The sequence below is a fragment of the Etheostoma spectabile genome, chromosome 9 (assembly GCF_008692095.1).
Source record: "Etheostoma spectabile isolate EspeVRDwgs_2016 chromosome 9, UIUC_Espe_1.0, whole genome shotgun sequence".
NCBI classification, from domain to species: Eukaryota; Metazoa; Chordata; class Actinopteri; order Perciformes; family Percidae; genus Etheostoma; species Etheostoma spectabile.
This window is the reverse complement of record NC_045741.1, coordinates 33,768,442-33,840,530: the sequence shown is the minus strand read 5'-3', so window position 1 is coordinate 33,840,530 and position 72,089 is coordinate 33,768,442. Positions and strand designations below refer to the sequence as shown.

Sequence of the window (72,089 nt, the reverse complement as noted above, 5' to 3'; positions counted from 1 at the left end):
GATGACATAGTAAGCAACACAGTGACTCAAAACAGTAACATATTAAATAAGGATCTCATTATTTTGATCAAATGTTGCAATGTTTATTATTGGGATTGATTTCCCTATTTTTTGTTGCATGAAACTTTATTTTCTCTTTATCACAACACCTTTCTTGTTGAGTCATTTTCTTTTACAGCACAACACTTGTCAGCTGTGACACAAAAATCAATGTATCTGCAATGTTATCACAAATATTTCTGCTGTGATTATGGACAAAATGTGCAATTGCTACAAAATAATGAGTTGTAGTTTTGAATCACTTTAATGAACTTTGAAATTAATTCATTTATTTTATTTCTGTTTCTCTTGTCTTCCATTTTTTCATTAAGGAAAATCCACACAATCCGATATGTCAGTCAACTCCTCTTCCTCACAATTTCTCTCCTGCCGAACCTCCAGAGCTGGATTTCCCATCTCCATAACCTACAACTTCACTAAGAACATCCTCGTCCTCCCTCTCTACACCCTCGTCCTCTACCTGGGATACCAACGATGGCGGCGGCAGCGCTCCTTTGCAACAACGAGCCACTCTGACATCTTCACTTTCAACATGGCTGCCGTTGAGCTGATCTTTGCATTTGGAAGCACAGTCTTCTTTTGTGGTTTGTTCACTAGTATCTGGAAATTGGAGAGGGTTGGATTTTATTTGTATACTATGGTGTTCCCTGGAGAGATTTGTTTTCATATCCTGACCTGTGTGGAGCACTACCTGGCTGTTGTTCACCCCGTCACCTACCTGGGGCTGAGACAGTCGGGTGGAGTCAAGACACGAAATATTAGCATTGTATGTGTTTGGTTGCTGTGCTTTGGATGGACTGGTGTTCATGGGGTCATTAATCAAAATGTTTCAGTTTTCTGCACACTGGTCTTTGCTTCAGTCGTCGTATCTTTCTGCAGCCTTTCAATTCTCCGTGTTCTGATTCGTCCAGGGCCGGGGGAAGTGGGCGGGGACAGGGAGCGGGTTGATCAATCAAAGCAGAGGGCTTTCCACACCATCACTGCCATAATGGGAGTGTTGTGGTTGTGGTTTGCAGGGTTCCTTGTTGGTCTTGCTCTGATATCCTCAAATCTACTAAACAACGATGACAGGTGTGTGGCAGCGGCTTCTGGAGCGTTCTTTAGTCTGCCCAGCAGTTTGGTTTTACCTCTGCTGTTCCTACACAGAGCAGGAAAACTTCCTTTATGCCATTAATGAATTGTGCCCTGAAATTAATTGATTTAAGAAGCTTTCTTTTCTCACAGTAGCTGGGATTTAAAGGGGTCACATTTTATTTTTCTTAATTCACCAACTTGGACAGATGAATTAGCATTTTATTCATTTGAAACAATAATGCATTTATTTTGTTTCAACCACTGATTTTAATGTCTCATAAATCATACAACATTTTACTTATATTCACAGGATGTTCATGATAAAACATTACTTAACAAATACTATGCATACATGGCTTTATCAACACTAATGAAATCAAATGTAACCTATGTGAAACATTTAGATCTTTTGCTCATTGCATGGCAACTTGAACTGTATATTTGTAACCAAATAACAGCAGCCAAATTGTCTAGAATTGTTAAATTGGCTAGAAAGAGTTTTGAAAGCACAATGATTAAGAGATTGACAAATTTGAGAATACGAGTCACTAATTTCAGAGCCCAAATGAGCAACTTGTGAATACAAATGAACTCCTAAGTGCACAAGTGTACCTATCCAAGATTACAAATCATGAATTTCTATTAACACATTTAACTGTTTGTTCCTCTTAACATATGCTGAGCTTTTAATTATTTTTAAATTTAGATCAGTTTCTTTAAGTGACAACTGCCTGCTCTTTCATTTTCTGTATTTATCATTTGTCAATGCTGTTCATAGGCGTGGACTATTGCTTTATACAATATAATAAAAAAAATTCTAAATGGGTGCCATTTATTGTGGTTTGGTTTTTTTAAGATGATCTGTTTTGCCAATGTTTGGATCTTGACCGAGTGCCTTCTCAATATGTTTAAGATCCTGATACAAGCAGCACTTAAAGTTATGTTAGTTGCTAGTTATGCAGACAAACATTAATATATGCAAATGTTATTTCCTTTTTTAATACATTTATATCCATCTATAGCCCTATTCAGACAGCTCTAGTAATTTGACGGTCGTCTGTTGTTAATGACATGCAAATGTGCCAGGTCTGTAATTCTTTAATTTCTCAACTAAAAACTCAACTGCATATTACCTCAATTGTTGAATGATTGGACTCACTTGGAATTTTGAGATTGTGACTTTTCACTTATGATTTGTTTTTTTAAGTTTGACTGCATTAAAAAGTTCAAATAAAGCTTATTCTCAGACATCTTTTGTAGCAGTGCAAAAATATATACGAACATAATATATTAGAAAATATTAGACATGAAAACCCTTGACTGAGGTTGCAGTGTATTTTTGCCACAACTGTAGGTACAGTTAGGACCGCAGCTACTCATTAATTTATGGAGTGGGGAAATGTGATGGAAATCCCGCTTGGCCATGGCCACGCATACTCTAATTACAATAAGAAATGTATTGGATTTTGATAATATGTATTCATGGTTCCTGTTAAACATAATGGACTGAAAGCAGAGATGGCAAGAGCACTCCCTTCCTGTACTTAAGTAGAAGTATAGCTACTTGTGTTAAAAAAATACTCTGGTAGAAGTACTGACTTAACTTTTTTACTCAAGTAAAAGTACAAGCAGTACAAATGTATTGAAGTATAAAAGTAAAAGTAGCCTTCTGAATAACAAAGCTACCTGGACCACACACGTAGCCAATCGCTACCATGGACATTGTGAACACGCTGTTTTTATGCCATTGGCTATTTTGGCCATGGTGAACACGCTCTTTATATACCGTTGGCTACCGTGGACATGGTGAACACGATCTTTATGTACCGTTGGCTACCGTGGACATGGTGAACACGATCTTTATGTACCGTTGGCTACCGTGGACATGGCAAACACGCTGTTTTTATGCCATTGGCCATTTTGGCCATGGTAAACACGCTCTTTATATGCCTTTGTCTATCGTCGACACGGTTAACATGCCGTTATTTACCGTTGGCCACTGTGGACAAGGTTAACACGCTCTTTATATGCCGTTGGCTACCGTGGACATGGTAAACACGCTTTTTATGTACCATTGGCTACCGTGGACATGGCAAACACGCGGTTTTTATGCCAATGGCTTTTTTGGACATGGTAAACACGCTTTTTATGTACCGTTGGCTACCGTGGACATGGTAAACACGCTCTTTATATACCGGTGGCTACCATGGACATGGTAAACACGCTTTTTATGTACCGTTGGCTACCGTGGACATGGCAAACACGCTGTTTATATGCCATTGGCTATTTTGGCCATGGTAAACACGCTCTTTATATACCGTTGGCTACCGTGGACATGGCAAACACGCTGTTTTTATGCCATTGGCCATTTTGGCCATGGTGAAAACGCTCTTTATATGCCTTTGTCTATCGTTGACATGGTTAACATGCCTTTATTTACCGTTGGCTACTGTGGACAAGGTTAACGCTCTTAATATACCTTTGGCTACCGTTAACATGGTGAACACGCTCTTTATATGCCGTTGGCTACATCTTAAATGCACGTCTGCCAATAAGCCTAAAACATCCCATTTATGATTATTGAGACAGAGACTGGGATTCCAGGTTAATAAGATTCTGACTGACCAGCAAGATATGAATTCAGTTGTGATTCTTTGAGATTTTGCAGATCCAGTTTCCCTATTTTAATCTTCCCATCCATGACATGGATTAAAGTTAAGAGGTTAGTTTTTTAAGGGGGGGGGGGGGGGAAATCAGGAATTTAAAGCTAAAAATATCCTAATATGCTAGATAGTGTAACTTTTGATTGTTAATAAATCAAGCTCACCATTGCCTGGTTTGGGTCTTGCGATTCTATGAACCTCTTTATGTACCTTAGACTGCATTGCAAAGTGCAAATAAAACTTATCTTCACATAATGTTACTATTGTGGCTCTGCAATTATCGGAGATATAATGCAATCAGCACATAAAAAGATATACAAATACGATATATTAGACAGTAATGAACGCTTGATCCCTTGACTGAGGTTGCAGAGTATTTTGGCCACAACTGTTTGCAGGTACAGTTAGAACTGAATTGACTAACTAATAAAGTGGGGAAATGTGATGGTTAAATTACACATGGCCATGGTCACACTTACTTGCTTTATTAGAACATGATAATTTGTATTCATGGTCATTGTCAAGTACCTGACAAATCTTTCCACCAAACTGCTGTCTGTACACACAGTGACTTCCAGTCAGCATGACCCTGAATTTGAATAAACACCTGTCTAAGTTAGCAGGTTATTTGAATCCTGTCAAACGTAATGGACTGAAAGTTAATGATAGAAAATTTCTTAAATCCACGAGTGATTCAAATGATTGTTTGGATCTAAACATGACATCATGACACTGAAAAACAGACAAATCTAATCAAAGTATTCCACTTCTTAATAATCTCCCTGTGCAAGAATGTGAAAAGAGAATTTGACTGCCAAGTGTGATAGTAGGAAATGACACGTAACCAACATTTGTTTGACATAATGCAAAAATCCCACAGTCCTGGGTGCCAATAATTTCCAGAGAGAAGCACCTATGGATCAGAACGAGTGAAGAGCAGTCGGTGAGTTTGAATACGCAGGAGAAAGATCAGAAACAAGCACAGCTGACAAGGTGGGTGTCCTTCAATTATGTTAGTTTTCAGTTAGTATTTTATTGCTTTTCCTTGGTTATACCATTTACATTTGTAACTGTCATCAACTCACATTAGGATCAAACAACAGAGCAGTACATTAACTTCATGTCCATTTTTGTTTGAAATTAACTTTTTTTAATGAGCGTTTCTTAAAAAAGTGGTTAATTATTTTTCTTTATTATTAATGGACATTTTATGGAAGCCTTTGTCTTCAAGGAAAGAACAAAAAAGTGTTACTAATGATGAAAGCAAAAACACACTTGATGAATACAATTTTGACTTTTTAAATCAAAATGATGCCAAAAGTACTGAAGTCAAATTGATGACATAATAAGCCACATAGTGACTCAAAACAGTGACATTTACAACACAAAACTTTATTATTTTCCATTATTACAAGTTATTTTCCACATTTTTTTCTTTTAATAACACTTCTTGCTATTATATTAGTCAGTATGTTGTAATAAAAAAAACACTTTTATACAACTTCTAGATATTCCATTTACTTCCATTTCAATTTTCTCAGTTAAAGAAAAACAAGCACATTTTTTAGGATTTGGTGGCAACAACTCACTTTCTTACTTTTACACAACATCTGCATGCAAAAAATAATGCTATTACTGTGGACAAAATGCGCAAAGTGTTGTAGTTTTTAATCAGTTTAATCATCTTTGAAATGTTCTGTTATTTAGTTCCTTTTTCTCTTGTCTTTTTTTCATGAAAGCAAATCCCCACAAACCAATATGTCAGTCAACTCCTCTTCCTCAGAATTTGATACCTGCCTCAACTCCAAAACTGGATTTCCCCTCTCCGTAGCCTACAACATCACTAAGAACATCCTCGTCCTCCCTCTCTCCACCCTCGTCCTCTACCTGGGATACCAACGATGGCGGCGGCAGCGCTCCTTTGCAACAACAAGCCACTCTGACATCTTCACCTACAACATGGCTGCCGTTGAGCTGATCTCTGCATTTGGAAGCACAGTCATCTTTTGTGGTGTTTACACTGGTCAATTAAATTTGGTGATGTTGGGGTTGTATGCATATTTCATGGTTTTCCCTGGAGAGATTTGTTTTCACATGCTGACCTGTGTGGAGCGCTACCTGGCTGTTGTTCACCCCGTCACCTACATGGGGCTGAGACAGTCGGGTGGAGTCAAGATACGAAATATCAGCATTGTATGTGTTTGGTTGCTGTGCTTTGGATTGACTGGTGTATCCGGTGCCTTTGATTTTTCCTCTCTCTCAATTTTATGTATGACAGTCTTTGCTTCAGTTGTGGTATCTTTCTGCAGCCTTTCAGTTCTCCGTGTTCTGATTCGTCCAGGGCCGGGGGAAGTGGGCGGGGACAGGGAGCGGGTTGATCAATCAAAGCAGAGGGCTTTCCACACCATCACTGCCATAATGGGAGTGTTGTGGTTGTGGCTTGCAGGGCTTACTGTTGGTATGGCTCTGAAATACTCAAATCTGCTAAACTATGAAGACGGGTGTGTGGCAGCGGTTTCTGGAATGTGGTTCAGTCTGCCCAGCAGTTTGGTTTTACCTCTGCTGTTCCTACACAGAGCAGGAAAACTGCCTCGTTGCCATTAAAGCAATGAATTCTTTTACATTTACATTATAGACATTACATTGCATTTGCGCAAGTTTCATTTTAATTGAACTTTGGACAATAAATTAGAACTTGTAGGAAGTTATATATAATTGAATAAAAATAGAAATAAATCATATATCATGTCAATAAAGCAGTCCCAAACCAGATCTCCTTTTTATCCTTTTATAATTGTGGCCTAAAAAAATAAGTTATTTGCAGCATCACTGTGACTAACATAACTAAGTGCTTCTTATGTCAGGATCTTAATCATATTCATAAAGCACTCAGTCATGAGCCAAACATTGGCAAAACATTATCTTTAAAAACCAAACCACAACAAATGGTGCCCATTTAGAAATATTTTATTTTCACTTTATTTGTATAGCACATTTCAGCAACAGGGCAATTCAAAGTGCTTTACACAAAATCAGTTAAACAGACAAACAGTTAAAAATTATAAGCATATAAAACACATGGACAGTTAAAAACAAAATAGACACATAAAACACAAGAATAAAAGTTACAGTGCAGCATAAGAAATTTAATTTTTTCAGAACACATCTACTGTTCCCCGCTTGGGGAAATTATGTCACTCAGTTCTGTCCCTGACAGAAGGAAAATATCAATGATATTTTTACTTTTAGCTTTTATCTGGCCCCTGGCAGCAGATTTTTTGTGCGCAGTGCGTCACTCACCCGTGTCTGTTCGTTAAAGAAATGAGCAGTCATTTAAAGAAAGGCAGCATCAAAAAGAAAAAAGAAAAGTATAAAGCAATAGTCAAAGTCAATGAACAGCATTGACAAATGGTAAATACAGAGAATGAAAGAGCAGGCAGTTCACACTTTAAGAAACCAATCCAAATTTTAAAAACTACTAAAAAGCTCAGCACAGATTACAAAGAACAAATAGTTAAATGTGTTAATAGAAATTCACAATTTTTAATCTTGAATGGGTTAATTTGTTTTGGCCACAACTGCAGAGGCAGTTAAGACGGCAGTGACTCAATTAACTAAAGGAGAGGGGAAATGTGAAGGTTAATTCACACCTGGCTGCTGTCCCACTTACTCTAATTACAATAAGAGCTTTATTAGAACACAATCATTTGTATTCATGGTCATTTCAAAACACGGGTCAAACATTTCCACCAAACGGCTGTCTGTCCACACAGTGACTTCCAGTCAGCATGACCCTGAATTTGAATAAACACCTGTCTAAGTTTACAGGTTATTTGAATCCTGTTAAACATGATGGACTGGAAGTTAGTGATAGGAAATATCTTAACACGATTGATTCAAATGTTATGATTGGCTCTAAACATGGCATCATGACAGATTCTAACACTGAAAACCACATCTAATCAAATCATTCCATTTTAAACTTTGAGCACCTGAAATATCCTCCCTGTGCAAGAATAATGTTGCAAGAAAATTTGCCTGCCACGATGGAGATTATCAAGTGAAACTGAATCCATCATTTGTTTAAAATGCAAACATCACAAAGTCCAGGGTACCATAAATTCATTCAGACACTGAAGCGTTAATATATCTTTGGATCAGAAATCAGAACGAGTGAATAGCAGTCGGTGAGTTCTAATTTGCAAGAGAAAGACCAGAAAAAAGCACAGCTGACGAGGTGGGTGTCCTTTAATTATGTTCGAGTTTTCAATTAATATTTTATGACTTTTCATTTGATATACCATTTACATTTTTAACTGTCATTGAATCAAATTCGGGACAAACGAGAGCAGAACCTTAACTTCATGTCCTTTTTCGTTTAAATGAATTTTACTTGCTTTGAAGTTAACCAAATAAAATGTCTGCAATACTGTTTGTCAGTTTCTGAAAAATCAATTTCAATTATTAAAATAAATGTTGAATGCAATTTTTAATAACTCATCTTAACCCTCATGTGGTCTTCGGGTCAAATTTGACCCGTCTTTAAAGTTTTTTTTTTTATATCCGAAATGAAGGAAATCGAAATATGGGTGAAAAATGTTGGAAAAGCAAAAAAAAAATCAAACATACCAAAAAATAGTTAAAGTGATAGTAGAAAATAGTAAAAAGCAACAAAAACGTTTAGATAAAGGGAAAAACGTTTTTCATGGTCAAAGGGAAGACAACACAAGGGTTGAGAAGGGACTTTAATAAGAAGTAATCATTCTTCTGTAACATGATTAATATTTTATGGAAGCCCATGTCTGCCAGGAAAGAACATGAAAGGTGTGAAAAGTTATTAATGATAAAAGCCAAAATCTACTTAATGAATCCATTTTTAAGTCGAAATGAAGTCCAAAATGAGACTGAAGTCAAAACGATGACATATTAAGTTACGTAGTGACTCAAAACAGTGTCATCTTAAGTTAGGATCTCATTATTTTGATGAATGGTTGTAATTTTTTATTCATAGAATCGATTTCCCAAAAGTTATTATTTTCCAATTATTTTCCATGTTGTTTTCCCTTTCCTTGTTATGTCAATGTCATTTCACGTTGTAGCACAGTAACGCTGTATGCATGTTTGATTAAAACCAGAAAACCTTTCTTGCTAAATGCATACAAGATTTGGGATTTGGTGGCAGCAACACAGCCTCAAACATCTGCATACAATAAATAATCCACTATGGCATAACAACTACAGTATATCTACTGTTACTATGGACAAGATGTGCAATTGCTACATGTCTTGTAGTTTTGAATCACTTTAATGATCTTATAAATGGTCTCAGTTATTATTTTTCTGTCTCTCTTCTCTTCCATTTTTCCATAAAAGCAAATCCACACAAACCGATATGTCAGTCAACTCTTCATCCTCCCAATTTTACACCTGCCTAACCTCCAAAGCTGGATTTCCCCTCGCCGCAGCCTACATCATCACAAAGAACATCCTCGTCCTCCCTCTCTCCACCCTCGTCCTCTACCTGGGATACCAACGATGGCGGCGGCAGCGCTCCTTTGCAACAACGAGCCACTCTGACATCTTCACCTACAACATGGCTGCCGTTGAGCTGATATTTGCATTTGGAAGCACAGTCTTCTTTTGTGGTGTTTACACTGGTCTCTCAGAGTTGGTGAAGTTGGGGTTGTATGCATATTTCATGGTTTTCCCTGGAGAGATTTCTTTTCACATGCTGACCTGTGTGGAGCGCTACCTGGCTGTTGTTCACCCCGTCACCTACATGGGGCTGAGACAGTCGGGTGGAGTCAAGATACGAAATATCAGCATTGTGTGTGTTTGGCTGTTGTGCTTCGTATGGAGTGGTGTTTCAGGTGGTATTGATCTTCCCTTCATCCCAATTTCCTGTGCACTGGTCTTCGCTTCCGTTGTGGTATCTTTCTGCAGCCTTTCAGTTCTCCGTGTTCTGATTCGTCCAGGGCCGGGGGAAGTGGGCGGGGACAGGGAGCGGGTTGATCAATCAAAGCAGAGGGCTTTCCACACCATCACTGCCATAATGGGAGTGTTGTGGTTGTGGTTCGCAGGGTTCCTTGTTGGTCTTGCTCTTAAATACTCAAATCTGCTAAACTACGATGACAAGTGTAGGTCCATGCTTGCTGGGTTCTGGTTCAGTCTGCCCAGCAGTTTGGTTTTACCTCTGCTGTTCCTACACAGAGCAGGAAAACTACCTTGTTGCCATTAAAGCAATTACTTCTTTTACATTTGATCATAGAGCAAGTTATATCATGTCCGTGTATGATAATGAACTCCTCTAAGAGCTCAAATGAACCTATTTAAGATTACAAATAGGGAAATTCTATTAACACATTTTACTGTTCCTTGTAACATGTGCTGAGCTTTTTCGTTATTTTTAAATTTAGATCAGTTTATTAAAGTGTCAACTTCCTGCTCTTTCATTCTCTGTGTTTACCATTTGTCAATGCTGTTCATTGTCGTGCACTATTGCTTTATATAATCCTCAAAATCATATTTTTCTAAATGGGCGCCATTTGTTATGGTTTGGTTTTTTAAGATAATCTATTTTGCCAATGTTTGGATCTTGACTTAGTGCCTTCAGAATATGTTTAGATCCTGACATAAGCAGCACAAAATAGACGGGACTAAATGTTATTGCATATTTAATAATCATTTAAATTATCTCCTTAATTGCTTGATGACTCAAAAACCGCGATCTGAACCGTGAGTTTAGGGACTCGTTGCACCCCTATTACTCTGTTATTTGAGAGAGATGGGAAATGATATCGCAACATTAATAAAATGTGCAGTATAGTTACATAAGAAATTAATTGCTTCAAACACAGGGAGTTTAAAACATGGCAACTGTTGAGACAATTTTGGCAACCAAAAGCTGAGACCTGGTCGCCAAGCCAGGAAAACACTTTCAAAAGTTAGCGTTGAGCAACAATAAGACTTTTAAATAATCCTATTAGTTATACAGTTAAAAATAGATTATACAATCTGTTTAATAATAATGCATCTATTTACTTAGCGCTTTGTGCAACATTTAAAGACACTTCACCGAGTTTTTAAAAGGAAATACACATACCAGGGCTGTTGTAAAGACCACCTTTGTCAATTGCAAGACCAGGACTAGTCGAGTTCAAGTCAAGACCGAGTCCAAAGAGGTTTGAGTCCGAGTCAAGACTTATGTATGACAGTATCAAGACAATCATTTTGGGTTTCACTTTCCCCTCCAATATATTTATCAACATAAGACACCTGGACTCTGTCAAGACCAAAAGCCATATTTGGCAAGACTAGTGGCCAAATCAAGTCCGAGTCCAAATACTAGCGAGTCCGAGACCATAGAAAAACGGTCTTAAGTCCAAGACAGGACTTGAGTACCACAGCCCTGACACATACTACAAAAATCCATACACTAAAATACACATTAATCAAACAATGAAAGCAGCTTTAAAAAGATGAGTTTTGACTTGGGATTTGAACATGGACAGATCGCGGCATTCACGGATGTGTTTGGGGAGAGAGTTCCAGACGAAGGGGCAGCTACAGAGAAGGCTCTGTTGCCCCAGGTCCTGGGGTCATGGGTGATTGAGGCAGGAGGTTGGCACCAGAGGAGTGGAGGCTGCAGGAAGGAGTGGGGTGTGTCGTGGAAGTTTTTTGTACAGCGAGAGAGGAATTTGTTTGAATTAAAGACAGGCTGTAATCAAGGTTTTCTGCTCTCTTCTCCTGAGATAACGTCTGTTAGGATTTGACACTATAAGTACAACTGAATTTTAAATTAAATAAAGTTTGAGGTGCTTGTAACATGGAAGATGTGGCTTTTCACTTTATTCTTTTGCAAAGTGCAAATACTTATTTTCAGACATTTGTTGTAGCAGTGCATTTATCTAAAATATCTCACACTTGGCCCAAGGTGAATATACTGTATCAGAAAGTAATATGCACCATTGACTGAGGTTGCACTGTAGTTTGGCACCAAACTGACTACAAGTTTGGTTAGGACTATAGTGACTCATTTAGCTAATTGTGATGTTAAATTAACACCTGCCTGTGGACACACCTACAAACGATTAAAGCTTTATTCTTCTTACAAGTTCATTTTTATTCATGGTCAATACAAAGCACCTGGCGGAACATTTCCACCAAACTGCTGTCTGTACACACAGTGACGTCCAGTCTGCATGACAATGAATTTGAATAAACACCTGTCTGAGGTCACAGGTTATTTGAATCCTGTCAAACATGATGGACTGAAAGTTAGTGATAGGAAATCTTTAGAGCCGGCAAAAAAAACAAAAACAATTTTTTTTTTTTATTTTAGTTCAAACTTTTTGTTCCTTGAATATAAACACTGTAAGATTAATGTGAAAAGAAAATTTGCCAGACATGATGAAGAGTATAAAGTGACGGGGAACCCATCATTTGTTTGACAACATGCAAACACAACCGGCCCCGGGTGCCATTAAATTACTCAGACAGGGAAGCATTACTACATCTTCGGATCAGAACGAGTGATCAGCAGTCTGAGTTTCAATGTGCAGAAGAAAGATCAGGAAGAAGCACAGCTGACGAGGTGGGTGCCCTTTAATTACATTAGCGTTTTCAATTAATTTTGTTTTGCTTTTCCTCGGTTACAGCATTTACATTTTTAACTCATCGACTCAAATTAGGAACGAACAAGACAAGACAGCAGTACATTAACTTCTGAAGTTAACCGAATACATACACAGTACTTCTTGTCAGTTTCTGAAAATGAATGTCAATTGTTAAAATAAACGTCAAAGGCAATTTTTATTAACTTTTCTCTTGCGAAGGGACTTTGTTCAATAAGATAGTTTCTTAAACAGTGTTTTGCAATTGTTTTCGTGTGACATGATGAACCTTTTATGAAAGCCCATGTCTGCCAGGAAAGAACAAAATGTGGTGAAAAGCTGGTAATGATGAAAGTAAAAATACACTTGATGAATACAATTTTGACTTTTTCGAGTCAAAATGATGTCCAAAATGAGACTGAAGACAAAATGATGACATAGTAAGCCACGGTTTTCGGTTGATATCACACTTTGTTAATGTTCATGAACATCTAGCGTTACCGTTTTTCTTCATTTTGTCAGTCACTGAAAATTACTTGGTTAAAAATAAATTTGAAATGAGACCGACAATAGAGATAAGATATTTTTAATAGAAGTTTTTTGTAATTGTTTTTCCATAACATGATGAACATTTTACGGAGGCCCATGTCTATTGGAAAAGAACAGAAAAGTGGTGAAAAGGAATCAAATTGGAATAACAATTTTTTTATAATGAGTGAAAGTTATATTGACAAATGAGTTGATACAAAGTTAATTAAAACAGCTCCACACAACGCTCTGTTTCTCCGTATGATTATGTATAGAACATGGTAACTTGCCGCCAGTGTTTGTGTCATTACTTAGCATTTCTAATGGGGGAGACAAGAAACTACCCACTATAGCTTTAAATTCAAAATGATATCCAAACTGGGACTTAAGTCAAAGTGTTGAGATAGTAAAGCCAAATTGTGACTCAAAACCGTGAAATGTTGACTTTAAGATCTAATTCACTTTCATTAACTTTTGCTATTTCTATTTTTGTCCCAGTATTTCATACTTTTTTTTGTTTAGAAATTAACTTCTCAAAGTTTCTTGCATTAACCAAAGTAATTAATTCACATTGTTGTTTTTTTTCCATTTATACTCAAAACACAAACTTTTTCTCAGTATGTCATAACAACAAAGCACCTCCATTTAAACTTTTAGATTGTCTCATTTTAAAGAAAAACCGAGCAGTTTTTTGGGGAGATGTGGTGACAGCAATACACTTCTCTGAAGTCTCAAGAATCTTTCATGTAATCACACATGCCTAAAACATCTGCATACAATAAATAATCCGCAAAATAGTTCTAGCAAATATATCTGCTTTTACTATGGACAAAATGTGCAATGGCTAAAAAGTAATGTGTTGCAGTTCACTTTAATGATCTTTGACATTGTCTAATTTTTTCTACCTTTTGTCTCCCTTTTCTCCATAAAAGGCAGTACTACACAAACCAATATGTCAGTCAACTCCTCTTCCTTTTCCCTCTACTACTGCATTGACTCAGAAACTGCATTTCTCATCTCAGTAGTCTTCAACTTCAGTAGGGCCTTCTTCCTCATCCCTCTCTACACCCTCGTCCTCTACCTGGGATACCAACGATGGCGGCGGCAGCGCTCCTTTGCAACGACGAGCCACTCTGACATCTTCACCTACAACATGGCTGCCCTTGAGTTCATCTCTGCTTTTGGGGGCACAATCACCTTTTGTGGTGTTTACACTGGTCTCTCAGGGTTGGTGGGGGTAGGGTATCTTTTGTATACTATGGCTTTCCCTGGAGAGATTTGTTTTCACATCCTGACCTGTGTGGAGCGCTACCTGGCTGTTGTTCACCCCGTCACCTACATGGGGCTGAGACAGTCGGGTGGAGTCAAGATACGAAATATCAGTATTGTATGTGCTTGGCTGCTGTGCTCTGGATTGACTGGTGTATCTGGTCCCTATGATTTTACCTCTATCACAATTTTATGTGTGATGGTCTTTGCTTCAGTCGTCGTATCTTTCTTCAACCTTTCAGTTCTCTGTGTTCTGATTCGTCCAGGGCCGGGGGAAGTGGGCGGGGACAGGGAGCAGGTTGATCAATCAAAGCAGAGGGCTTTCCACACCATCACTGCCATAATGGGAGTGTTGTGGTTGTGGTTTGTAGGGGTGCTCGTTGGTGTTGCTCTGGACGAATCAAATCTGCTAAACTACGATGACGGGTGTGTGGCACTGGTTTCTGGAATCTGTTTTAATCTGCCCAGCAGTTTGGTTTTACCTCTGCTGTTCCTACACAGAGCAGGAAAACTGCCTCGTTGCCATTAAAGCAATGTCAGTGACAGTATAATAGAACATTAGACAATAAATCTGATATTTGAAGGAAGTTTTCCTCTTTTGATTGTGGAGCAGATCTACCCCGATTCCCATTAGATACGTCCGTGTTGCATCTGTGCCATTTTGGTCTCCGCCAAGTGCCATACCATACCGGGAGCTTCTCAAAAGTTGAACGTCTTTCTGGCCAACTCGCAGATTTGTTGGTCTCTACAAGTACTTTACAGAACAATCGTTTATTGAAATCGTATTTAACTTTGACTAATTAAACAAATACTTTGAGCATACAAGTCACTAGTTTCAGAGCTAAAATTGAGCAATTTCTGAATGTGAATTAACTCATAAGAGATCACAAGTTAAATTACAAATCGTGAATTTGTATGAAAACATGTTACAGTTTGATCCTTGCAACATGTGCAGAGGCTTAATTATTTTTAAATTTAGATCATTTTTTTTAAGTACCAACTGCCTGCTCTTTCATTCTCTGTATTTTGTCAATGCTGTTCATTGGTGTGGACTATTACTTTGTACAATCCTCATAATAAAATATTTCTAAATGGGCGCCATATTTTGTGGTTTGGTTTTATAAGATAATCTATTTTGCCAATGTTTGGATCTTGACCGAGTGCCGTCTGAATATGTTTAAGATCCTGATACAAGCAACACACAAAGTAACGGGAACGGAACCCTGAAGTCAAAGCTATAACTATGCTGTTATTTCCTGTTTTTTATATTTATATCTATCTACAGCCTTAATTGCACAGCTTTAGTAATTTGACAGTAGTCTGTGATGTTGTCATGCAAATGTGCCATGTCTGTAATTTGTCAACTAAAATCTCAACCGCAAATTACCTTAATTGTTGACTAATTGGATTTGCGTGGAACATGGAGACTGACTTTTCCACTAATGATTTCTTTTAACAGAAAAACTGCATTGCAAAGTGCAAATAAAATCCATCTGTTGTGGCAGTCTAAAAACATATACAAACATAATTTATTAGAAAGTAATAGATGCCTGAATCCTTGACTATGGTTGCAGTGTATTTTTGGCCACAACTGTAGGTACAGTTAGGACTGCAGTTACTCATTTAAATAATAGAGTGGGGAAATATGATGTTTAGATCAAACTTGGCCATGGTCACACTTACTCTAATTACAAAAAGAGCTTTATTAGAAAATGATCATTTGTATTCACGGTCTGTACAAACAGTGACTTCCAGTCAACATGACACTGAATTTGAATAAACACCTGTCTAAGTTTGCAGGTTATTTGAACCCGGTCAAACATGATGGACTGAAAGCATAGATGGCAAGAGCACTCCCTTCCCGTACTTAAGAAGTACAGATACTTGTGTTAAAAAGTACTCTGGTAAGTAATGATTTAACTTCTTTTCTCAAGTAAAAGTAAAAAGTACAGGCTCCGAAATGTACTTAAAGTATAAAAGTGAAAGTAGCCTTGCAAATGAGAAAAGCTACCTGGACCACACAGGTAGCCGATGGCTTCAGTGGACATGGTGAACACGCTGTTTATATGCCATTTGCTACCGTGGACATGGTAAACACGCTGTTTATATGCCGTTGGCTACCGTGGACATGGTAAACACGCTGTTTATATGGCATTGGCTACCGTGGACATGGTGAACACGCTCTTTATATGCAGTTGGCTACCGTGGACATGGTGAACATGCGGTTTATATGCCGTTTGCTACCGTGGACATGGTGAACACGCTGTTTATATGTCATTGGCTACCGTGGACATGGTGAACACGCTGTTTATATGCCGTTTGCTACCGTGGACATGGTGAACACGCTCTTTATATGCATTGGCTACCGTGGACATGGTGAACACGCTCTTTATATGCCGTTGGCTACCGTGGACATTGTTAACGCGCTCTTCATATGCCGTTGGCTACCGTGGACATGGTAAACACTCTTTACATGCCGTTGGTTACCATGGACACGGAGAACACGTTAATATGCCGTTCACTTAAATCTATTGCGATTTTGCAAAGTGCAGACATCTGTTGTAGTAGTGCAATTAGAAAATATCTCAGACTTAGCCCAAATATACTGTATTAGAAAGTAATACACACCTTGACTGAGGTTGCACTTTGTTTTGGCACCAAACTCTTTACAAGTAAGGTTAGGGTTATAGTGACTCATTTAGCTAATACAGTGGGGAATTTTGATGTTAAATTAACACCTGTCTGTGGTCACACTTACTCTTATTACAATAAAAGCTTTATCCGTCTCACACGATCATTTGTATTCATGGTCATTACAAAGCACCTGGCAAAACATTTCCACCAAACTGCGGTTTGTACACACAGGGACTTCCAGTCAGCATGACACTGAATTTGAATAAACACCTGTCTAAGTTCACAGGTTATTTGAACCCGGTCAAACATGGCATGAAAGTTAGTTGTAAGAAATATCTTGAGCCCAAAAAAAAACACAAATCTAACAAATTATTTGAGTTCAAACTTGTTGTTGCTTAAATACACTCATGGTGTAAGAGTAATGTGAAAAGAAAATTTGCATGACACGATTTAGAGTATAAAGTGACACGGAACCCGTCATTTGTTTGACAACATGCAAACACACGTGTGCCTTGAATTTACACAGAGAAGCATTAATATATCTTGGGATCAGAACGAGTGAAGAGCAGTCGGTGAGTTCAGATGTGCAGGAGAGAGATCAGAAACATTCACAGCTGACAAGGTGGGTGTCCTTTAAGTAACAGCTTTTAGTTAATATTACACTTTGTCAATGTTGATGAACATTTAGCTTTATTGTTTTTCTGCATTCAGTTCGTCAGTATCTGAAAATGTATTTTAATTGTTAAAAATAAATTTGAAAATAGAGATAAGATATTTTCATTAGACGTTCGTCATTGTTTTTCCGTAACATGATGAACATTTTATGGAAGCCCATGTCTGCTGGAAAAGAACAGAAAAGTGGTGAAAAGTTTCTTATGATGAAACCAATAATAAACTATTGGAATCAAATTGACTTACTTTTTAAATTGACTTTTTTATATTGAATGCCTATTACATTTAAGCCGTTGACAAATGAGTTTGTACAAAGTTATTTAAGACAGCTCCACACAACTCCGTATTAGGTACTCCGTATCGGCATTGTTATGTAGGCTATATGTATGAGACAAGAAACTATCAGCTATAGCTTTAAATTCAAAATGATATCCAAAATGGGACTTAAGTCAAAGTGTTGATAGTAAAGCCAAATTGTGACTCAAAACAATGAAATGTTGACTTTAGGATCTAATTCACTTTCATTAACTTTTGATATTGCTATTTTTGTCCCAGTATTTCATACTTAATTGGTTTTGAATCAACATCCCTAAGTTTCTTGAATTAAACATAGTCATTTTTTCAGATTACAATTTGTTTACATTAAGACTATGTTTTAATAACAAAGCACCTCCATTTTAACTTTTAGATTGTCTCATTTTAAAGAAAAACCAAGCAGTTTTTTGGGGAGATGTGGTGACAGCAATACACTTAAACAGAAAAGCCTCAAGACTCTGCGGTCATGTAGTCACACATGCCTGAAACATCTGCATACAATGAATATTCCGCAATGTTCTAGCAAATATATCTGCTTTTACTATGGACAAAATGTGCAATGACTACAAAATAATGTGTTGTAGTTCACTTTAATGATCTGTGAAATGATTTCCTCTTCACTTCTTTCTGTACCTTTTGTCTCCCTTTTCTTCATAAAAGGCAATTCCACACAAACCAATATGTCAGTCAACTCTTCTTCCTTGTCCCTGTACTACTGCACGGACTCCAAAACTGCATTTCTCATCTCAACAGTCTTCCACATCACCAAGGCCTTCTTCCTCCTCCCTCTCTCCACCCTCGTCCTCTACCTGGGATACCAACAATGGCGGCGGCAGCGCTCCTTTGCAACAACGAGCCACTCTGACATCTTCACCTACAACATGGCTGCCATTGAGTTTCTCTCTGCTTTTGGGGGCACAATCACTTTTTGTGGTGTTTACACTGGTCTCTCGGGGTTGGTGGGGGTAGGGTATTATTTGTACTATATAGCTTTCCCTGGAGAGATTTGTTTTCACATGCTGACCTGTGTGGAGCGCTACCTGGCTGTTGTTCACCCCGTCACCTACATGGGCCTGAGACAGTCGGGTGGAGTCAAGATACGAAATATCAGCATTGTATGTGTTTGGCTGCTGTGCTTTGTATTGACTGGTGTAGCAGGTGTCTTCGAATTTATCTCTCTCTCAATTTTAAGTATGACAATCTTTGCTTCAGTTGTCGTATCTTTCTGCAGCCTTTCAGTTCTCTGTGTTCTGATTCGTCCAGGGCCGGGGGAAGTGGGCGGGGACAGGGAGCGGGTTGATCAATCAAAGCAGAGGGCTTTCCACACCATCACTGCCATAATGGGAGTGTTGTGGGTGTGGTTTGCAGGGTTATTTGTTGGTGTTTCTCTGGATGAATCAAATGTGCAAAGCTACGATGACGGGTGTGTGGCACTGGTTTCTGGAATCTGGTTCAATCTGCCCAGCAGTTTGGTCTTACCTCTGCTGTTCCTACACAGAGCAGGAAAACTGCCCTTTTGCCATTAAAGCAATGTCAAGTGACACCTTAATTGGACATAAGACAATAATTCAGATTTTCAAAGGAAGTTGTAGCACAGAAAGGAAATAGAGTAATCGCTGTTTAAGTTTTCTCATTATGATTGTTGAGCAGATTGACCCAATTTTCCAGCAGGCACGTCTGCGCTGCATCTGTGCGGTTTTGATGAAAGCCGGGCTGTCAAATGCTCAATGGGGGGGGGGGGGGGGGGGGGTATATCAAGCATTGACTTAAATAGCTGCAATTGCTCGCGGAGCCTCTGGACTGGTGGAAAACAAGGGTTAAAGGGTTTGCATCTGATTTCTCTTCCCGCAGCAGCTGCGATTTCAAGGGTTAACATTTAATTTTCACTGAGCGCACAACTTTGTTTCTTTATTTACCAACTTGTGCACACAAATTAGATTTTTGTTTCTTGAATCATAAACACATTTATATAGTATCAGCTATTTAAAATGATACTTTACTCAAAATGTTATTAAAATTGATGATTTATTCACAAGATGATAAAACAATATTGTTTAAGACACATCATTAGTATATCTATATATCTATAATATAATGAAATCATATTTAACCATTTATTTAATTTGGCACTTTTGGATCATTTTCCCATTTCCTTACAGCACCAACTATGTATTTGTACCCTACTAATAGCAGAGAAAGCCGGCTGGAATTGCTAAACATGCTAAATAAGAGAATTACAAGTACGAGGATAATTACTTTGAGCATACAAGTCACTAATTTCAGAGCCAATATTGAACAATTTCTCAATGTGAATGAATTCATAAGAGCACATATTAAGCTATTACAAATTGTGAATTTGGATGAACACATTTAACAGTTTGATCCTCTTAACGTGCTGAGCTTTTTAATTAAATCAGAGTTTCTTATAAAGCTTCAACTGCTCTCTCTGTATTTACCATTTGTCAATGCTATTCATTGCTTTCTACGATCACTAAAATAAAGTATTTCTATACGGAAGACATTTGTTGTGGGATCTTTTAAATAGTATCTGTGTTGCCAATGTTTGTTTCTTGAATGCCATCTGAAAATGTTTAAGATCCTGCCATAAGTGACAAATGAAGTTGTTAATTGCGTAAAAACTAAGGATGTTAATGATTAACTGTTTAACCCTTTTATCGTCTTCACTTTCGGGACCCTCTCGTGTCCCTCGGGTCAAATTGACCCGTGACTTATTCTGAAATAAACTTTTACTTCATAATCCGTTAACAAATGTTGTCTTTATCTCAATTTCAAACTATTGAGATAACATATGTTTAGGGAATGCATCAGTCACTACTAGCACACAATTAAAAATGGAAGTGGGGTTCGTTTTTGTCATAAGGTTATTATTCATGTTAAAAATTCACTATGGAAACAACATAAGTGGTCATATCCAGATTAATGTTCTGAGTCAGGAATACATGTTTATCACAGGAAATAAGGTAAAGCCGTTGATTTTTTAGGTAGAAAAAAGTTAACTAAAAAATTCAAAATGGGTCAATTTGACCCGAATACCAGACAAGGGTTAACCATTAACCAACAATAACAATTTTGACTGATTCATACATGATTCATATCAGTTAAAGTATGTCATTTTTTAATATTTCTAAAACTGACATTGAAACACAGTGTCACTCCCTACTCGTCAAATGTCTGACTCTTCAAGCACCCCTGGTGTCAAGTTCCAACAAGAGACGTGTTCCTTTTACTTTATTTTCGACGTGAGGGTCTGTCGGACATCTGTTAATTTCTCACCGTCAGATATAGACAAAAGGAAGTACACATACCCTCAACGCAACATCTGTGGCAGTTTTGCCATTTTTAGCCATATAACCTCTGGTTTTATTCAACATTTATTCACGAGACCTTTCCATGTTTTACACATATTTCTTTTAATGTTATTATTTCGGTCTATTGCTTCCAGGGAAGCTGTATTGCTTACTTGTTTGATATTTTTAAATTGTAACGCTACATCTCTCTACATTTATTTAGATGTTATCATGGTATTCATTTCTTTATTAAATGATTGAATTGATGAGTGAAATATTACAGTATGCTCTAAAACAGAACACTACGATATGAGCCGAGCTGGGCGCATGCAAAGCCTGTTGGAGTTTATCTTTAGGTCAGGTTTGAAATTGACAAAGCTTTATTTAATTGCACAGACAGAAATTACAACATAGACATCAAGGTTTATGAACATAAGTGGTGCATTAACTTTTGATAATATCAGTTATCAGCAGTTATGGCCAAAGTTGCTTTGTCAGTATATCTGATAATACTTTTGCCTAGCAACATCAAGACATCGTTCAATGTCAATGCAACAGTTTGATGCAGATAAGAGCTGCACTGTGGAAGGACAATCACGATGAGTCTTACTGCTAAGGCAAGTAATGCAATCACCAAACAAAAGTGCCACACTTTTGTTCAATTTTACCTCTATACATCCAGAACTACACTAACAATTGACACAGATATTTGATTACTACAATATTACTGATTGCCCTAGAGAGTAGTCGCTAAGGCTCATGTTGTAGCTGACTCTTTGTTAATGTTGGTAGCAGCCCTGATCGCAGATTTCATAGCTGTCTCGATCCAAGCGTGAGGAAAAGCTGTGTGTTCACCAGCAAAGTGCACCCTGCCTTCACTTCTGAAGAGCTCTTTGGAGTACTCTAAATGTTGGTAGGGTGTGAAGAGAGCGAAGGCGCCCAAGCTGTGAGGATCCGCGCTCCACCTCTTCACCACCACCCCTGTGCAGAGAGATTTAACGTCCTCGCCGTGGATCTTTGCCAAATCTCTCAGAGCCAGCTCTTTCAGGTCTTCATCACTCGCCCCTAAGAAGAGGAGGGAGTCATCAGACCAGGTGTAGGAGGCCAGGAGGACCCCGATGGTCTTATTGGTTGGGAAACTGTGGCTGGGGTAGTAGATGAAACGAGAGGGTCCGTCAGTGATGCTCTTTCCTCCTTGGATGCCATCATTCTCCCAGAACTTCTTACGGAAGGTGAGGATGATTTTAGTGGAGCTGTCATAGTGGACTGCTCTCAGTGCCTCCATCTTTTTGATGGAGGGAGGTGGATGAAAGTCAATGAAGAGGGCTGCTTTGGCTGTGGTTGTTACCAGAACGATGTCAGCGGGAAGAAATTGAACATAACGCTGTTGGCTTTGCTGGTACGATACTATTACACCTCTATTTTCAACCGATCTGATGCGTTTGACCTTGGAGTTGAGAAGAATAGGGACCTTGAGGACATCATGAAGAGCTTTGGGGAGAAGGTCCGATCCACCAGTCACTTCTGTGTAACTTAAAAACAAAAAGACAAATAAATTCCGTTGAGTACGTTATTGTAGAGACAAGTGCAAATTTGCAATGTGCTGTGGTTTAACAAAAATCATTCATAGTGCAATATTTATTAAATGAAATGATTTTCTTAACTCATTCATTCATGTCTATAGGGACTAGGTTCAGGCCGCTAACATCAGAGTCAAGGTTGGGTTTTCAACAGGATAGCCAATGTCTCATTCCACAAATCAAAGATAATCTAAAATTTCCATCAACCAAAGTATGTTTTCATAATTCCTCTGTAGAGAATACCTGCCCAGGTTTAACAAAGGTAGGGCGTTACTGGTAAGCACAGTGGAGTATGTAGCATTAAAAGAGCTTTTTATTTCCCCTGAGCCTATTTTGTACATACACCTTGGTGAAGTCATAAACATTAAGACAAAGTCAGACCACTATGACTTTAAGAATAAAAGGATTTGCATCTCAGCATGATTTGGAAATACGTGTCCATGCATTCATTTTGAGCTAGTCTTACAAAGCCAAAAGTATCTTTTGCTGTGCCAGCGGTGGAGAAAATATTGTCTGAACCCATAATATTTACACCCTAAAGGGAAAAAACACTGGGTTGTTTGTATTTCTTTAATCCAATGGCGATTATATTGGACAGCAGTGAGCACCGGATACAATTCTAATGATTTTGCAAAATACTGTTTTATTTTGGTGGAATATGTGCACGTGCGGACGCGAGCCCTGGCATTACATCACAAGTAAATGTAAATGTGCTGCATTTATATAGCACATTACATGTTATTTAGCTGACGCTTTTATCCAAAGCGGCTTACAATTGCTATATATGTCATATCCCCTGTGCCATCACCACACCTGTCTCTTACAATGGTTAAAACAAAGCAAAAGAAACCACCACGGAAAACATTAAAAACAAAGTGCGGAGATTGGTCTGGCTGTGAGAGACTAGTGTTGATATCAAATTACTCCTGTTGGTTTATAAAGCAATGAATGTTTCAGGGCCAAAAAAACAATTTTGGAAAAAAGCTATTCCCATTTTGAGTATTGACAGTGTAGGTCTTACTCAGTTTTGTCATTGACGTTACTCCGGCTGTAGATCATCTCCGTCAGCGCTGTGTACATTAGGCTCTGTTGGTTAAGCATGTCTCCTATCATCCTTATCGCTTCTGAACTCAGATTTCCTTCATGTTCCAGATAGTCCTGTTAAACATAAACAAGTTCCATGTTGTGCAGTCGCAGTGGCTCAAACTAAATCTTTTGATGGAACGTTTTCCAAAATTCTAGTTTTTAAACATCAAGAATTATAAATGTACGAACACTTCTGTATGTGGTGGGAAGTTTCAGCTACCACTTGTTTGTTTTAAAATGGCAAACCATTGGAAATGGCACCCCAATTTGATGCTTTGTGTAATGCACTAAAATAGCTGCAGCAATTTACTTAACAGTTTTCTCAATTTACAACAATTCATGTCATTGTGTTTTACCTTCACGGAATAACGGTCATATTTGTTCAGCGCAGACAAGCAGCCATTAGCAATCACTTCATCTTTCACCTAAGAAAAAGAAAAAGACACTTGCATTGAATCAATTGAATCATCTATTGATAAAGGTGTTACCACCATTGTGTTAAAAGACAAGATTTGATACGTGACATTGCTATTTGATCCATGTAAGTGTAATTTGACCGTATGTAAAAAGGCTGCACCTGACACAAAGCAAAGTCCTGGAGGTTGGGGTTGCATTTAATTGCACTGATTTGTGCTGTTATCAATTACAAACCATGTTGTCAGTAATGACCGAGTCGTGGAACATGAAGGAAGCTATAGTATTAGCTATGTTGCACCATGTTTTATATTACATTGTGTACACAGTAACACAAGTGTTACTGTGTACAAAATGCAGCTTTACCTTAATTTACAGACTTATGACTTGTCATACAAGACATCTCGATGATAGCGTTGCTGCACCCTCAACCTTAAACCATCTTGCCAACACGAGTCAGGCAGCCTTTTTGACTCAATGAGTACCTCATCATGCTCTCTTACTTAGCCTACCACTCAGATGTGAGTGAGAGTATTAGGGGCCGGTATGCAGGGTTCAACACTTACTTTTTGACCACCAGCTAAATAGTTAACGAATGTTATAATTTAACTTTTTTGACTGGTGAGTCAATCAAATCTACCAGCCACTGGCATATTTAACAGGATTTGGCTAGTAGATGGTGCTAATCTTGAACCTTGCTAGTATGCATGTGTGAAAGGGGACCGCAAGGACGGGTGGCGTCAGTCCGATTGTGGGGGGCTGGTCTAGGTCTCACAAGTCGAGGGCTAATTTTTCACCCCAGTCCAGCCCTGCTTGTTAGTGATGCAAGCAAAGTCACAAGGATGTGTGAATTTGGGCAAATTGCAATCAATTTCTCCTTTGTCTTCTGGTAACGTACCTTCTGCAAAGCGTTTTCCAGCAGTTCATCGGCTGACTTCCCTTTCTCACTTTCGTCCACGTTGTACTTCAGAACATCAGGGTCCTTTTGCACTGTGCTTGTCTTCTTCAACAACCCATTAACCAAGTAAAAGGTGTTGGGGTCATCCATTGTGAATTTATTCAGCGTGACGTTCAGTGTCTTAACAAACCAGTGGACGATTCTATTGAAAGAGGAGTAGATAGTGTCAGTTAACTTAACCGTGTAAGCCAAGACAGTACACAAATAATAATCCCTCTGACATTCAAGACATTTACTGGTGGCAAATGTAACAGTCTTAACGGTTTTGTTTACATTTCATTTAGAGAAATAAGGCAGTCACACAATGGAAACTTTCACAGGCAAAAAAAAAAAAAATGTTTCTGCTATGAAGTCCTGTTTTGAGTTAAATCTGCTATATTAGTTTATTAGTCAATTCCACTGTATAAGTTGTAACACCTTTACCTTTACAATAGCTTAAAATGTATATGCACAATTATGTTAAGTTGTTGCATTTAAGCCATCACCAAATCAGACTATCAGATCCACACAACTCTGTGAAGATCGAAGCGTTCAGCTCTAGAGACAAAGAGGACTGCTGAAACCCAAGGAAGCGACCACGAAATGTCCCATTCTTTGATTGTACAGTTAAGAAAAGACCTACACGTTTAGCAAGGACTAAAGTCCACAAAATAAAGTGGCCTACAGCAAAGACCAACACTGATAACCATTGGTTAAATGGTAACTGAGGTCAGACACGGATGCCGCCTTACTGCTCTTGAAAAGGTTGGATTCTAGTTCCATTTTTAGCTTTGCTTTAGTGTTTCAAATAGTCTGGTAGTATCCAGGTCTAGGTGGTTTCCTTGCAAAAAACACACAAAGCATGTTAATCTGAGAGCGGATATGGCTGCAGGCACATTTATATGTAAATTTCCCTTCTAAAGAAAGTAAAGACTTAAACTTACTTGTGAGCACTTGGGATCCTCATGGCTCCCAGTTCAGCATACCAGCCCTCTTCCTCATTCCTGTAGGTCTCCACCCGTCCTCCAACACGACCACTAGACTCTATTATGGTTACCTTGTCAGAACAGATGGAAACGAGTAAGGCCAGACAGGTAAGGTTGTAAACGTAGTACTATTACTACTACTAATTACTGCAAATGCTTCTACACCCAAGATTGTGTACCTATCAATGCTGCTGATTCTGCTTCTAGCAGCAAATGTAGTAGCAGTATTTGTCATAATAAAAGCTGTAGTCACCATTTCACTTTTTTCAATTTACTATACTATGACTGTTTTATGAAATCTTTAGGCAGGATCGCGGAGTGGTCGGCTACAAGCAGATAATCTTCAAAGCACTGTTTCTGCCAGAATAGAGTGCTCGTCTACTCTGCCACAGAACGCAGTAAAGCTGGCGAGCACACGCTCACACCGTCAATAACCACAGACACTGTTTCTGCCAGGATGAACTGTCCCTTTTCCTCGCCACAGAATACAGTACAGCTATGAGCAACCGACTCACACTGTCAATGATCACAAACACGGTCTTCTGCTAAAATAAATGTGTCTCTTTATTTCCCACAGAATACAGCAAAGCAAACAGCATGCAACAGACATGCACTCAATACGTGATGCACAGTATACACTGCTTCAGAGCTCTCCTCGACACAGGACTGGAGAGCCGTTCAGTCCGGCAGGGCCCGCATCAACGTGGCTGGGAGACTCGCAGCAGGCTCTGTCGGACCGAGGGATTCTCCGTCTTTTTATTCTCTTAACAAACAAGGATGGTGTGTGAGCGGGGGGGGGGGGGGGCAATCCTCGCTCCCAGCCCATTCCTTGGTGAGTCCGGCTTACCTGCCTCGAAACCGTGTTTCCAAAACAGGAGCGCCGTTCTCTCAAAACATGAGCTCGATGGAAAGCCGTTCTCAAAACATGAGCGATCAAAACAGGTTATATAATTGATAAATGAAACACAAAACAATAATACAATTGATAAATGAAACACAAAAACAATAATAATAGTTATATAACAGTGAATCAACAAGTTATACAAGTGACCCACTTAGCTGTTGTCAAGGATCAAAATGCAAAACAAAGTTTTTCCTCCACAATGACTTTTTTTTTTTATCACTTTTTTCAACACTATATTATGAAGTTTTAGACATACTATACCATGACTTTTTATCACCTTTTCAACATACTATACTATGAATTATTTGTCACTTCTTTTGACAAACAATAGGCTACTAAGCCTTTTATCACTTTTTTTTTTACATACTATGACTCAAATCTTGAATTAAAATCGATTTGTTTAGAGTGATCTGATATTGATTAATAAAATCCAGAAATCTATCTTTTAATATATGCCTTTTAATCACGCATTTATAACCCCAAAAACCTTTTTGTGGGTCATTTGTTTGGATTTTTTTTTGGCGGGGGCATTTTTGGCCTTAACAGGACAGCTGAAGTCATGAAAGGGAGGAGCAATCTATACATGGCTCTACCAACTGAGCCCTTTAAAGATTTTGCGGGTTGCTTCTTGCTTGAACAATTGCTAGGGCTCCCTGGGTGGTCAATCAGCTTACCCCAACTTCAAAGACTAAGACAGTAGAGGAGATTTTTTTTGTGACTTGGTTTTTCATTTAAAGCATCTAAACCTGTTGCATGTACAGTACCTTGTGTCCCGCGTCCTGCAGTAACTTGGCAGCCGTCAGTCCAGCCATGCCAGCTCCGACAATAACAACGTGATGGTTAGTATTTATTTTAGGAAGACCTATTTTAACAGTCCGCAGCAGCTCGTCATAGTCGTCGTCCTCCAGACACTCAGCCAGATTGGCCCTCAGGATGTCTTCGTCTGGATAAAAAAAACAAAGAGAGGGCAACACACAGGTTCAGGTTGACTTAATTCTACTTTTTTGATTGTTTGCTTGCTCTTTTGCTAAATTTGTAATTTAAATTGTTTGTATTTTTACATTGTTTTGTTGCCCACACAGACAAAGAAAAAGGTTTTATATTTTTGCCCATTCTGAGTTACAGTGCCCTTTTGGAGCGTGTGCCTGTTCAGAACAGGACGATTGCTTGGTTCTTGTTATTATACAACCACTCCAGGGATCCAGACTTTTTTTTTTTTTTAAACAAGGAGCATGGTAGCCCCTAAAAAAAAAATTCTATGGGCACAGGCAGGAAATGTAGGGCGTTCAACTTAAATCCACCCGCAACCCAATTTTTCACAATTCCCTATATAAACCGTTTCACCGATAAATGCTTTGGTAAATACAAAAACTACAATGTGCTGTTTTATTTTATTTAACAGTCACATTTTAATTGAATGGTGCTTAACAAATGCACATTTAGAATTGCAAACAAAGTATTACTATGACCGGAAGTGCACGCATGCCAGCTTAAGACGTAAACAAAGTGAGGGAAAGAGAGGAGGGCCAACGATAGGCTAAGGCAACGTCCTTATCGGCTATTATTACTACGCGGCTTTTTCTTTGCCAATGTAAGTCTCAACATCTTTAGAAAACAAATGGATGATATTCCGCTGCAGATCCCCACTTGTAAATGTATTAGGGCAGGTAACATCATGATTTTCATGGAATCATGGTAACATGGGAACTCTGTGCAACATGTGTGGTGAGTGTGATGCAAGCACCCAGGAACAGCGGCATGTCTGAAAGCCACTGTGTGCTTAGCAGATAAGGGTGGTAGTGCACTCCATTGCCCAGAAACACCTACTCAAATACACATTGCAACACTGTTTGGAGTAGAATGATTTACTTACACAATAGTATAAAGGTTGGAGAGCAACTATACTTTTTGGCCTCAAATTTACTTATTCACTTAGCTTCCATGTGACCTTACAACTTTAGCATTTATTTATTGCTTTTGTTTGTTTATGCCTTGTTTTTCTCTTCATACTGCTCCGACCGGTGTACCTGACACCAAGGGCCACTGATCAATGGTAAGTACTTGATGAGTTGGTAGTGATAATGGGTTGAGGAAGTACCTGGGTCCTTGGAGATGGCTGCTGGGGATGAGCTGGAGCCTTCCTCCACTGGGATCAACTGGTCCGTCTGTGCCTAAGAGAGAAACAATTACTTGAACTTAAGTGTGCATGGTAGACAGTGTAATGTGTGTTTTTGTGGGAGTTATGGCAACAAAAAAGTGATGATATTTATGTTATTCCTAGCCCAAGGATACTTTGTGTGACTTATGTGGTGAACTTTCAGCTATTCCTTTCACTGATCAAGCATAGGGGAGAGTTATGAAGTTTTTGGAAAAAAGGAAAAAATGTGGTGACACAACCTTAAAGGTTAACGTCTGTATTTTTAAACCTGGACCATGTTTTTTTTATGTTTTTAATGTCTCAGTGACTGATGGGCAAGATTGCTGCAGGTGGCAGGAACGAAACAAGCTGTAATTTAACGTTAAGGGTGCAGTAAGTAAGCCTTATAAAACTGACTGTCACATTTGCTGAAAGTGACCCTACGGTCCAGTAGAACTACATGAAGCAGGTCATTTAAGAAAAAAAAGTCAGTCTCCTCTGACACCACCTACAGCCTGTAGTGTAAGTGCAAAAATCAACTGATCCCTGTTCAGATGCACCAATCAGGGCCAGGTCTAACTGCGTGCCAATCACTGCTCATGCACACGCATTTCATGGTATCTCCCCCCCCCACCCGCTCTATTGTGGCAGGGGTACAGGACACCGTTTAAGGCTTTAGCGTTAAGAGGGGAGGGACTGAGAAGCTTGTTGTCCTACCTACTGCACCTTTAATGGACAACTGTGCACCTTCACTGTCTGTCCACCAGAAGTGCCGTTTTAGCCACTGAAATGCTCAGATTATAATTCCAAGTGTCTGACAACATTATGGAAAGGATCCCTACAGAGATAGAGATATGACATTTTTGTCATAGAGTAAGATCCTTTAAGTTCAAACAGAAACGGCCACAAAACCACTATCGCCAAACCCACTGGACTTCATGTAAATAATCAGTAATTTATAGTATAACACTTTATTCAAAGTCAACAGAAACAAAATAATCAAAAGCCTTCTTGCTCATCTTTCCACTGTTCCAACAATCACTACTCTGGTTTGTTTGAAATAGTCTCCTTTAATTCCCCAATTTACATGTGAAAATATGCTGGCACTATACAGCTAAAAGTTCTGTTTATTTAAATGGAGTCTGGTGGGTTTGGTGATGGTGATTTCAGAACGGTTTCTGGTTAAATAAAAAGGATCTTACTTTATAACAAAAAGGTTTATCTCTGTGGGATCCTTTCCATAATGTGACAGAATAACAAGCTGAGTCGCTCAGTAGCAAAACCAGAACTTTAAGTGGATGGAATCTGATAGTGACCATTTGTCCTATAGGTATACGCTCAGTTCTGGACTAGTTACCCTTAAAATTGAGATGAGTGGACCACCTGAGGCCTTAAGTACAAAGCAAGACCAACATTCAGTACCCAGGCTATACTAACCCTAACATTGGCCGTTTGGATATCGTAAAATTGGCGGGGTTGTTAATTAGGAGTGACATCATCAGAACCAAGATTTAACCACTTCATATGATATAAACACAATTTGCTATGAATATTAGGTTTGAAAATATTGCAGACATTTTGCAGATTATATGTATATGTATATATATATACACATATACTTATACACACACAAACATACATATGTGCCAATTTCCCTTAGATGAATAATTTTGTATCTTATTGATAAATACAGCTAAACAGGCAGAAAATAAAAATTAACACACAGAAGGCAATGATTTAAACTACTACATTTTCAAAATAACACAAACAGTTGATAGACATTTCAAAATGCAGTTTTGTGTCAGTGCTTCAGTTTGTAAAATGTTTGTACGTGTTAATAAATATTACCAGAGTTGAAGCCACACAAATCAAACCCAGACAAAGGAGTATGCCGAGTCGCTTCATCTTGGTTTCTGTCGTCCTCGCTCTCTGAAGACTCGCTGAATGCGTCTCTAACAACGCCTTCAGCTCATTTAAAGCTGGAACCTGAGTCCTCACGAAACATCTGCAAGGTCAGATCAGAGTTGAATAACTTCTGCTGTCAACACAGATGGTTGTGGAGGTTGTCCTGTTATCAGCCCACTCAGCTCAGTTCGTAAGAGGACATGCTGGCATCTTACCCAGAATATTTCCTCAAAGCAAACAGTGACAAACAGCAGCAACAGTAACAGTTATGGACAGTAATTAATCAATAAGGGAGATATGTCGAAATACATAAAAGAGAAAAACAAATATCAAATATTTATCATTATTATGGGGCACCTACACATCAAACTGTAAAGTTTTTTTTTTCAGCAGTGAGACAATTATATCAAAAATATAAAAAGGGGACCTTTAAAGACAACCTGACTAGTTTTTTTACACTATTACCATGAAGACATCAGTTTTCTAGAGACTATAACGCCACCCCTAACTTATTTCTTACATTATGACAATAATTTAACAAAGTCATGGTTTGATTTTCTTTATTGGTCATGTGCACAACAATGACAGAAGTAGTCATTGGCAATGAAAGTCTTAGGCCTCAGGCACGTCCAACAATGTTCATCCAATGACAAAACAAAAACAGAGGTAAAAGCAAAATATGAATCAAAGACCAAAGACAAAAAATAGTGCAAGTAGAGATAAAGGGCTATAATATCAATCAACACAAAAAAAAATCTATGCAAGTCAGAAAATAATACCGAGCTCATGACAATTTTCATGTGAATGAAAATAAAAAAATCGACATGCTTTGTCAGTTTTTGTTTTCAAATTGGCATCGGATAAACCAAAACAAGAAATTGTTATTTGCGGTTATTGAATTTAAACAAAAAAAGTTCTTGGCTTTGCTTGCACTGGATAGATGGATTAAGCTTGTAAAAAACATTCATGGTGCACAGATTGTTGTCGTAGACAGTCATTGCTCAAAACACTGCGTTCGTAAATGACTTCTGATTATACTTTTTCCTAGCTACATCAAGCCATCTTTCACTGCCAAAAACCACCAGTCTGATGCCAATACATAAAAGACCCTAGAGCTCGTCATGGTGTCGAGTTATAGCTGAGTCTTTGTTAATGTTGGTAGCAGCCCTGATGGCAGATTTCATAGATGTCTCGATCCAAGCGTGAGGAAAAGCGGTGTGTTCACCAGCAAAGTGCACCCTGCCTTCATTTCTGAAAAGCTCTTTAGAGTACTCTAACTGTTGGTAGGGTGTGAAGAGAGCGAAGGCGCCCAAGCTGTGAGGATCCGTGCTCCACCTCTTCACCACCACCCCAGTGCAGAGAGATTTAACGTACTCGCCATGGATCTTTGCCAAATCTCTCAGAGCCAGCTCTTTCAGGTCTTCATCACTCGCCCCTAAGAAGAAGAGGGAGTCATCAGACCAGGTGTAGGAGGCCAGGAGGACCCCGATGGTCTTATTGGTTGGGAAACTGTGGCTGGGGTAGTAGATGAAACGACAGGGCTGGTCGGTGATGCTCTTTCCTCCTTGGATGCCATCATTCTCCCAGAACTTCTTACGGAAGGTGAGGATGATTTTAGTGGAGCTTTCATAGTGGACTGCCCTCAGTGCCTCCATCTTTCTGATGGAGAGAGGTGGATCAAAGTCAATGAAGAGGGCTGCTTTGGCTGTGGTTGTTACCAGAACGATGTCAGCGGAAAGGTTTGTCAGAGATGACTGCTGTCCTGTCTGATATGATACAATCACACCTTTATGTGATTGGCTGATACGTTTGACTTTAGAGTTGAGGTGGATGGGGACATCAAGGACAGTGAGAAAAGCTTTGGTTAGGAGATCTGTCCCACCAGTCACTTCATCGTACCTTGAAAACAAAAGAACACATTTTTTGTCGCATTGAATTGGGCACAAATGTGACAAAATGTTTGGGTATAATATGTGATGTGTATGTCAACACTGTTTAAAAAAGCAGATCTGATCTATGGACATTCATATGTCACGTGAAACTGTCTCAAAGATCACCACTGAAACAATTAAATGCATTTTGCGTCTCTCATAGCTAGACCTTAATGAAGTATTTTGGTTCCAGTAAACCCTGGCTTTAAAATAAAACATATGCACCCTATCTTGCACCCGGCGCAGCGCGGCACAAAGCCCGACGTAAGTGTCTTTGCTGTTTTAAGGCCGACACAGTTGGGTTATTTCCTGTCACCCGCGCCCACATTGTTTAAAAAGCAAATGCACCTGCGCTCCTCTTTGCACCCATGGGCGTGCTGGTCTTACAGGGAGGTGTGTTCAGGTGCATTCTGGGCGTGCTGGTCTTACAGGGAGGTGTGTTCAGGTGCATTATGGGCGTGCTGGTCTTACAGGGAGGTGTGTTCAGGTGCATTCTGGGCGTGCTGGTCTTACAGGGAGGTGTGTTCAGGTGCATTCTGGGCGTGCTGGTCTTACAGGGAGGTGTGTTCAGGTGCATTCTGGGCGTGCTGGTCTTACAGGGAGGTGTGTTCAGGTGCATTATGGGCGTGCTGTCTTACAGGGAGGTGTGTTCAGGTGCATTCTGGGCGTGTTGGTCTTACAGGGATGTGTGTTCAGGTGCATTCTGGGCGTGCTGGTCTTACAGGGAGGTGTGTTCAGGTGCATTCTGGGCGTGCTGGTCTTACAGGGAGGTGTGTTCAGGTGCATTCTGGGCGTGCTGGTCTTACAGGGAGGTGTGTTCAGGTGCATTCTGGGCGTGCTGGTCTTACAGGGAGGTGTGTTCGGTGCATTATGGGCGTGCTGGTCTTACAGGGAGGTGTGTTCAGGTGCATTCTGGGCGTGCTGGTCTTACAGGAGGTGTGTTCAGGTGCATTCTGGGCGTGCTGGTCTTACAGGGAGGTGTGTTCAGGTGCATTATGGGCGTGCTGTCTTACAGGGAGGTGTGTTCAGGTGCATTCTGGGCGTGTTGGTCTTACAGGGAGGTGTGTTCAGGTGCATTATGGGCGTGCTGTCTTACAGGGAGGTGTGTTCAGGTGCATTCTGGCGTGCTGGTCTTACAGGGAGGTGTGTTCAGGTGCATTCTGGGCGTGCTGGTCTTACAGGGAGGTGTGTTCAGGTGCATTATGGGCGTGCTGGTCTTACAGGGAGGTGTGTTCAGGTGCATTCTGGGCGTGCTGGTCTTACAGGGAGATGTGTTCAGGTGCATTATGGGCGTGCTGGTCTTACAGGGAGGTGTGTTCAGGTGCATTCTGGGCGTGCTGGTCTTACAGGAAGGTGTGTTCAGGTGCATTCTAGGTGTGTTGCTTTCTTGAGGCAGCAGGAAGTCCTCGCGCCATTGACCAACAAAAACCTGGTCTAAAGTCAATAGTGCAGCATTTCATTGATTTTTAACAGCGCATTAGTAAAATGTGCCTAGGCTCATGCAAAGAGTGCACACACCATGCTTGTTAGACACAGGGAAGTGCAGCAGCGCACACAGGCAAAAGGTTAAAAATAATATATATTGCTGTGCAAATCCGTGATTGCATGTTACGCCCACACACCTCTACCTAATTAAGACACTAAATACAACCCTTTGAACCATGCGCCCGGCGCATGGACCCGTTTTTCTGTCGTCAAACTAGCAAAAGTGGATTTGGACACGCCCTAAACGCACCGGAGCAATGCACTTTACGCCGTAAATTTTAGGACAAATGTAAATGCACTAATGTGTTAAATCAACCGATCTTACGAGGTGCTGTCGCTGACATCACTCTGGATATAGAGCATCTCAGTCAGCGCCAGGTGCATGAGGCTCTGTTCATTGAGTAAGTCTCCGATCATCACAACTGCTTCTGGACTCAGTTTGCCTTCTTCTTTCAGATACTCCTGTGAAACGACAAAGTTTTAAACTTTTGGTGATCTTAAATTCTTGGTGAGGTGCCTTCTGAAAAACCAATCAGCTGAACATTTGTTCTATTGTCCCATACCCTTGTTAAATTTGCATTGGGAAAACAGATCAGTGTTTCAGACTCAGTGCTCATTTTGTGGAATTTCTTGAAATCACGTTGTAATTTACCTTCACAGAGTAGTGGTCGTACTTCTGTAGTGCAGCTTTGCAGCCATCGGTCTTCACTTCATCTTTCACCTATAAAAAAAATAAATAGTATACAGTATATTATATATGTATATATACATAATTCAATACATTTTAAATATACAGTATGTTTAGAACTGTTTTAAACGGCATTACAAAAAATCTTCTGACTGTATGTACAGTAACACAGGGACATGGTTTCCTGAAGATGCTATGTGCCAAGTTTCAGACCAATCTGGTGAAACCCCTAGGAGGAGCTTAAAAAATTATTTTATTTTTCACATTTCATGAAAAAACAACTTCTTAGCAGAAATGAGCATGGCCTGTATCAGTAGATGCCGCTTGATTCAAGGAAAACATAGATTAAAGGTTTTCTAATGTGTTCTGTGGCAAAAACACGTTTAACGCCATTAGAGTGCCACCTAGCGGTAGTAGTTTGCGCTGTAACAATATCCATTATGAAACATATCACGACACTCAGATCCACGAACCTGTGTCGAGGAGTGAGAGGGCAGAATCGCGACACACCCATTCCAACTCCCAGAGTTATCCTCCAGGTCCAGAGCCAATGCTACCTCATCTTTAAATTACTATTAGTATTAGTCCTTTTTGTGCCTGATCCCCCTTTTGTCGTCGGGTAAACTTAGCTAAATATAAAGATGGCTAAAAGCGAAGGGTGTGGTACCAGTTATGGTGGTGTAACATACATCAGACTCGAGTGCCTGGTACTGTTTCCGGTGCACCGGAGTTAAGTGTTAAGGATTTATTTTAACATACAAAGGAATCTTTGGTGTTGGATCGATCAATAATGAAATCATTCAATAAATAAGGTCTCTTTTGTGTGTTGCAAAGTGGCATTTAGTGTCAGTTTTATTCATGGAAACATAAAAATTTTGAGAAGTATCTTTGCAATTAAAATTGGTTTTTCCAGCTCCACTGGATCTGTGAACTGCGTACTCTAAAATTCGAGAACAAAAAGTTGCAGGAATGTGACAAAATTCTATTATAACTGACATCGAAGGGGATATTAATTCAGTCAAAATTACACATATTAATAGACATCTGTTTTGAACATTATCAGCTCTTACTCGTATCAGATACTCATACAATAGATAACGTTCTGTGTCACTCATGCCTTAAGGTACCTTCTGCAGAGCTTGCTGTAACAGTTGGTCAGCTGACCTCCCCCTCTCACTTTTTGGCAGTTCATACTTTAGGATGTCAGGATTTGCTTTGACTGCGTACGTCCTTTTCCGCAACCCATGGATCAGGTAAAATGTGTTGTCGTCATTCATGAAAAATGGATTCAGCTTGACTCCCAGTTCATTAGCGAACCAACGGACGATGCTGTGAACAGATGAGACACCTGATGGTGGCATTTCCATGTAAATTTTGAGATATTTGTAAAGCCAGTTGAGACATTTGCCTGAAGATTGGAACGCTGTTTGTACTGGGCCTATTCACACTACACACAACATTTATTACTTTTACCCATTGCCAACATCAATGTAAAAGAGTGTTTTTTCTGTTGCTGATGCTCAAGTTTGTTTTAGTAGTTAAGTGTTGCTGCTCATGCTAACTATACCCATTAACGAACATGTGTGACTTTCTGAAAGTTCAAACACGGTTACATTGCAAATTGAAGTTTTTTTAACTCACTGGTGAGAACTTGGGATCCTCATAGCTCCCAGTTCAGCATACCAGCCCTCTTCCTCATTCCTGTAGGTCTCCACCCGTCCACCAACACGACCACTCGACTCCAATATGGTTACCTTGTCCAGACATACAAAGTGTTTACACTTTGGTGTCTGATTCCTGATTTGAAGAAAAGTTCTTATTTGTGATTTCATAACAAATTAGCTTTAAATTATCAGCCAGTTCCATGTACCTTGTGTCCTGCGTCTTGCAGTAGCTTGGCAGCCGTCAGTCCAGCCACACCAGCTCCCACAATAGCAACATGACGAGATGTATTTGTGGGTGGAAGGCCGTTCTTCACAGTCTGCAGCAGATCATCGTAGTCTTTGTCCTCCAGACAGTCAGCCAGGTGTTCCTTCATGCTGACAGCAGCAGTGGTGGTGCTGTGGTACAATGTGAGCAGCAGTACACTGGCAGCAACTGGAAACACACACACACACACACACACACACTCAATTTTACTCCAAAAGAGAGCTTATAACACTTTCCATATCACTTGATGTAGTAATAGTCAATTCAGCAACTGGAAAAGCTAAAGTGTGGTTGAGATAATTTAAGGTGAAACACTGAAAATAACTGTACCTTTAAAAGATTAAAAAAAGGTCATATGTCCTGTCCGGGGTAGCTTTTCTAACTCAATGTACTCTTTCATTTAACATCATTTTTCTAGGTCTTTCTGAAAAAGTGAAATATGTTCCATAGGTCCCCTGCTAATGGTAACGTAAACCTCACAAAGTAATTGTCGACTACAACGGCATGCGCTTGTGCCATCGTAACTTGGTGTCTTCCACATGTAATATTCACCAACGCTTTCTTCCAAAGTCATTTTTCTTCATGGTCACTCTTTAACTGTAATTTCTGTTGTCCAAAAAACTTTTCAGCTCTTTCAGACATGTCTAAACTAACTCTGAACCCCTCAACCCGCCTCTTTTGTCGAGCCGTGTCGTTTATCTTAGTGTTCTTGGGCTCTGGGAAATGGTAACGATAGCACTTCTGCCTCACAGGAAGAAGAGGGTTTGAATCCAGGTTGTTCCGGGCCTTTCTCTGTGGACTTTGCATGCTCTCCCCGTGTTTGTGTGGGTTTCCTCCGGTTTCTTCCCACCATAAAGACATGCACTTTGGTTAACTAGGACTACAACTGGCTAACAATGGTGTATTTACAGAAATGTTGATTGATGTGCATTGTCCTAATCAAGTAATACTAATAAATACCAATACTAAATCAGTGAGATGTTTAGTTTTTCTTACTTGTGGCAAGAAACCCAAGTTCTTAACTTTAGCTCTTCATGAAACTAACTTGGATTTTAGGGCTGCATGATGGTGCCCAGGTTGTATTGCCAAGTTTCGCATTGCCAAAATTCTGGTTGTGTATTGCAGGTAATATAGAAACATTAGATTTGTTAGACAGTTTTTTTTTTCTTTTATGTATACTTGCCTTTAAATCAATTTCAAGTTTTTGCTTTAAAAGGTTAGGAACTAGGAATTAATTTGAAAGAACAAAATAAAAGTATACTGAATGAACACTATTTTGTTAATTAGTACCAGATTACTTTTTTCACTACAATTTTACAAATTTAACACGAACATGGAAGAGGGGGAGCCTGATAGACATGTTAAGTTTCTTTATAGTCTCCAATGCTTTTGTCTAAATACTGCAGCAAAATACTTACATGATTTCCACTTCACCCAACGTGGATCCATTTTAGTCTTCTTTCGGTATTTGGTGACACGACGACAAAAAACATGTCAGATTATGAAAGTATTAATTAAGTTTATGTCAGTGTGGATTTACTTTCTGATCTCATTAGAAGCAGTAAAGGTCAATGACAACTGTCATTTGCAAGATGATTCTGTCCTGGTGTTAGTAAGGTCTCTGTAGAAGCCGACACTTTCTGCACAACTACATACCTAGTAACAACATTCATAATAAAAAAAGATATATTTTACAAATTAAGTATTTCATTTAAATTTCCATCAGATTTTTCGAAATAGTGCTTCCATTGCAAATAGTTAATTTTATTTGATAATAGTTTTATATACATATCTTTTACCCACATATTTCAATGGCAGAGTTATATGTTTTGATAATGCTTTAATCTTTAGTATGCGTTTTATTCTACTCATCCAGTCTCGAATAGGTAAAGAAAGAAAATTAAACTGAGATGAACATTTAAGAAGTAAACAGATGCTTTCTTATGCAGTTCTTGGAGCGGTTTACGGTTAATATCTATCTAAAGTTATAACTGTTATAAAACATTTCCTACCTTTTGAAGGACTTAAACACAACCTATGATGTTAGCTGATGTTAAAGTGACTAGATGTGAAGTGTTAGGCTTTTATATACACTGTACCGCCTCAATACTGGAATTTCTCTCAGCTGACCAGACACACCTCAGACGGCATGACTGTCTGGATTTTCATCAGAGTTTGGCTTTCAGTTTCTTCAGCTCTTGCAATCAGAAATCTAACTGGCACGTCTTATAAAGAAAACGGAGGCTATGTGTCATCTTATGGGAACATTTCTAACAATGCAACCACAATAGGGAAATGCAAAATCTGTCTTTCATTTCATTTTCTATCCTCATTTCTCATGCCCAGTAAAAAGTTCCTACCATGGAGGTATGGTATCTTTGACTGGGTTCGTTTTTAAGGAATTATGAAAAGCACTTTAAATATCAGCTTCACCACAATGCATTTTTGCATGGTCATCCAAAAAGCAGTGGTGTATGCAGAGGGGACCCAAATGCAGAGCAGCAGGCAGGCAAGAACAGTTATGTGATTTAAGTAGTTGGCGTGACACAAATTTGACTAAGGCAATCTCAAAATGTTCAATTATATATAATTACTTAAACAGTAGCCACTTTTTGTAGTGTCCACTTGAAAACAAGTTTAAATATACCCATTTGGAATATAATGGGTGCTTTCATTATTAGAAAGTATTTAACCCTTAAACCATTGGACAGTCTCTTGCTTCTAACCACCGAACTCACCGAAATAAAGCATTGATTCTCAAATGGAAGCCATTTGTTGTGGTTTTAGTATTTGGGATTTCTCTGAATCAAAAGGTTACAGCCATAACAGTCAGAGATGTGACATCACCCGTTTCTGTAATTACTCGTTGTAGAATAGAAAAATGTTGGGTTACACATATAATCAAGATGAATCAGACCCTAGAGCTCGTGTTGCGCTGGATATATTGCTGACTTGAATTCTAAAGCACTTTATTGATGCTGGTTGCAGCTCTGATCGCTGATTTAATAGAGGTCTCGATCCAAGCGTGAGGAATGGCTGTGTGCTCACCGGCAAAGTGCACCCTGCCTTCACTTCTGAAGAGATCTGAATTCCGGTTTAATCTATGTAGCACATTAAGATCATTTGCCCCTCACCTGGAAACTTAAATTGTTTACACACAACTTATAACTGGTCAGAATTGTTAAATACGCATTAAAAAAAGGACAAGGACGAAATGGACAAACAACTATTAGTTTGAGCATTTAATTCAATAATTATAGAACACAAATTAATCGAGATTAAAAGTAGCACATTTGTATGAAAACATTTTACAGTTTCTTTGTGATGTGCTGACTGTTTTCTGTGTCAGATGTCAGCTGCCTGCTCTTTCATTCTCTGTATTTACCATGTGTCAGTGCAGTTCATAGTAATGTAAAATTGCTAAACACAATCACCCCAATAAAATATTTCTAAACGGGCGCCATTTCTTGTTGTTTGGTTTTTGAAGATTACTGTGTTTTGCCAATGATATTATCTTGACTGAATGCCGCCTTTAAAATGTTAAAAATGCTGATGCACATAAAGTTTTAAAGTAAATTAAAGGGTTGTTTAAGATTTACTGTTTAACAACCAACAACAATTTTGGCCAAAAAGAGATCAAAAGTCAAAAAGAATATTTAAACAAAAAATTAAAAAAGATCTAAAAAAAACATGTTTTATTGATTAAAGGAATATACGCCATGATCTATATGATTTAAAACTTGAAGCAAAAAGTAACCAGTTCTCCAGGGAGTGTGCCAGGCTTTGACATTGAAACGAACATCAAAATTAGTGGTGAACATACTATTGTTTTTTTGAAAATTAATAATCAAATTATACTTTTGCAGAGCAACAACAAGCCACCAGTACCTTCCAAAAGTCCACCAGTTGGATGCAGATTAGAACTGCATGGTGTAAGATAAAACACAATGACCCTTACGCCAAAAGGAAGGAATGATATTACCAAGCATAAGATACAATTTGACAGACATTTCAGAACTATGATAGTACTGATTGACCTAGAAAGTAGACCCTAGAGCTCGTCATGGTGTTGAGTTGTAGCTGACTCTTTGTTAATGTTGGTAGCAGCCCTGATGGCAGATTTCATAGATGTCTCGATCCAAGCGTGAGGAAAGGCTGTGTGTTCACCTGCAAAGTGCACCCTGCCTTCATTTCTGAAGAGATCTTTAGAGTGCTCCAAATGTTGGTAGGGTGTGAAGAGAGCGAAGGCGCCCAAGCTGTGAGGATCCGCGCTCCACCTCTTCACCACCACCCCTGTGCAGAGAGATTTGACCCTCTCACCGTGGATCTTTGCCAAATCTCTCAGAGCCAGCTCTTTCAGGTCTTCATCGCTCGCACCTAAGAAGAGGAGGGATTCGTCGGACCAGGTGTAGGAGGCCAGGAGGACCCCGATGGTCTTATTGGTTGGAAAACTGTGGCTGGGGTAGTAGATGAAACGAGAGGGCCGGTCGGTGATGCTCTTTCCTCCATGGATGCCGTCCTTCTCCCAGAACTTCTCGCTGAAGGTGAGGATGATTTTAGTGGAGCTGTCATAGTGGACTGCTCTCAGTGCCTCCATCTTTCTGATGGAGAGAGGCGGATCAAAGTCAATGAAGAGGGCTGCTTTGGCTGTGGTTGTTACCAGAACGATGTCAGCGGAAAGGTCCGTCAGAGAGGACTGCTGTCCGGTCTGATATGATACAATCACACCTTTATTTGACTGGCTGATGTTCTTGACCTTGGAGTTGAGGAGAATAGGAACATCCAGGACATTATGAAAAGCTTTCGGGAGAAGGTCTGATCCACCAGTCACTTCATAATACCTTAAAAACAAATAATTGTTTGAGTGCAGTGTTTTAGAGAGGTGCAAATTTCCAATGTCAATAAGGTATGTTACGTACAGTTGTATTCATAAGTTATGATTTAAACTGGGAGAGCATTCAGGCATGCAGTACATGTCAAAGGAGTTTTGCTGCCGGTTGATAAATACAACTTTCATTTTCACCTGAATTCATGTGAAAAATGTGCTTTACATAGTGGTACATGTAAAGTCACTGACTTTCAGAGGAAAAGATTAAATTTGATGGTTTTCTGTTGAAGCCAGTAAACTTTAGTTCCCCAGACCTTTCATGACCACCTTACATTTTCTGACCAGGGGTTTTATTATTTTTAACCCTACTGCAAAAAAAAATAAAAAATAGTTGACAATGTGAGATGTAGGGCCTTACGTAATGTTGTCATTGATGTCACTCTGGTCATAGATCATCTCCGTCAGTGCTGTGTGCATGAGGCTCTCTTCGTTAAGAAGGTCTCCAATCATCCGTATTGCTTCTGAACTCAGATTTCCTTCTTCTTTCAGATACTCCTATTAAACAAAGTTCCATGTAATGCAGTCCGCATGGCTCAGAAAGAAAGCCTAACAAGTGTTAAAACAAAATCTTTGGACTACACGTTTTCCACTAGTCAGGTTTTCAAATTTAAATCAAGAAGTATGAATGTACGGACACTTGTGGATGTGGTGGGAAGTTTCACTAACATCTTGTTTTGTTTTTAAATGCTAAAACCATTGAAAATGGCATGTGAAAATAATGCTTTTGACAATGCACTAAAATATCAGTTGTAATTCGCAATTTACCCCACATATTCTCATTTTACTACATTTTATGACATTGTGTTTTACCTTCACAGAGTAGTGGTCATATTTCATCAGCGCAGCCTTGCAGTCATAAGTCTGCACGTAATCTTTCACCTGCAAAAAACAGGAACAATTCACTCATTTATCTTTTGAGCTGAGTGTGTCACCATTCGTCAAACTGAACTTTGATTTGCCTAAATTGAACCATGAACGTGTAACTCGCCTGTGTGGCCTAGCCTGTCAGCACACCGAAAAGCAATGCCAGTAGTTCAATGTTTGTCTAATTTTCATATAGCTCAGACTTTATACATGTCCTCTTTTAACCCTTGTGTTGTCCCTGGGTCAAATTGATGCATTTCTAAGTGTTTTATATCAGAAATATGGATTTCTTTCAACCATATTGCCCAAAAACAACAGATGATTCCATACAACATTCTTCAGGTAAAATTAATGATTGCTTTCATTGAACTTGTGGGGTGTTTTATTTAATCTTACAGCATTTGAAGTCTTTTTTATTTTTAACGGTTTCAAAACAGTATCTGGACTATACTTTGATCTGTGATCCACTCAACATCCTCTAATCTTAACTATTAGTGAAAAATAATTCATAATTTCTGCCTTTTTAACAAAACTAACTTATCTATAATTTGATGTAAATACAGTTTGACGGTGAATTCCAAGAATAATTGTAAAACTTTTTATTAAACCAGCTCAGGTTTTAAAAAAAGCTGGAAAATGTGACAAACAAATCAGAAAAAGAAACAAAAACCTCAGAAAAAGCCCCCAAAAATGTTCATTTTCAATTTTGACCTTGAAGGCCGAGTTCATGGTTAACGGGAAGACAACACAAGGGTTAACCTTACTGGCTGGAACAGCTTAACAATTGACTGACTTCTGCAATTAGTGAATTTCTTCGACCCGGAATGTCCAATATTGAGGAAGCTATTAGTAATTATGCACCATGTTTTAGATAACCCTTCTATGCAGATGATAAACTACTCTACAAAAGAGAAAAATACATTTGCTTTCCAAGGATGTGTGAATTTGTGTAACTTTCTTTCCACCCCCCCCCCTTCCTTTCTCTTGTCTTACGTACCTTCTGCAAGGCTTTTTGTAGCAGTTTATCGGCCGACTTCCCTTTCTCACTTGGCCACACGTTGTACTTCAGAACATCAGGGTCATTTTGCACTGTGTATGCTTTCTTCAGCAACCCATTAACCAAGTAAAAGGTGTTGGGGTCATACATGGTGAAAACATTCAGCTTGACATTCAGCTTTTCAGCAAACCAGTGGACGATTCTGGTGACAAAGGGGATGCCGGTTAGCTTATTACTGTAATGTGAGACCAGACAGTAAACAATGACATTCACTAACTACTCTTGATGTGTAGGCAAGACATTTAATGCTGGCACATGTAAGATCCCTGCATCATTTTTGAGTTTTAAGTTAACAAGACAGTGAAAACAATGGCAGACTCCAAAGGCATCAACAACAAAATTCACCTGCGATTTTGAAGTAACTCGCCATGTTATTTTTATGTAAATAAAGAGGGATTTTTTCGCTCTATAGTTAACCTGAGTCAGTTCCGATGGAGCAATGGAAAAACCTTTACAATAGCTTAACTATTTCTTTTTGATCCCATCCACGTTTAATTTTTATCTCACCTTTAGTGTTTTAAATACTTGTAATAACATGGATAGCAACCCCATAAAAAGCTGGTAGTTTCATCAGCATCCTTTTACACAATCATGTTAAGTCTGAGACAGGGAAGGGTTGCATGCCATGGTTATGTGTAAATGCCCAACTGAATGTTTTTAAAACTTAAACTCACTGGTGAGTACTTGGGATCCTCATGGCTCCCAGTTCAGCATACCAGCCCTCTTCATTCCTGTAGGTCTCCACCCGTCCTCCAACACGACCACTAGACTCTAGTATGGTTACCTGGTCAGAACAGAAAAATGCAAACCTATAAATACACAATAAAGGCTATTATGTAATGTTTCACAGGTAGTAGGTTGGGCATTGCTGGGGCAGCTTACAGCCCTCTTTTAGTTACAGCTTACTTACTCTCCATAGATGACGGGAGACCTAAGTATGATGAGACAATGCTGCCTCAAGTCCTGCCAATGTCATGGAGGAAGTAAACCCACAGCACATGCTGTCTGCGCTGAGTTATTTGGGTTTAAGATCTCCGCGGAAATTAGAGAAATTCAAATATTCTCTATGCTTCTCAGAATGTAAATTCCATAAAATGTGGCAACCCTTCCTAGACCATGTTAGGTCTCTCCATATAGACACTGACTCCGATGTCCAGCCAATTAATCTAATCCCCCCCCCCCCCGACAAGCAGTAGCTTGTAGCACAGTAGCTGTATTGTTTCTTTTTGTCTGTTGTTGCTCTTATATTCTCTCCTGATTTTATTGTACTTTAAAAAAAAATATATTTAAATTATTATTGGTCTTTGAGCGTTTTAGAGTTCAGGTCCTGTATGTTAGTATGTTTATGTAAATGCCTACACGGCTATTAGACTACCCCTTCCACAATTACCTGTATCAAAACCCATTTCATTGTATTTCATCTTAAGGATATCTCTTGGTAGGGGAGGGTGGGGGGTGGGAATTGGGCATAAATTGTCTCTTTGTCAGCACCTTGTGTCACAGATTGAATCGTTGTATTGGTTTCATTCTGTGGATGAGGTGTAACGTGTATCTGTTATGTTCAAAATCCCACAAATAAATCATACAAAAAAATAACACATCTGTCATATATCTTCGCTGACATTGAAGGTTCGACTAAACGTAATGGCTCCAGCATGAGTTTAAATATACCTTCAGGTAGACAGGAACTTCCGAGAGTTGGGACGGCATGACATGGCACCCTGGCTAACCTGTACGACTGCCTAGTTTTCTCCTCAAAAGAGATTCCATTAAGAGTTTGTGTAATCTTTAAAGTCTTCACGTATGTGACTATCAATTGTGCTTCTCCTGTGTTAGTGGTTAATATGTTTGTTATGTATGTACTTATCCCCAAGGCAAATTCCACATAGGCTAACTACTGTGGCAACAAACTCCTTTCTGATTCTGAGTTTCTAAAAGTCTCCCACTGCCTCGGCAGTCAAGGCCAGCGGAAGCTTGGTGCTGTAAACGTAAGTTTTTTTTCATCAAAAGTTAAGAAAATGGTTTCAGCCAGTGGACTAAGTAGCAAAAAAAATACCTCTTCTAACATCTGATTGGGTGGGCTGCCTAGAGCCGGCCTGTATTGCAGTTTTGTGGAAGTTACACCTGCAAAATAATGACAGTGTTCTTGGCAGGACTTTAAAGAAAAGGTTTGGATCCACCCACCCACCCACATTCCCATGTAGTGGTTTTATCAGTTCTTTGGAAGTCGTACCGTCAAAAGAATGTGTTCTTGGCAGAACTAGGAGGAAGAAGATTGTACATACCAAATTCCTATTTGTTTTTCAGAAATAATTGCTTTTTGTCTTTTAGTCAATTCTAAAAATTACTTTCGAGCAAAATAAAGTTTTAAATTAATCCCAGGAGGCATCATTTGCTATGTGTCACTGTTTGGTGACCGAGATATGCAAGTTCAGAGCATATGAAGTGAACCTCACCTCTTTATTATTAAAAAGAGGAGAGAAGTTTATTATTAAACTTTGACCAAGATGGCGGCGCGAGTACATCGCGAGGCTCGCGGTCTCTCCAGATTCTGCAATTTTGCGGTATTTTTCTTCCTCATTTCGGGTCTGTTCGTGCAGAACAGTTGTGCCTTTACATCGTACAACCGACGTGAGCTTTTGGACATTGGTTCGCAAATTTCCGACAGTTTTATGGACAATCTTCGACTCCTTCCTGAGATCGCCAGAAGACCCGAGGCTACGCACTCTGCCCGGCGGGCGGAAGTGCTCGCAGGCGGCGTCGAGATCGTAAACAAAGGCGGGGGAAGCGCGGAGGACTAAGAGCTAAGCTAAAGCTAACACCACACCGGCTCTCTTTACCCAGCATTTTCCTTGCCAATGTACGGTCGCTGATGAACAAAATGGAGGAGATCCGACTCAGCATTACACACAGTAAGAGACTTTTGAACTGTAATGTCATAATCTTCACGGAAACATGGTTAAACAGCGGAATACCGGACAATGCTTTCGAGCTAGCGGGACTTCACACATTCCGGGCGGATAGAACACTAGATGGCTCCGGCAAGACCAGAGGTGGTGGTCTGTGCATTTACATTAACAAAGCTTGGTGCACAAACTCTGCTATTGTTGGGAGACATTGTTCAGCTAACCTTGAGTTTCTCATGGTTAAATGTAGACCGTTCTATCTACCACGGGAGTTCACTTGTACGATTATCACTGCAGCCTATATTCCCCCGGACGCTGACGCCAAGTTTGCGATGAAAGAACTTCACGCAGCCATTAGTAAACAACAGACCGTTCACCCGGAAGCTGCGTTTATTGTCGCTGGTGATTTTAATCATTCAAACTTGAAGTCAGTGCTACCAAAATTTCACCAGCATGTTTCTTGTCACACCAGAGGAAACAAAACTTTAGACCATGTTTACACAAACATGGCTGGAGCCTACGTCGCGACACCCTCCCCCACCTGGGACAGTCAGATCACCTTTCTTTGTTCCTCACCCCCAAATATGCACCTCTCATCAACCGCGTGAAGCCATCAGTGAAGACCATCAAGGTGTGGCCTGCAGGAGCAGATTCATCACTTCAGGAAAGGTTTCTACACACAGACTGGAGTACGTTTGCTACTCAAGCCACCAGTGGCTCTCACACGGACATTGACTGCTACACCTCCTCTGTACTGGATTATATTAACACCACCATAGACACTGTTACAACCCAGAAGCAGATCACCACATACCCAAATCAGAAGCCATGGATGAACAGGAAAGTGCGACTCCTATTGAAGACACGCAATACTGCCTTCAGATCAGGAGACGCACAGGCCTATAGCACATCCAGGGCAAATCTGAAAAGGGGCATTAAAGAGGCCAAGCACTGCTACAAGCTGAAGATAGAGGGACACTTCTCCAACGCTGATCCTCGACGCATGTGGCAGGGCATTCAGGCCATCAGTGACTATAAACCCACTCACTCCACCCCCGTAGCCACTGATGTCAACTTCCTGAACGAGCTTAATGACTTTTATGCTCGCTTTGAAAGAGACAACAGAGAAACTGCCACCAAGCTCAAACCCCTTAGCTGACCACCCCCCCATCACACTCTCCTCCACAGATGTCTGCAAGGCACTGAGCAGGATCAGCACGCACAAGGCTGCTGGACCGGATAACATCCCTGGACGCGTACTCAGGGCATGTGCGGAGCAGCTCGCTGGAGTTTTTACAGACATCTTCAACCTGTCTCTTGCCCAAGCTGCTGTACCAACATGCTTTAAATGCACGTCCATTGTGCCAGTGCCAAAACACTCCAGCCCGAAGTGCCTTAACGACTACCGCCCTGTAGCACTCACACCCATCGTAATGAAGTGCTTTGAGCGGCTGGTCCTGGCACACCTAAAGGACTCGCTACCATCAACATTGGACTCACACCAGTTCGCCTACCGTAGCAATAGGAGCACAGAGGATGCGGTTTCCATGGCACTGCACTCTGTGCTCACACATCTGGACAATAAGAACACTTATGCACGAATACTGTTTGTTGACTTCAGCTCAGCATTCAACACTGTCATCCCGGCTAAGTTAATAGCCAAACTTGGAGACCTGGGCATCAACACCTCCACGTGCAATTGGATTTTGGACTTTCTTACCAACAGACCCCAGAATGTTCGATCAGGCTCCAACTGCTCCACGTCCATCACACTCAACACTGGTGTACCACAGGGCTGTGTGCTGAGCCCGTTTCTCTACTCCCTCTTCACCCCCGACTGCAAGCCTGTGTACGAATCTAATTCCATCATCAAGTTTGCGGACGACACTACGGTGATTGGTCTCATCAGCAACAACGATGAGACTGCCTACAGGGAAGAGATCCAGCACCTGGCCACATGGTGCACTGAAAATAACCAGCTCCTCAACACCACCAAAACCAAGGAGCTCATCGTGGACTTCAGAAAGGAGCCAAGAGGCACGCACGACACCATCCACATCGATGGAATGGCTGTTGAGCGTGTCTCCAGTTTCAAGTTTCTGGGGATCCACATCTCGGCGGACATGTCCTGGTCAACCAACACCTCCTGCCTGGTCAAGAAGGCTCACCAGCGCCTCTTCTTCCTGAGGACACTGAGGAAGAATCAGCTTTCCTCAACCATCCTGGTGAACTTCTATCGCTGTGCAATAGAAAGCATCCTGACAAACTGTGCAACAGTGTGGTATGGGAGCTGTTCTGTTGCAGAGCGCAAGGCACTGCAGCGGGTGGTGAAAACCGCCCAGCGCATCACCGGGACTCCACTGCCCGCCATCGAGCACATCCAGAGGAAACGCTGTCTGCATCGAGCTCGCAGCATCCTGAAGGACTCCTCTCACCCAGCCCACAGACTGTTTTCTCTCCTGCCCTCCGGCAGGCGTTTCAGGGTCCTCCGGACCAGGACCAGCAGACTAAAGAACAGTTTTTTCCCCAGAGCTGTCTCTTTATTGAACTCTAATCCTCATTGATCCCACTCCCCTCATATACTGACAGACTCTCCTCTCCCTCCTCACACCTGCCTCCATTTTGTTATCTGCAATATTATAATGTTCATCTGCACTGCTGACTGTTACTATAGTAACGACTGTTTACATCTGCATCTTTTGCACTACTTACCTTTTTGCACTACTTACATTTCATTTGCACTGCTGACTGTTTATTTATTTACAGTACCAATTGTTTACATTTACATCCGCACTACCGTACTTTAACTGTAATATGCAATTACTTTCCACCGCACTTTAATTCGGATAGTTTCTGCCCAAACTTTACCTTATTTCATTAGTATATTATGCTGTTTGCACATATCTGTAAAAAATTTGCAATTATAGTAATATCCACCAAATTCCTAGCTGTAAATCTTGCTCACAATACCTGTTATCTATATTTTGTATTCATAGGACAAACCCATCTGTAAAACTCTGTTTATAATAGTATTCTTTTCTATATTTATTCATTACATATCCATGTCTTGCACTTACGGAACCATTGTATATCCTGCACTTACTGCTATTGCACTTCTGGTTAGACCCAAACTGCATTTCGTTGCCCTGTACCTGTACATGTGTAATGACAATAAAGTTGAATCTAATCTAATCTAATCTAATCTTTATTATCATGATGTATTGTAATTTTGCTTTAATTAACACAACACTGATGAAGGAAAATGACTCCCAATCAATTAAAAAGCATTAATCATCAAAAAACAGTGTGTGCTAATTTAACAAAGCACAATAGTAGATTAAACACAACAGACAGACTAACTACATTACTAAAACACAACAGGTGCTTTGGTGGATGGTTAATATTCAAAAGCTCACTAGACTTGCAAATGCAGGTGGGGCGCTCTCTGGTAGGAGTCCATAGGATCATAGCTACGATTAGATGATGCTACGCGGGTATTGGAAACGTGTTTGATGGATGCAAACAAAACAATGCACCATTACAACATTGCTCAGTTTTGATTGTGGTTAGATTGTTACAGACCTACGCCCACGTTGCCCAAATGCAGTTTCTACGAGCCCATCCTCATGTAGCTCTGCCGTGTTGCGGTCTTTTAACCATCAGCCTGTTGCACGTACCTGGTGTCCTGCGTCTTGCAGTAGCTTGGCAGCCGTCAGTCCAGCCACGCCAGCTCCGACAATAGCAACATGAAGAGATGTATGTGTGTGTGGGAGGCCGTTCTTCACAGTCTGCAGCAGTTCATCGTAGTCTTTATCCTCCAGACAATCAGCCAGGATTTCATTCATGCTGACAGCAGCAGTGGTGCTGTGGTACAATATGAGCAGCAGTACACTGGCAACAACTGGAAACACACACACACACACACACACACACACACGAAAACACTCCATGTTGATGTTGGGACATTCAATTCAGCAGGGGTAGAATATTAAAGCCAAAGTTGTGTTTATTTAAGTTAAGACACTGACACAAACTGTGCCTTTACTTACCTTTAAAAGATCATATGTTAAAACATTTAACATTGTTCTAGGTCTTTCTGAAAAAGTGAAATGTGTTCTTGAGGTCTACTTCATCACCTGCTAATAGTAACTTACTATATAGGACATACATAAATACAGACATACATACACACACTATATATCCAAATGTGGACCCCAGGAAGAGTAGCTGTGTTTATAAGGTCAGCTAAGGGGGTTCACATAATAAACTCAACAGTACGTGCCTGAAAAGTAAAGACTGGCCTCTCATTTCATTACAAAGCGCTGAAAATAAAACTGTGCTTAAAAGCAGAACTACTGTGCAGCGGATTTTAAAACCGCAGCAGGAAACAGATCAAGGAACTGACCACAGCAAAATCTGCAAGAAGCCACATAGTTGAAAGAACAGGACAACGGCAGGAGAATTTAAACCAATTTCCAATTAACTTTAAGTTCCCATTAGTCAGCAACATGGCAGAGTCTGATAGCACATATCAGTTAAGTTTCTTTATAGTTCTTTATATTTTAAAATGGCGGTCTCACTGCTTGTCTCAAAATAAAACCAGACTGCTGCAGAATACTCACGTGATTTCCACTTCACCCAACGTGGATCCATCTCAGTCTTCTTTCGGTCTTTGGTGACACGAGGACGAGAAACATGTCAGATTATGAAAATTAGTGCGGCGTTTAAGTCTGTGTGCAGCATTTACCTTCTGATCTCATTAGAAGCAGTAAAGGTCAATGACAACTGCAATTTGCAAGATGATTGGGTCCTAGTATCAGCAAGGTCTCTGTAGAAGTCAACACTTTCTGTACAACTCAATACCTAGTAACAATATTCATAATAAAAACGATGCACATTTTACACATTAAGTATTTAGTAGTGCGTCAGTTAAACGCGTTATTAAAAGGCGTTAACGTGAACCCATTTTAACAGTGTCAGTTTCTCCATGTCGAGATTAAGATTTTGGGCCTCGCAGACTTTGTCGTTTTTTCACGTGCTTTTGCAGCAACTAGTAACGTTAGAAAAACTACAACACCCAACGGCTCTAGCCTGACTGGAATCACAACAGGCACGCCACACACACACACACACACACACACGGCGTTTGGGCTCACGAGTCGGCCAAAGATGAGTAGTGTTAAGTTTTGAGTGGACGGCGAGCGCGGGACGCTGAAATGATTCTGGATGGGAAGTTGCAAAATGTTCCATTGGCGAGACCAAAGTTATCGGTGTGTTTTGTTGTTAACGGAGCGATCATGGCAGCATGTCCAGTCTAAAATATCCCCCCCCCCCGTCTGAAATACCCCTTGATGGCCTAGCACACACCTGATGCCAATTCTCCACCCCCCTTTTTTATTGGTTGTCAGTTTTACATTTTTATTTGCTCCAAGCGAGAATGTTGGTGTGAAATTGAACACTACAATCTATGTCTATACATGTATATAAAGAACACTACAGTAGGCTCTCTATATACAATCTATGTCTATACATGTATATAATAAAGAACACTACAGTAGGCTCTCTATATACAATCTATGTCTATACATGTATATAAAGAACACTACAGTAGGCTCTCTATACAATCTATGTCTATACATGTATATAAAGAACACTACAGTAGGCTCTCTATATACAATCTATGTCTATACATGTATATGAAGAACACTACAGTAGGCTCTCTATATACAATCTATGTCTATACATGTATATGAAGAACACTACAGTAGGCTCTCTATATACAATCTATGTCTATACATGAATATAAAGAACACTACAGTAGGCTCTCTATATACAATCTATGTCTATACATGTATATAAAGAACACTACAGTAGGCTCTCTATATACAATCTATGTCTATACATGAATATAAAGAACACTACAGTAGGCTCTCTATATACAATCTATGTCTACACATGTATATAAAGAACACTACAGTAGGCTCTCTATATACAATCTATGTCTATACATGTATATAAAGAACACTACAGTAGGCTCTCTATATACAATCTATGTCTATACATGTATATGAAGAACACTACAGTAGGCTCTCTATATACAATCTATGTCTATACATGTATATGAAGAACACTACAGTAGGCTCTCTATATACAATCTATGTCTATACATGTATATGAAGAACACTACAGTAGGCTCTCTATACAATCTATGTCTACACATGTATATAAAGAACACTACAGTAGGCTCTCTATATACAATCTATGTCTATACATGTATATAAAGAACACTACAGTAGGCTCTCTATATACAATCTATGTCTATACATGTATATAAAGAACACTACAGTAGCCTGTTTGCCATTGTTTTCAATTAAAAAAAAAAAAAAACATTTGCAACCTGATCCACTTTTCCATGTTTATTAGAGCATTAAAATAATAAAGAAAGAAATCAAGTGACATTTAGAATAGATCAAAATGTGCCATTAAATATTTTAATCATCTGACAGCAATAGTATTTAGTTCCATTGCAAATTGTATGTATTTTATATTATACAGTTTTATATGGATATTTTTTACTCACATACATTTCAGTTGGCAGCACTTTTTGTGATATTGCTTTAATCTTTAGTTCTTTCTATTCTATTCATCCATACTTGCATAGGCATGTAGACATTTAAGTAAGACATTTTTTTTTATGCCGATATGATAAAAGTTACATCTTATCTTATGTAAAGTTATGAAACCTTTCCTACCTTTTGAAGGGCTTTAACAACACAACCTTTGATGTTAGTCGACGTTAGAGTGACTAGAGGAGAAATGTTACCCTCTTATATACTGTACCGCCTCAATGCTGGAATCTCTCTTGACACACCTCTAACGGCACGACTGTCTGGTTTTTTTATCTTCAGAATTTGGGTTTCAGTTTTTTCCGCTCTTGCAATCGGGAGATCTAACTGGCAGGTCTTCCAAAGAAAAAGGAGGCTTTGTTTCATCTTGTGGGAACATTTCGAACAATGCAACCACAATGAGGAAATGCAACAGTTATCTGTCATTTCGTTTATTTGCTTATCCCATGTTAGCCATTCCAAGTCAAAAGTTTCTAGCAACGCTCTTTGCCAAGTACAAATCTCTACTTTCATTAATTTTGGGTCTTATTCAATTTCATAGCATTGTAAAACAAAGTGAAGTGTTGTTGAAATAGTGTTGAGTAAAAGTTGACATATTCCAGTCTGTGATTATCATCAACATCCATTCCTTTAATTTTAGTCTCAATAATTCCTAATTTCTGCTTTTCTAACTCAAACATGAGGTATAATTTCCTATAAATGAGGTTTATTGACCACAAACTCATAAAACCATGAAACTAAAATTTATAAGTTAGTGTTATGTAGTTTTGAAAACTTCAAAAACAGTGACAAACATTAAAAAAAAGGGAGAAAAATGTAAGAAAAAGTTAAAAACATCGATAGAAAGGGTCAACAAAACTGTTGACTTTCAATTTAGATGGAAAGTCAATGCAAGGGTTAAATATCAGCTCCACCACAATGCAGTTTTCCTTCTTCATACAAAACAGCGGTGGTGTACAAGGAAAGAACCCAAATGCAAAGAAGAGATACTTTTTGTAGTGCCCACTTGAAAACCAGTTCAAACATGCCCATTAGGGATGCAATGGGTGCTTATGTCATCAAAAGGTTATAACCCGTGAACCCTTAATAAAATACTGCATGTACCATTGGATGTCTTTTGCTTATAACCACTGAACTCAAATTATTTGGCCAGTGCCAAAAATGTTAACTACAGCGGAGAGAAGGTCTGATTTTGGCGGGGCAGTTGAGGTGGAGCCAGATGTTTGAGTGAAGAGGAGTCTAATTTGAAGACGTATCTCCAAAACTGCTACTGAAATTATTGCTTCAGTGCCGAGGATTTTAATACACCCGGCACCAAATGCCTGTATCAACAGCTTCTGCTTCCACAGTAAAGTTTTCTTCTTTATGTTTAACTTAGAGTTGCTGATAGATGCAGGTGGGGGTTCAATTATAAGCTTAAGTGAAATTCTTTTCCAGATCCATTGCATTTTCACAAGTATAGGGACGGTCTGCTCTTCATCTGACAAACCTGCTGGGACAAAATGAGGGGAGGGAGTGCGTCACAAAGTGTGATGTCATTGCATAACCAAGGCAGGCAATGTGTACAACTACATTTCTACAACTGTTGTTGTTTTCCTTACTGCTGCTTCAGTCGTCAGTCCAGCCACGCCAGCTCCAACAATGACAACATGATGAGATGTGTTCAGGTGTCGGAGGTCGGTCTTCACAGTCTGGAGCAGATCATTATAGTCTTTTTCCTTCAGACCATTAGCCAGATGTCCCCTCATGCTCACAGCAGCAGGGCTGTGGTAGAGGGTGGGAGCAGCAGCTGCACGCTGGCGGAAACTACAATCACACAAAGAGAGAAGCAGCATCCCAGTAGGAGTTTTTTGGTTTTGTTACAGCACCGAGACTTTGAAATGCTCGGGCTCCTCTCACATGATCTGCTGTCTCTGTTGACTCTTTTAAAAAGCAGTTTGGTTGGTTACTTCAATTTTTATGTTACACTTTCTGATTTTAATTGTGCACCATGTTTAAATATGTATCATACTGTACATTTGATGTAAAGCACTTTGCGATTTTTTTATGTAAAAAGGGCTATATGAATAATTTGGTAAAGTTGTAAAGTCTTACAGATCCAAAGTCTAGTTGAGCAACTAGATGCGAGACATTTCCCTTTTCTGCAGACATTTGCTGATGCCGTTACAAAGACACTTATATAATGAATCCCCAACGTTTCTGTGGCCGAGTCAAAGTCTTTAAATACATTCCTTTAACAGTTTTTCACCTTGGGAATTAATGCCTTGGCTTATTTACAATCATGATTTATAGAGAACTAATTATAGTCTGAGATCAAATAAATATAATTACATGTTATTAGTGTTTAAAGAGCTTTAATGTCGTGTTAGGTTTGTTTTCATTGTTATAATGCACCAACATGTCAGAATCAGGGGATCTAAAATAACTAGTCAGGTTACCTGATCAGTTAACTCCACCCGTTTTATTGTATGGATGTGTGTGTGACTCATTTCTTGCGAAAGGGAGGAACTCAGCAAACCAGTGAATATAAAGTTATCTGGAATTTGTCATTGTACATTATAATGAAAGTCACAAATAAAGGGCTGTCATGAGGCGCCGATCACTGGAATTAGATTTGAAAAAAACGTTGAGGACGTTTCAGCCCTCAGACTCAAAGGGTCATATTTCCAGTATTTAAATTGGCACCTCCAATGCTTTTCAGAAAGAGAAACACACTCACTTTGTTGTGTTTAACATGCACTGACAATAAAACATCCATCTATATAAACCACATGTGCATTTTTGGTATGTGGTTATGTCGGAACGTTAGTCTTTGGAATTTGTGTTTTTTGACTTATAAAGATTTCCTACTACGTAAATAACGTATCATTTTTATTTTACACTAAAACAATAAGCTCTCCCTTAAGGCCTTTAACGTTTAGCATTTGAAGTGGCAACATGTTCTGGTGAAATCAGTAAATTTCAAAGGAATTAGTGGTTTTGCTTGAAGGGCCAAGTAAGTTTGCGATACTGACCATTGGGTGACAAATAGTTGCCGTTATGAAACTGAACTGATCCAGCGCTAACAAGCATGATGACGGTTACTAAAAACTAAAGATAGTGCTAAGAAAACTATAAAAAATATAATCTGCCGTGTGTCAACAGTCCAAAACCAGCAGCTGTCCCCCTTCGCAGGCCTCTAGTGTTGCTTTACCAACTAGTCCTGCAATCAGACCCTGCATCTCCGAGCCTCTAGCAAAACCTGTTTGACAACATGTTACTGGGCCACTTTCTTGTTCCTTAGACTGAAAATTGTGAGGTTTTGCCTCAATGTGTATACAGTAACTCTAACCTGCCTAACTTCATTGCTGGGGGGGGCAGTAGCTCAGTCTGTAGGGAGTTGGGTCAGGAACCAGAGGGTCACCTGTTCAAGTCCCCATACGGACCAGAAGTACGGAGTGTGGATTGGTGGAGAGATGCCACTTCACTTCCGGGGGCACTGCCAGGTGCTCTCGAGCAAGGCACTGTACCCCCCCCAACGGCGCTGGTCCAGCTGGCAGCCCCCCCACTCTGACATCTCTCCATTTGTGCAGTAATAGGTCCGGAGCGTGTGTGTATTTCAGGCCTGTGTGTAGTGATACTAACAAAGTGTACAAAGGGTGTGAATTATAATTTCCCCACTGGGGATCAATAAGTAGTTTAATTAGAAATTAGAAAATTAAATTAACCCTCATGTTGTCGTCGGGTCAAATTTGACCTTTTTTCAAAGTGTTTTTTATATTCAAAATAAAGAAAGTCAAAATACGAGTGAAAAAATGGTGGAAAAAGTGGAAAAATCTATGAAAAAAATAATCCAAAATCCAAAAACTTCATAAAAAACCTTTGTTAAATGCAACAAAAACGTAGAGATAAGGGGAAAAACGTTTTTCATGGTCAAAGGGAAGACAACACAAGGGTTAAACCCCTTCTTTACTCATGCAAGAACAGATTGAGTTAAGCAAGATCCATCAGCCTGGTGGTCAAACATACAAAGACCCTGAGAAAACATTAGTGGTATCAGAGAACAAACCCATTGACATGTAGAGCATGACGTCCTCTAGGCTGTGTTTGTAGTTATTTATTCCACATCTTCTCAACAAACCTTAACACTTCATGACACACGAGCCATTTCCACAGGACTGTGATCATTAAGTGTTAACCACAAACTCAAAATGTCTGCTTCTGATGGCTTCAAATAAAAAGACGCAACACCATGAAGTTAGCAGTTGACCACAGTGAGTGTATTTAAAACCTGCAGCAGGGTAATCGGAGTTCTCACGTGTGTAAAAACCAGGTGAACAAGTTGCTGTAGCTGTTAGACCATTTCTATTAACAGACAGGTTCTTTTGTTTTGTCAGATGAAGTCTGCATGCACAATTTTTTTTTAAATGCTTTGAACTTTACATTAACTACAACCATGTCAGACCAGCTCAAAAACACAAATACATTCAACAGGATCGCTGCTCTCATACATGTTGTACCATCTACCTGAATATACACCAGCGGCATCGTTTTGTATACAGTATGGGGCGGTCTCATGTCATTTTTTCTATGGTAAGGTATTGCTATTTTAGTTTTATTGTGTGAAACTGCTTCATGATGAATAATGCACAGAATGAAAAAAAACAATGGGATAACATTTGTATGGAATTGTACCTCATGCAAATAAAATGACTTAAACACTTTAAAGCTTCTCCTTCACTCAGTAACCTGCAAGACAAAGGAACAAACGTCAACATGAAGTAAGGGCGAAGTATGTCAATGTCAAGCTCGTGAAAAACAAAAATTAAAACAATGTTAAGTCACTGAGGAAATTGATTATCTCAAAACTGGTTGGTAAAACACATTCTACCATATAGCTTATTTTAAATACTCTACATCTAGAAATACTAACTTTATGAGACACTTCCCACATTGGTGGGAAACATTTTCATACTAAATACTAGTCTTTTGATAAGCATGAGTAAAAGTAAAAGAAGAAATGCTGTTGGAAGCGGTGCACCAGAGGATCAAACATGATATTTATGATGACAGTTTATGAGTTTGACTTAAATAGCGCTCACATGGATATTTGAGTCATGAACACGTCTCAGATACTCTGAAATCTCCCATTTATTTCACTTGATGCTCATCTTTGCACTGTGGTAGCTATTGTCAGCCCATAATTGATATTCATTAATTTAACTTAAATGTATATGAAGTTTTATATAGTCTGTTATGACAGTCAGATTTCACAATTTTAAAACCCTCATACAACCAACTGCTCATGTGATCGTCTTAAGTCATGACTCAGGTTGTAAATACAGAAAGATTTCCAATGTCTACCATGAATGTGACATAAAAACCAGTATTACTCAGTCTTACCTACTGGATCGAGGCGTATAAGGCGTTCTCTGTTAATGAGGGGTTGATACCTGCTGCATGCTCTGCTTGGAAAATAGATGCAATGTCAGTGTTTCCAAAATATTGATTAATCAAAACAATTTTACTTCATTGGCAAACTGGTGGTGTCTCTGATGTTGGTTAATCCCAACATCATTTATCATTCAAATTGCTTTTTAATAACAATGAGTCTCACCCAGCTGTTCAGTGTCACCCAGGCCCAAGGTGTAGTAGATGGGTGCAGACGCAAATTCATCCTCATCTGACAGAAAGAGACAGGGGAAGTCAGCCGTTTCCACGTATGTTTCCACTCTTTCTCAGATTGAATATGCAGGTTAATTCTGATGGACCCAATTAAATACACAATTTAGATGATTGGTTAATAACATGAGTGCTGTGGTCTGTACTTGACATGAGGTTATAAAAGTATGAAAAGTAAAAGTTAGACAAAAATTACAATATCAAGTGAAGCACTGTACCTTTCTTCCTCCTGCTTTTAGCTGCAACCGCATACGTCACTTTGTTTGCATCGGCTGCACTGGTTTCTACAGAGACTAAAAAAAACAAGAACCGAATGTTGCCTATTAGATTTTTTTTTGTATACCATACGTGACTCAACAATTACCATCAGGGAATACGCCAGATGGGGATATTTGACACTAGGTGTTTTTCAAACTCCTATTGTAACAGAACAATCCCGGAAATGGAACCTCAAGGATGTAGACAAGGAAAGAGACGCCACCTGTTTCATCAGCCCATGGCAAAGTCATCGTGTAAAGTCAGCTACAATAAAAATGATCCATAATCCATTTTATTTCTGTTAACAGCCTGTTTACACACGTACAGTGGATCGAGCTTGAGAGTGACTGAAGAGATGGAGTTCCTCGGACAAAGTTGTGAATCAGAAAAATGAAACGTGCTTTTGTTGATTCATCACTAGGAATGTAGATGTAGCAAACATCTCACCATCACCAATGTTATCCACATTCATATGTTCATAAGTTATATATTTAGCTACAAAAAGCCTACACCGTCTCATCTCGTCTCAGTGGTGTGAACAACAGGTTTCAGAACGCTGCACACTGACAAACTGGGCAGAAGTCGACATGATGACTTTATACTCTATTCATTTCAATTGCTGCCTTGTGTAAACATTGCTGCCTTGTAGTTCTGGTTTTTAAAATTGCTCAATATATAAAGATCCTAATAAATATAATATACAACTTGTAATATATACAATATCATTAGGCAGAATGCTAACAATATACCAGTATACTGGTAGATGGTGTTCTCACCTGTTTGGTCCTCAGGTAAGCCTGATCCAGCGGTCACTGAGGACAGGTAGAGCATCACTGGAGTACAAGAAAGAAAAATAACAGCTTCAATAGAAACCAGGAACTAAAGATGAACTGTGTTTCAGACAATATGAAATAATGTTCCAATGTAAACAGCATCTCTCCTGTTTCGATGCTTTATTTTGTGACAGCAAGTATTACATTGAATGGATCCATTTATTAAGGAGTTAAAATAGCCTTCTGTTCTCAAAACAAGAACAAATATTAGAAACTCATTTTCAAGTTCCCTATGAAGTCGTTAACCTCTAGTAGTGCTATGGAGCAGTTTTTCTAGTTGGATGGCTCAGTTACTAGCAACAATCCTCATGAAGCACATCTCTCTCCCTTCTGTGCAACACCGTTACCAAAACTACCAAATAGTTTCAAGTGAGTAAATACCTTACTTGCTTATTAAAAGAAACTAAACAATTTGGGGGCGCCCTGGTAGCTCACTTGTTGAGGATGCATCCCATATACTAAGACTCAGTCCTAACCGCAGTGGCCCCGGTTCCCGTCTTACCCAGGACCCTTTGTTGCATGCAGCCTCCCTTCTGTCTCCCCCTTATTCTGTCTCCAAGCTGTCTGATCAATTTAAGGCCATAAAAGTCCCAAAAAATAAAGTACCGAGCCCCGAAGATGACATGAAAAAGACAAGAAAAGAAAAAATAACATGTACTGGGGACAAACACTAAACTTGAGATGTCAACTGTCATGAGGGTAAAAAAAAATTAAGAAAATATAAAATTAGAAAAATATGTTAAAGTCGAGATCTTGAGTTTAGTGTTGTCCCCAGTACATGTTTATTTCTTTTCTTCCATGTCCCCTCCGGGGCTCCGTAGCAGAGATGTAAAGAATATGATTTGTTGCAGAACTCCGTTTGTCCAAAGGAGCAATCCATGGTTATATTAGCATGTATAAGCAATCTACAGACACTAAAATGGCACCACCACATCAAATCAAAGGTTAAACCCACAGTTTGACTGACAGGTGACTTCTTGTGCAGGGCAGCATTAGCTGTTAGCGCTTCTAGCAGCAAAGCAGTTTGAAATGCATCCGTACCTCGGTGAAAATAACCTTTCCCAAAGTGAAGTAGTCCCACGGCCAACAGCAGCAGCGTCAGCAGAACAGTGACAACGATCCACGGGGTAGAACTGGAGGTGGGACTTGTCTCTTTAGTTGAAACTGGAAGATAATGATTAAACCTAACTTCAAATCTATAAGTCTAGAGAAGTCGTTTTACTTTTTGAAACATTGCGGTATCTCACCTGTGACAGCCAGCAAGCTCTGTGGGGATTCTCCAGCTCCAGAGATGCTGCACTTGTAGAGTCCTTCATCAGGCTTGGACACACTGTGGAGGGTCATGATTCCCGGAGAGCTGCTCCTGATGAGGCGGCCATCTTTATAGAAATCAGCGGCGAGGTTGGAAGAAGCCGTCTTGTTTCTGCAGCTCAGAGTCACAGACTCTCCCTCCATCACAGGACGAGCAGGACTCTCCAGGATCACTGAATGTGCTGATCACAAGGTCTTTGAAATGTAGATCATGTTAAAGTCAAGATGAATTTGCCAAAATCTTGTTTTAAATCCAACATACCAGTGACGTTGATGTTGACGCTGTTGCTTCTCTCCCCCCCTTCAGCCTCACACCAGTACGCTCCACTGTCTTCTGGATAAACACTTGTAATGTTACAGCGTGTCTGTTTAAATCCCTGCGTACTAGTACTTCTACATGAGAGTACTTGCCCTTTGACCCCTTCACAATGGAAAGCTACAGGGTCATATTCAAAGAACTGCAGCCTGTCAGGGACAACTCGAATAAACACTGAATCTGAAACAAAGGAAATAAGGGTCAGTTCACCAAAATCCCTGGAGAACATGTGATCCTACTTCCTTCACACTAATACGCAACCAACGGGTACTTACGGACTTTCTGATCCAGCGCACACAGCAGGAACAGCACATTGATCACTGGAGACACAACAAAAAGAGCCAATCATCACAGAGACATATTTATAGTAATCTATACAATCATTGATTCCTAAAGCTACTGCAGCTGCTCCTAAAGCTCAGCGTATCGTCAGTCAAATCTCAAATGGAACAGACAGGCCAAAGTCAAAAAATAAATATTTTGCACCAGCGGTCCACAGAATAGGTCTATCAAACTTATTAACTACAACCTGCTTCTTATTTAGTTTTGTTTTACCAAAAGGAAGACATAGTCCGTACTCACACGGTCTGATGCGGAGAGCTGTGGCCTCCATGTTGTCTCACTCCGAGTATTGAAAGCAGGTGAGAAGTAGCACTTCCTTTGTGGCTCATTTTAAGCTGATGACGCAACATTAATTCTCTGCATCAGGTTGAAAACCTGGTCTCAGAGACAGAGCTGCTGTCATGGTAGAAATAACACCAGTGGCTGAGTTAAATATCAGTGGGTGGAGCCAAAGAATAAAAAAAACTTGCATATGAGAAGGGACTTGATTCAGAGGCCCAGGAACTATATTTCATGAGGTTGAAAATATAAAAGTTCCAACAAAACTGGTCATATTATCAAGCTATTAATATGGAATATTAGAATTTACAAGTGACAATTTGTTGGTATTTTGGCAATATACACACACACACACACACACACACACAAATATACATACACATATACACATGCGCACACACACACACACACACACACACACACACACTGAATGGGATATGTTGCTACTTTCTGTGGTGGTAAATGTTTCCCAAGAATCAAATTCACGCAATCATGGAACATGTCAGATATTGTTTCTAAAGGAAACCTGGGTATAAGCATCGTCTTGTGACCTGTGATTCACTTGGCTCCGTGAACTCAGTTTCATTTTTCATTTTCAAGTTCAGTGCAAGCTCTGTGTTTTTTAATGTTGTTAATGGCTGATTTTAACATTGTGGCGCTTTTCATAAAGGCGTGTCCTTAAGTACAGGGGGGTTCAGAGGTTTGGAAACCCCAAACTTTTGCAGACGCCATTATTTGTTTTCCTGTTATTTCGAAAGTGTAAATGATGGAAATAAAATCTAACTTTTTATGAGATTATATGAATGTCTAATCTGTCATTTGATGCCTTTTGGAAATGTTTCCATATTTTGTGGCTTCTTTATGCACATTTACACAACTTTTTACCTGGAGTGCCCAAACTTTTGAACCCCACTTACATGTAGACATACTAGAAACATCTCCAGAACCATTTCCTCGGTTCTTTTTTTTATATATTACTTCCTCACACACACCCCCACACACACTTCACACATCCTACTCTACCCCTGCAGTGAATCATTTAATGAATTAAAACATTTTGGACAGACATTTTATTGAGTATACTTTATTTACGTGCGGTTTAACATACATGTGGCTAATAGCTATTTCATATTACAACTTTCATATTTCCTCACAATATGGTCATTATGCAAATAAAACATTTTTCATGTTCTTGTATAAGCATTGTAAAGTTTTTTAGATTGTACAAAATACAAAGAGAAAGTGAGGTTCCACTCCCCCACGTAGTGTTGATGGAGGTGCAGAGATGATGTGGTCAGTCTGCACAGGGTGTTATTCAGAGCTGTGGTCAGAGTGTGTGATCAAATGAAGACACTGCTTAAAATAAAACTTTGCAGAGCGTCTTCATTTGACTTCTGAGAATCCTCACGTGTTGATTCAGCCACAGCACGTCTGCTTCTAGACCTTTGAAAACAGGAATTCATCAACCAGTCAATTAAAAATAAATCTTAAAGCAGCAGATGCAAGAACCATTATTCTATCCAACATTTTGTAATTAAAACTGTATTTTCCTCTTCTACATTGCGTTATTGAGGATGCATAATGCATTGACAGTAGTAAGATGTGGGAATGACGGAGCACTCTGATGTTATTGCTGCAACTTTTTAGATATTTGTGAATATTTGTGATTAAGTGGTGTGGTAAATGTGAACAGTTTTGTTAAATTGCATAACTTGTTGTTTTTTGAATTCCACTTGCATTGTTTTCTGCAATTCAGTGTGTGTTCCAGCTACCTGCCCAGGGCCTTTGGGGCAGAAAATAGTTGTGCTGAAACCTGGTACAGTGCATCTAATTTTTAAGTTTAATGTTAAATTGTCTCTGTCCTTGTCTAAACTTCTGAGGTGTGAACTACTTAAAGGACAGCACTTCCCATCTTTTTATTTTCTTCCTGTTTTTTGCAAGTGAGAATTTCAAGGGTGGTACTGATACCAAAAACTACACACATCCACCAGCAGGTGGTGCAGTGGGCCCCCGGGCATTGACATTTCAGAGACCCCCACCCCGTCTACATTTAACAAGACACCCAGTGAGTCTACTTTTCGTCAATTATGGCCCCTTTGTGGTTGATTTTTATCTATTTTCCACGTCTTTCTATGTAATTTTCTGGCTTTCACACACCAGAAAAAAGATGAGAATACAGTTTTGTAACTTTTATAAACCAACAAACAAAGCTACTCTAACTTTCTGAGCGTGTGCACCCATCTGCAGAAACAGTCATCAATGGAGAGACCAAGGAAAAGAGCTTTGACGTCACACAAATCAGTAATTCTAATTATGCTCTGCTAATTTCTTCTGGTTTCATAAGATGAGTGCACATCTGGAGAAGGTATAGCAATGTTAGCACAGTAAGAAATAAAAGTACACATTGGAGCATTCTTAAACAGACAAGAAATTTAAGCCTCAACATTTCTGAAGCGGGACACATGCTTGGGACAAAATCAGGATATCTATATCTTTACTTTGACCATTTGTCTCTTTAAGGAAGCACAATAATAAATCACTGGAATAACCCACTAACAGTTTTAATGGGATACTCAGGTTTTTAATTGTTTCAGACCAAATTAAATCTTTGGGGATTTATTTCATCAGATAGACAGTAAAGGGGAAGAGAGAGTGTGACACAGCAAAGGATGTTACGTGCCATAATACAGGTCAGTAGCTCTTGTCGTCTAATTATATTAATATGTGACGTTTTTAGAAGCTGCTATAGTATTTGACCACAGTGTGTATGTAAAAGCTGCAGCAGTTCACTTGTTATAAACACTTCAGACGTGAGGGACAGACGGGGAAGATAGAAAAATGTCGTTTTACTGTCAGGCTCATCTAAATAGACGCTGATGCTGCGAGAGCACCACATCTGTCCATTTTTGGAAATGTTTAACGGTCATACAGCTGTGCTCATTTCAAAATATGCTGTTGCTTGTAATTTCTTTACATATTTATTAAATTCACTTTCCCTGTATTAAAGGCAACGCTGCACAAATACAGCAGCTTTCCCTCCTATTTTTACACAGATAACCTGCAACATGATTATGAAACTGGAAAAATGGATTAGTCCAAATATCAATTTAGATGAGGAAATGTTACCAGACAATGAGGAACAGGAAGATGGGATTTGTTTAGTTGTATTTATTTAGCATTGCAGTATTGTTGCAACAGTAAAAGGATTCTCCAGAGAGACAGATGTTACAGCTGGAGAATTTGCAGGGAGAGCGGTGGGAAAATAAAGAACTTAAATAGTAAATACAACTAGGACAAATGCTATAAATAAAAAACTTTTTAGGAGGTAAAAAAGGAACTGAACAAAAATACTAATGACATTGAGATTAATTTCTTAAAGATTTACATTGCTTTTTAGATTTATATTGCCAGTACACTCCTTTATGACAACTTAACATGAGTACCATAACCCAGAAAAACAGTGTTGAAAAAGCACGACTATATTGTGGAATCTGTTGAATTAAATTGGTAGAAATGTACATTACAATAATCTTGAATGCACATTATATGAAAGGCACTTAGGAGACTATCCACACATTTTCCCAACTTTTCATGGACCTAAACAAAGACAAAACACCCCAGAAAGTAATTTGAGTTTTTTCATCCTTAATTTAAATGAAAACACTTTTTCTTCAAATATAAAAATATGTCACAGATAAGTAAGCATGGTTAAACTGGAGCAGTTGAAGATGACTGGAAAAGTTACAAGGGGCATGGTTTACTCTTTATTTGCTTTATGACGGTGTTATAGCTCCTCTTTGGTCCAGAGTGATCACCTGTAAACATGTAAATCAAAACAAACATTGCTTTGTTTTTACATTTTTGACACAAAGATGATAAACACATCAATACTTGTCAAATACATCAGAATAAATTTAACTTCAAATTATTTACAATATAATCATTACAAACATGGCAAAACCATATAGAAATGTATTTCTTGCTTATTAGATGATGGCAAGACAGATTTGGCTGCATACCACACTTATACTTATATGACTAGCGGAGTCCCCCAGGGCTCACTACTAACTAGCCTTTGAAAAGTTCCCATTACAGTACAACAACTATGCAAAAACCATAGACTCCTCTGTCAGGTTATACAGATGACACCTTTATTTACCAGTTCTGTCGCTAAACAAGGTTAGTCTCAAAGAGTTTCAGTATATTAAACAAATTAGTAAATGGATAATTTACCTTTGTGAGTCTTCTCAACAGCAGCAGCAGCAGCCCCACCCATATCATGGTGGCAACGGTCCTTATGAGGACGTACAGTGGAAAAGAAAGCTGACTGGAATGGAGAGTCTCTTTGTGATGCTCTGGAACGACATTGAGTTTTAATCAGTTTAACCCTTGTGTTGTGGACTAAACTTTGACATCTGCCCATCTGTGATCCACTCAAGATCCTTTAATATTCAGTATTGGCTAAAACAATTCATAATTTCTGCCTATAACTTAAAGTGTATGCATAATTTGATACAAATGAGGTTTGTTGACCATGAATTCCAAGAATAATGGTAAAACCTGTTATTAAACCAGCTCAGGTTTTTAAAAAAAGCGCCAAAAGCTGGAAAATGTGACAAATAAATCAGAAAAAGGAAAAAAACTTTGAAAAAGCACAAAAAAACAAAACAATTTTTACCTGGAAGGGCAAGTTCATGGTTTATTCCCGAAAGGGAAGACAATACAAGGGTTCAAAATTAATTTAAAACTTTCCTAGTCCCATGTACGTACCATCGGGATCATCTTGCTGCTTATTTGTAAGTTGTCACTAACTTTATATTAAGCCCTGTTCAGAATAAAGATTCCCATTGAGACAAAACCAGTTTAAAATGTTGCAGGGAAAGGTTCTCATCTCATTGTAAAGTGTAACTACTGTACTTTTTAACCTGGGCCTCATTTCCCCATTCATCTTTGTTTAATAGACTGATGTGACGACAATTTTTGAATTTGGTAGTATAAAGCAAGATCGCAGTGACGAGCGGCCCAAACCGAGCTGCAATTTAACTTTATTTTTTTATTTAACCTTTATTTATCCAGGTGAACTGTTTGAGAACCAATTCTCATTTACAAACATGACCTGGCCAAGAGGCTACAGAAATAAATAGGAACATACTGTCCAACTTTACATAGTCAAACACATGACACATAGAACAAGCAACTGAATTAAAAAAGACAGTCAACGAAAAAAGATAAAGAATAAGAGCTTAAATATGTGTGTATAAATATGATTCATGATTGTCACTTAATGGGACAATTGTGGAGCCTTGTTTTTTGTCCAAGTGATTTTTTGTTGGTACCGACAGGGTCAGATTGTAAAGTGTTTGACAACGTAAATCTCAGGATGGGACTTTTGGTCCAAAGACATTGTTGCGTGTAAAACCCAAAATGAGAAATAGGTGTGCGTTAAGGTTAAGATTTTCAATGTACAGGCTCAGAATTTAAATGATTTCGATAATGTGGATGAGTCATTCTAATTGGATGGACGCCCGTATTCATTAGAGCCAGTGTATAGGCTTTAGTCTGGATGAAGAGTGGAGGAGTGGAGAAGGAGAGAGAGGCTGCATGTGGTCAATGGGTTCTTAGTCTCACAGCCCTGTTGATTAGAAGGAGAAATCCTGACGTGTCCAACGGATATCACTGCACATCCAGACCAGATATCTGGCAGCAGTTCCCACTCCTAACAACGTATTCTTTGGACTTATAGGGGCACAGCACCCACGGGAACACTACCCTTTACCCGGAGCCTCAAAGCCCTCCAGCTTCACCCTCCTCCCACTTCATAATAAACTATAATGACCTCATCCACATTGTTGGAGTCATTGAAATATTGAGCCATTACATTGAAAATCTTTTTGATAACAGGGACCTATAATGTCTCTAGCCTACTCCGTAACAGACTACCATGTCTCACGTTTCACTCTCCACACCGCTGTCTTCGGACAAAAAGTAACGTCCTAAAACCGATAATGTTGTCAAATCTTAGCCTGTCAGTATCAAAATAAATATCACTTTTATTGGACAAAAAACAAGACTCAGTTTTAAATCCGATACCATGTATGTCTCACCTCTGACAACCAGCCAGCTCTCTGGGGATTCTCCCTCTCTAGAGGTGTTACACCTGTAAAGTCCCTCCTCAGACCCAGAGGCACAATGGATGGTCATGTTTCCTGTAGAGATGTTCTTTAGGAGGAAGCCATCTTTATAGAAGGATGCTACAATGTTGGAAGACGCTATGCTATTCTTGCAGTGGAAAGTCACCACATCTTCCTCCACAGGAAGGACCGGAGTCTCCAACATCCCAGAACCACCTACACATTTAGTAAGAAGTTTGAATGACATGGTTATTTAAGGAAAACAGCTACAAACAAAACAATTAGTGTTAACCGATGGCAGAAAGGAATCAACTGTTGTCACATTCACATGCTGTATATATAATTACATTTTGAGGTCTTGGTGACATACAGTATACCATGCTGATGACTAATATATCACCGTTTTATCTGTGACACCATCATGCTTTCACACTTTAGCTTTTTCATCGGGTCATGTGATATACTGATGAGTTGTGCCCATTTGAATGAAAGTATAGGCCTACTGTGCCATCGATGTGATTTTTCCAGACTTCACAAACTGGAATTGTCTAATACAAAGTTCATATGGTGGGATAGACGTCTCAGATATAAAATATGAGGGGTCCATGAGTTGCCTAGTCTATTAGTTGGTGGCTAATCTTGACTTTGACCTCTAAAAAGTCAAGATTAGCCACCAACTTTAAAAGTTGACCTTTAAAAGTCAAACTGCTATTTACTGCAACTTTGATATGACGCATGTGGCTTTGTATTTATAGATCTGTCAGTGTTTTTAGATGACCACAGTGAGTGTTCGAATGCTGCAGCAGCTCAGTTTTTAAAAACCGCATCTTCAGACGTGTGAAAATACGTATAGAACAATGTGGTTAAACTGTCACACTAAGCTTTAAAAACAGATCCTGATACTGCACATGCATTCAGCATGATACAAATGTCATCCAATTGCAACAATATTAATTAATTTTGCAACAGGCTGACATTTTTAACTTGTCAAGACAAGCTTTATCTTTAAACAATGAATCCATTTGAAAACTCATTCTTACCTCTGACAGCCAGCCAGCTCTCTGGTGATCCTCCAGCTCCAGAGATGCTGCACTTGTACAGTCCTTCGTCAGACTTGGAAACATTGTTGATGATGAATTTTCCTTTATATCCAGTTGAACTGAAGTGGCCATCTTTATAGAAATCAGCTGGGAGGTTGGAGACTGCCTTCTTGTTTCTGCAGGACAGACTCACACTGTCCCCCTCCATAGCAGGAACCATAGGACTCTGCAGGATCACATCACCAGCTAAACATAAAGAAACAATTATTCATGCAGCATCATGCTTTTATGTTACAATTTCTTTCATTGGATTACAACTTGGCCTCAAAGTGACTGTATTGCAGGAAAGACAAACTCTGGAGTTTGTATGTATGTGTTTAAGATCAACTTGGGAGAATTGTCCAACTGAGAATTTTTTTTGCCAATTTTCACTTGTCATATGTGGAAAACATTCAGTATTTTAAGGTGTATGCTATAAACATCACTTGGCTTCTTTTTTTAAACCACAGCTGTTTTGTCAAATAGAATTTGATTGCCATTTCTGAAAATAAAGAGATGTGTTTTGGCATCTAAAAGCTCTTTAGTGGATAAATACCAGTGATGGTAATGTTGACGCTGTTGCTTCTTCCTCCCTCTTTATTTTCACACCAGTATTCTCCAGTGTCTGATGTAAAGGGAATTTCAATGGTAATGGTTCCTGTCGAGGTTTCCCATTGGGATGTATTTGTTGGATCTTCTTTCAGCTTCCTCATCACTCTCCACTCAGAGGAGTGATCCAGCTCCCCACAGTCTACAGAGATGGACTCGTATTCAAAGAACTGCAGTTGGTTGGGAGAAATATGGGGAAAAGCTGCATCTGTGACAGAGAAAGGGAGATAATACAAGTATTTAACATATTTTAACCAGTATTTTCTAACCTAAAAAAAATGAACACTCATCCAAAACTATTAACTGTGCAAAATTAAAATTGGGACACGCTTATGCCTTGTAACTGACAGCAGGCAACAAAGGTATGTTTTAATCAAATGTTTGTGCAAGAGGAAGCAATTCCATTATGCAAATTACAGGCTAATAAGTTAGCAATTATTAAAGTGAAACATTTCAAAATTTGTTTGTACATGCTTTCAAAAAAACGTTTACACAACTGCTACTTACCAGCTTTCTTAGCATTGAAGTTCAGAACTTTTACAGTAAGTAGCAGCACCACATCCGTCACTAGAAATACAAATAGAGCTTTATACCAGATAAAGATTGTATGTTTCTTAAAGCTAAACACGCAATAAGAGGAACACTGCTGTATTACATTCTTCATTTATGTGCGGTGATACCTTTTATGTGTACTCTTGTTTAAAAATGAAAATGTTCCATTCCACTATACTTTAAAGTTTTAAATCACACCAGGCTGTTAAATATTTACATTAGTATTTTTATTGATTAAGTATCTATAGCCAAATCGGAAGTTCTGATATAACTAAAAAGCATCTCTCTTATATCAAGCAATTTTCTTGTTTAACAGTAGGATCCAATCGAGAAGATGCTGCATCTCAAGGGGTTACTCCCAATAAAGAAATATGCAATGTTGTCTTCTTAATTGTCCATCTCTTTACATGATTAGTCTTCAGTTGAAGTTGATATTTTAATGTAGGACTCTAGACTGTTCTATATTTCTTAATGTTCTTAAATCTGAATTTCATCAATAGGCCTCATACTTTATATTCAATGAGTTTTTATTCGCCAATATAATGAATTGCTTCATGGCTTTAAGAGCTAGTCATTTTTAATAACTAAAATGCAGTTGTAATACCGTAATACTACATCTATTTGGAGGCTCCACTCAAAACACCAAGGTCACCTTACATTAGATAAATACATGAAACTAGAAGCCAGATAATGACAAGGCATGACGAAACATGTGACAAGCTAAGAAATGTGGTTGTAGAAAAGAAATGGTTGCATTACATGAATTGAAAAAGCGGTGATTATACTTATATCCAAACACTTGAAAAACGTTTGGGTATTCATTTGTCTTACATGTACTTATGCTATTTTACATGTTAGGCTACTTAACATTAATATGAATATACATAATAGACAAGATATAACACTTAACTATTATGTTATATTACTCACAGAGTCTGAAGCCGAGAGCTGTAACCTCCATGATGTCTTGCTGCCGACTGAGTATCTGAACACAATTCAACTCAAGTATGCAGCCAAGACCCGCCCCTTCCTGTTCAGTTTCTACAAAAGTTCCAAAAGCACATGCAACATCTTTTGGGGAGTTTTCTAATTAATCAAAAGGACAAGGATTTTACCGACTACGCTGCTGTATGAGCAGGGAAGGACCTCTAAAAACAGATAATTAACTCAGACCCAATATTCAGACTTTACTTTTTAATACGAAAACACACAAACACACAGCCCCAGCCCCTTTCACCCATTTGACAAATAGTTAGCATT

General features: G+C 39.2%; 4 protein-coding genes across 5 annotated transcripts; all 4 read right to left on the bottom strand.

Annotated features, from left to right (window-relative positions):
- Positions 1–21,497: 21,497 nt before the first annotated feature.
- On the bottom strand, positions 21,498–31,281 carry LOC116695345 (L-amino-acid oxidase-like). Its single transcript, XM_032525556.1, has 8 exons — positions 31,028–31,281; positions 29,141–29,213; positions 27,807–27,985; positions 26,097–26,209; positions 25,114–25,315; positions 24,158–24,226; positions 23,737–23,873; positions 21,498–22,667 (listed from the first exon to the last, which is right to left on the bottom strand). The coding sequence occupies exons 1-8, from the start codon at positions 31,082–31,084 to the stop codon at positions 21,893–21,895; spliced, it is 1,605 nt and encodes a 534-aa protein (XP_032381447.1). The 5' UTR covers positions 31,085–31,281; the 3' UTR covers positions 21,498–21,892.
- LOC116695347 (L-amino-acid oxidase) lies at positions 21,498–51,500 on the bottom strand. Its single transcript, XM_032525559.1, has 8 exons — positions 51,455–51,500; positions 50,510–50,733; positions 44,601–44,710; positions 43,867–44,068; positions 42,816–42,884; positions 42,364–42,500; positions 41,155–41,958; positions 21,498–21,871 (listed from the first exon to the last, which is right to left on the bottom strand). The coding sequence occupies exons 1-7, from the start codon at positions 51,483–51,485 to the stop codon at positions 41,169–41,171; spliced, it is 1,563 nt and encodes a 520-aa protein (XP_032381450.1). The 5' UTR covers positions 51,486–51,500; the 3' UTR covers positions 21,498–21,871; positions 41,155–41,168.
- LOC116695346 (L-amino-acid oxidase) lies at positions 32,041–39,194 on the bottom strand. Of its 2 annotated transcripts, XM_032525557.1 has the most exons (8): positions 39,130–39,194; positions 38,536–38,583; positions 37,059–37,285; positions 36,830–36,942; positions 36,316–36,517; positions 35,153–35,221; positions 34,826–34,962; positions 32,041–32,983 (listed from the first exon to the last, which is right to left on the bottom strand). In XM_032525557.1, the coding sequence occupies exons 2-8, from the start codon at positions 38,564–38,566 to the stop codon at positions 32,194–32,196; spliced, it is 1,569 nt and encodes a 522-aa protein (XP_032381448.1). In that variant the 5' UTR covers positions 38,567–38,583; positions 39,130–39,194; the 3' UTR covers positions 32,041–32,193. The 2 variants fall into 2 exon arrangements, with proteins under 2 accessions (XP_032381448.1, XP_032381449.1); XM_032525558.1 differs by lacking the exon at positions 39,130–39,194 and having other exon boundaries at positions 32,043–32,983; positions 37,059–37,248; positions 38,536–38,554.
- A 5,990-nt stretch (positions 51,501–57,490) lies between the features above and the next one.
- Positions 57,491–71,794, bottom strand: LOC116696246 (Fc receptor-like protein 5). The gene is made up of 15 exons (XM_032527077.1): positions 71,760–71,794; positions 70,785–70,844; positions 70,225–70,485; positions 69,630–69,875; positions 68,563–68,805; positions 62,420–62,455; positions 62,113–62,157; positions 61,784–62,017; positions 61,458–61,703; positions 61,252–61,374; positions 60,154–60,210; positions 59,338–59,412; positions 59,055–59,120; positions 58,841–58,905; positions 57,491–58,186 (listed from the first exon to the last, which is right to left on the bottom strand). The coding sequence occupies exons 1-14, from the start codon at positions 71,788–71,790 to the stop codon at positions 58,841–58,843; spliced, it is 1,788 nt and encodes a 595-aa protein (XP_032382968.1). The 5' UTR covers positions 71,791–71,794; the 3' UTR covers positions 57,491–58,186.
- Between the last annotated feature and the right edge of the window lie 295 nt (positions 71,795–72,089).

Bases quoted from the DNA above. Each gene is read 5' to 3' on its own strand.
- LOC116695346 (XM_032525557.1), bottom strand. From the start codon at position 38,566: ATGGATCCACGTTGGGTGAAGTGGAAATCAT. The intron at 36,943-37,058 runs GTACATGGAACT...TGTCTGGACAAG, and splicing joins TGCAAGACGCAGGACACAAG to GTAACCATATTGGAGTCGAG. The intron at 36,518-36,829 runs GTGAGTTAAAAA...ATCTGTTCACAG, and splicing joins AGGATCCCAAGTTCTCACCA to CATCGTCCGTTGGTTCGCTA.
- LOC116695347 (XM_032525559.1), bottom strand. From the start codon at position 51,485: ATGGATCCACGTTGGGTGAAGTGGAAATCAC. The intron at 44,069-44,600 runs GTGAGTTTAAGT...CTTTGTCACCAG, and splicing joins AGGATCCCAAGTACTCACCA to AATCGTCCACTGGTTTGCTG. The intron at 42,501-42,815 runs GTAAAACACAAT...TTTGTTTAATAG, and splicing joins ATGACCACTACTCTGTGAAG to GAGTATCTGAAAGAAGAAGG.
- LOC116696246 (XM_032527077.1), bottom strand. From the start codon at position 71,790: ATGGAGGTTACAGCTCTCGGCTTCAGACTCT. The intron at 70,845-71,759 runs GTGAGTAATATA...TTGTATTTCTAG, and splicing joins AGCTCTCGGCTTCAGACTCT to TGACGGATGTGGTGCTGCTA. The intron at 62,158-62,419 runs GTGAGTACGGAC...TTGTGTCTCCAG, and splicing joins AGCTCTCCGCATCAGACCGT to TGATCAATGTGCTGTTCCTG.
- LOC116695345 (XM_032525556.1), bottom strand. From the start codon at position 31,084: ATGAAGCGACTCGGCATACTCCTTTGTCTGGGTTTGATTTGTGTGGCT. The intron at 23,874-24,157 runs GTAAAACACAAT...TATGTTTAACAG, and splicing joins ATGACCGTTATTCCGTGAAG to GACTATCTGGAACATGAAGG. The intron at 22,668-23,736 runs GTAAGACCTACA...TTTGTTTTTAAG, and splicing joins AACGTCAATGACAAAACTGA to TTACACAGAAGTGACTGGTG.